General features: G+C 42.8%; 3 protein-coding genes across 3 annotated transcripts; 2 read left to right on the top strand and 1 right to left on the bottom strand.

The window, feature by feature from the left end:
* Nucleotides 1-15,580: 15,580 nt before the first annotated feature.
* On the bottom strand, nucleotides 15,581-46,905 carry kif20ba (kinesin family member 20Ba). Its single transcript, XM_026309844.1, has 34 exons — nucleotides 46,794-46,905; nucleotides 46,091-46,175; nucleotides 45,850-45,939; nucleotides 45,620-45,742; nucleotides 45,258-45,396; nucleotides 44,850-45,034; nucleotides 44,211-44,265; nucleotides 43,805-44,008; nucleotides 43,597-43,708; nucleotides 43,346-43,417; nucleotides 43,013-43,159; nucleotides 42,446-42,608; nucleotides 42,078-42,224; nucleotides 41,875-41,988; nucleotides 41,549-41,688; nucleotides 40,888-41,008; nucleotides 40,491-40,689; nucleotides 40,022-40,194; nucleotides 38,701-39,177; nucleotides 37,385-38,526; nucleotides 36,361-36,487; nucleotides 35,865-35,987; nucleotides 35,643-35,703; nucleotides 34,946-35,071; nucleotides 34,171-34,301; nucleotides 33,770-33,925; nucleotides 33,499-33,675; nucleotides 32,894-33,019; nucleotides 31,746-31,853; nucleotides 30,822-31,031; nucleotides 19,398-19,469; nucleotides 18,909-19,026; nucleotides 17,517-17,665; nucleotides 15,581-16,957 (listed from the first exon to the last, which is right to left on the bottom strand). The coding sequence occupies exons 2-34, from the start codon at nucleotides 46,169-46,171 to the stop codon at nucleotides 16,877-16,879; spliced, it is 5,649 nt and encodes a 1,882-aa protein (XP_026165629.1). The 5' UTR covers nucleotides 46,172-46,175; nucleotides 46,794-46,905; the 3' UTR covers nucleotides 15,581-16,876.
* Nucleotides 46,906-48,841: 1,936 nt separating this feature from the next.
* On the top strand, nucleotides 48,842-50,111 carry LOC113132027 (G-protein coupled receptor 4-like). The gene is made up of 3 exons (XM_026309828.1): nucleotides 48,842-48,946; nucleotides 49,305-49,489; nucleotides 49,586-50,111. Exons 1-3 carry the CDS (start codon nucleotides 48,848-48,850, stop codon nucleotides 50,109-50,111), a joined length of 810 nt encoding a protein of 269 aa, XP_026165613.1. The 5' UTR covers nucleotides 48,842-48,847.
* Nucleotides 50,112-57,679: 7,568 nt separating this feature from the next.
* Nucleotides 57,680-60,101, top strand: LOC113132112 (mas-related G-protein coupled receptor member B5-like). The gene is made up of 4 exons (XM_026309968.1): nucleotides 57,680-57,772; nucleotides 58,608-58,791; nucleotides 59,150-59,334; nucleotides 59,431-60,101. The coding sequence occupies exons 2-4, from the start codon at nucleotides 58,693-58,695 to the stop codon at nucleotides 59,957-59,959; spliced, it is 813 nt and encodes a 270-aa protein (XP_026165753.1). The 5' UTR covers nucleotides 57,680-57,772; nucleotides 58,608-58,692; the 3' UTR covers nucleotides 59,960-60,101.
* Nucleotides 60,102-71,544: the final 11,443 nt, after the last annotated feature.

Here is a 71,544-nt window from a genome sequence, read left to right as displayed (position 1 = left end):
GCTTCGACAGACAATTTTCATCCATGTCAGTAAAACACGAACAAACGTCTTATCTAATCATGATGAGTTGTTTAGTCATTTATACGCCGTCACACAAGCCAGAGGAACAACTGGAGTCAGCATCAGACTCCTATCAAAGTGCAGTCAGCAGCTCTAGCCTGTGGCTCTTTAAGCTGGCAGGTGTCTGCTGCAGGGACTAATGTACAGCAGCTCAGACGCTTCATCTCTGAACACACAGAACCCAGAGAGGAGAACATTAGGCCAAATGCAAGTTGAATGTAGATCAGAATCAGCTGCTCAGCAGCAAACTCCACAGCCAATCTGTCAAAACGACTGATCTGCCCACACCAGAAACTTGTCAAGAACAAGAAACAGGAGGGGATTAACAGAGAAGGAAGTATCAGGCTGTGTAGTCAAAGTAATGCTGCATGTCATTAGACAACTCTGAACAAAACACCTGTCACAGTTGATGACTGCTGTGTGGAGGGAAAGGAAAGACACATGGGTTTCTGTTCTCTCACAAAGGTTATTAGTAATAGATTACTGTTCAATCAATAACTACTAAGACGACAAAACACAAAGCTCCATTGCTCAGGCTGTAGATGCAATAATCGGTTACAAGCCATAAAGCTGCAGCATCTGCTGCAGGTTGAATCATCGGCTGAAGCAACAGATAGACGCAGTGATCCTGTGTGCTGGCTCTGCACAGCAGCACATAACCAGAATCAACAGACCTGATCTGCTCTAATGGCAGAAATCCCAGATCAGAACAGCCTCCAAAATCTCAGTGATCTTCAGGCCAAATGACACGCAGCCACCGGTTTCAGCCAAATCTGTTTGGCGCTGGTTTCTATCCCAACATGTTTGGACTGGTGTTGGCTACTGTAAATGCTCCAATCCACATCGGACTCCGTGTTTGCAGCTACAGCCTGGGGGCCACGTGCGTGAGCAAGCTGTCGGCCAGTCGGCCGAACTCGAGAGCTTCACGTCGTTTATCCCCCCCACTGTCCCTCCTGACACGTTTGGCTCAAGTTTGCAGAGCCGACCGCATTTCTTTGCTCTTCAAGCTCTAAAGTGGCTCCCGGTGACAAGTGTTGCTGCTCCTTAACAAATCGATTAATGACTTTGAGCCCAAGTATATTTATGGTTCTGTTAAAGATCATAAACCCAGCAGATCCTTTTAATTGGCCTCCAGTCACAAGCTGCCACACACACACACAGAAACCAGAGAGAAGCAGCATATTATTAATATTAAACTGATTTCAGGTGCCTTTGATTCCCTTTGTCTCCTAAACTCACATCTCACAGCTCTGACTGGACGCCTCGTCCATGAGGACATTTATTTTTTTGTTTCAGTCTGTTATTGGGGGCATTACCATAAACCCTGCTAGACACATTCAGGCCCCTCAGGTTATTTTCCTATCCAATACTTTGGTTTAGCACTAAAATACCTGCAAAATAAATGAAACTCCCAGCAGCCTCATGTGGACTTTGTGTTTACTGGGAGCAAATGTTTGCATGTTAACACACTGAGCTAAGATGGAGAACTTGGTGAACATTGTCCATAATAACATCAGCATCTTCGTATTTTCATAGTAAACATATTAGCGAGCTGACATTTCCACTGAACACACTGTGGTGCCTCAGCACAGCCCCGCTCAGGTGTGGACATAATAATCAAAACACACTGAAGCACTAAGCACTGTAGCGTATTGATTAGTCATAAGGCACCTCAGCATGTGAAAGGTGTGACTACACCTGACAGGGACTACACCTGACAGGGACTACACCTGACAGGGACTACACCTGACAGGGACTACACCTGACAGGGACTACACCTGACAGGGACTACACCTGACGTTCGCCTGCAGCAACACATCCCAAAGCAGTTTCACAGATTTGGACAACAGAACATGGAGCCTCACCTGAAGGATGCCATCAGCCTGACAGACACACATACACAGGAGAGGAAAACCTGACTCTGCTTCCCTTTGGAGAGTCTGGGTCCCCCTGAATGTTTCTGGACCAGGTGGACAAGGACTCACGACTGCCCCTGTAGCTCCACAGTGAGTGAAGCCTCACTCACCCTGTAAGGAGCATAAATAAACATGTACCTGCCTCGATGAAGCAGAGCTGAGTATGTGCTGTTTCAGTCCACCTGGAAAACATCCCCAAAACACACTGACGACACATTTTGCTTTTCTAATTGTGGGAAATAACTCCAGGTACTTGACATGTTTCCCTCGTGACAGCTACAATGGAAGCACTAGAGGCTTCTGACGTTCTTTGTGTTGTAGATTTCATTTATCAATAGATAAAATTGACCAATTTACACCCAGGAACCAATAATGAAAATAAAAACGTGGAATTTCTCATTTAAGCCGCAGAAGGATTCAGATTCTCTGCTATGGCTCCAAATTGTGGTCAGCTGCTTCCTGCTTGTTTTCATTTTGCTTGAGATGGAACCTGACTGGAGTCCACCTGTGGCAAAGCGAACAGACCGGGCAGAACGTCACCTCTGCTCACACCCAAGTGACACTTCTTCTAGTTTCTATGAAAAGGTGAACACTACTTCACAAAAACTACCTCAGTCAGTTTTAACAAGTTCACTTTTCTGGTTGAATTTATTTGTACAGCGTCTAATCACGACTCAATTAACACAAGTATTAAAAGGAAAGAAAACGTCCCCTTGAGGTTTGAAAGATCCAAATACGTCCCAGTCAAATCCAACTTATAAACCTTTTCTTTCAGCGTCTGACCTCGTTTCCCTGACGTCCCATTATTTACAGAGCTGTGCTCATTTTGTGAGTCCAGGATGAACAGAAAAAGACCAGAACACTATGTGATAAACATCTCTGGACGCTGACAGTGAGGAAACAATGACTTCAGCAACATTCAAATGAACCTAATGAACATTAGATCAACTAGAGAGCAAACGCAGGAACATATCTGACGAGACCGGTGTTTTTGTTCCAGGCTTTAAAGCCTGATCTCACCTCGTCTCTCACATCATGTATTCATCAGGACTTTATTCATTTTGTTAGTCTAAATCCTCCACAGAGCATGAATGGGCATAATAAATGACTACTTAAAGCAATTACAGTGCATTATCATGAGGTCAGCTGCTACATAAACCCACAAGGCATGGCCTGTAAAACAAAAATGGTGTTTAAAGAGAGCAGGGGTCGACCGCACTGACAGGCTGTATTCAGAGGAACAGAAAACGAGGCCACAAGGTCAGGTTTCTCAGGGTTTTTTGAGATTCATGATTTCTGCAAGTGCCTGTGCTCTTTTTCAGCAACAGCACAGACCCACAGTGGGATCTAAACACAGCACAGACCCACAGTGGGATCTAAACACAGCACAGACCCACAGTGGGATCTAAACACAGCACAGACCCACAGTGGGATCTAAACACAGCACAGACCCACAGTGGGATCTAAACACAGCACAGACCCACAGTGGGATCTAAACACAACCTACAAAAAAAAAAAAAAAAAAAAAAAAGAGGGTGTCATCAGCAAAAAACTGAATCCTGGCTCAACTTTTACTGCAAAACAATTCAACAACATCTAGTCACACATTCTGTTCTGGCCAATCAAATCTGTCTCCTCAAACTGTAAAAGCTACTCATGTGCTAAAACAAATGTATTTTCAGGGAGTTGTTCTGTTCTGTGTTTATCAGCGAAAAGCAAAAATGTTCATTTTACAAATCTGCTCAGAGAAAATAAAACCTGACTTTTCTATAATCAGTTAGATCCAAACATTTTTGCAAGTTTTAAAAACCACCTTCTCAGCAAGCAGATATTAAAAATGAGCATATCCAGTGGGGGTGTGGGAACATTCAGGAGATTCATTTGTGTTAAATGCTGCACTGAGCCAAAGTAATTACAGGTGATCAAACCTGCAGGTCATTAAAATGTCACTGAACTTAGGATCCATCTTCTCCCAACACCAACCCTGCAGCTTCTGACCGTGTCTCATGAGTCTTTCGGCCTTTTCTCTGGTTCAGGACTGAATCACATGGAGCCGCAACACAACCGCTGTGCGTTCAATCTGTTATAGTGACGCAGAGAAAAACACTGGCACAGCTCCGGGTCTCTGGCTCACAGAGGAGCCACGTACAGATACTGGTTTCATGTGACTCACCTGGTCTGATGTAGACTCCCAGCTGCTGGGCCGTTCACACCTGTGGCGTGTGCTCCGACACTGAAGAGACACGTTTCCAAACATCAGCTCGGTCTCAAGGTGAGACCTGCTACCACAACCCCCCCACCCCCGCTGTCATGGCGGCCCAGTCCGCGCCAACCCGTCCCCCCTCACTGGATGAAAACACAGTGAAACCAGTAGCAGACCCACCTTCCCGGTCCAGCGCCAACTTCCGCTCCTTCTCCGTTTTCTTTGTTTTCACCGCTTTTACTTCGCTTTCCAGCATCCTGGGGTTGGCCTCGTCAGGTCCACCTGTGTACAGGTGTGGACTGAACCATGTGCCCCAACCAGGGGGGGTGAAAGAAGCCGGAAGACCTGCAACGCTCATTAAGTACAGGTGTAAAATCTGTCTGTTTAACCTGCATCTTAGTTTATCTAAACAAGTAATTAAGAATTGATCGACGTCATTTGGACAGTGGGGACAGGAAGTGAGTGGACAGGAAGTGGGTGGACAGAGGAAGACCTCTGACCCTGAACAGACTAATTATATTTTTCTAAACAACATTTATTAAAGCCCACAGGAAGTCCTGAGGACTGTGCCATGTTTTTAAAGTACATTGTCTTACACTCAATAGCCTCATTTATAAAGAAATCTCTCTATAAAATCATCAACATATCAACTAAATCGACTATTATAGTTTATTATGTTGAAAACATTGGTGTGAAGTTCAGACCAGAGGACAAAATGTGTTTATGTTGGAGAAGGAGCCCAAGAACAACCTGCTACAGGCTGCTGAATGAATGGGAGTTAATGGACTTCAGCATGTCTAAAGTCCAGACTACAGGACTGAATTACATTGAAGGAAGCTGCTTTGGCTCCGCTGACGTGTGTCGTACTTGGAGCGATTGCTGATTATGTCCTGGGACGTCGGTTGTTGACGCAGCTTCAGTTTTGCGTCTGGTTAGAATGACTCAGCATTAAAGGAGCATCAGGTGATCTGACCTCTGTCAGCCTCCTGGCACCCAGACATCAAGCTCTGCTAAACAACTGTCAGCTCGTGTCATGGCCCTGGACTCCAGGTCTGAGATGTTTTGACATCATCTGGTTTCAAACCTCAGTGGCTCCAGAGACTGAAACGCAGAATGAAAACAATGAAGATAAATGAAGCTAAAGCTGAAAACTGCCCAGTTAATCACAGACGGGCTGCCAACATGTCTGTTGCTTTTCTAACGTCTACAGTGCTTCAAAAAGTCACACTCTGTGGCCAAAAGTATGCGGACATCTTAGTACTGTTGTGTAGCTTTGGTCTGGAGACTTTCCTGGGCCGGACTAAGTCCTTTAAAAAGCTCCCTAAAGACATGTCTTTCCCAGTTTGGTGTGGGGGAACGTGAGTGGTCTGGGATGAGCTGGAACCCTGATTGTGAGCCGGACTCATCGGCCAACATCAGCGCTGGACCTGACTGATGCTATTAGAAGAACTCCTGTAATTAGGTCATGACCTGAGCTGGAGTTTTGGATCATAAATGTTTAGTAAGATTGAACATTAATGTGCAAATTGTTGGTGTGAAATGTTTGTTTTCAGATTTCAATAGAAATGTTCTATGTTAAAGAGTCATTCAGCAACAACAAACAAACAAATAAATAAAACACACCTTAATCAGGACAGGAGGATATTAAAGGTAATGGAGAGGAGACTGACTGGTCCTTAATGAAGACAGACAGACGTCGACTGGAATAAACAAATAAACTGCAAATGGGAAATGATGTGATCTGCTGTTGTTCTCAGACGCTGATTGAAACAGGTTTTGATTTACATACCAACACAGACGAGATGTGAGTGATGGATCTTTATGAAACCAACTCTGCATTAACGTCTCTGTTGTCTTGTTTTGTGCTTCTCTGACGCTCAGACAAACTCAGTTGTACATTCGGGCACTGGCAGCCAAAGCTCTGTCCCTATGAGTTTGAGTTAGTCAGCAAATGAGTGGGAGCAGATCAGGAAACAGTGGAGCTTTTAAAATATGATCAAAGAGCAAAACAAGAGCAAATTTAGTCTTTTATTAGAGGAACTCAGGACATAACCAGCAGCTGGTTTACATGGTTTCTAATTTTCCTCCTCTCCCTCTGTTACCCAAAGATTTCCTACACTGTGCTCAGACTCCCAGGATGAAGGTCTGCAGCTAAAAATCATTTTTATTCCTAAGATTCTCCTCAGACGACCTGTGAGGCATGATCCTCAGATTAATGTAAAAGAGTTGATTCACAGACGGAGATGAATTACATCCAATTATCCAGATCACGTCATCTTTTGACTTTTGACTACTATGAATTTTTCAGCCGAGCTCTAAGTGTTGGTTGCAGTGGTGCTGCTCATTAATCCAGCTGTGCACGCACAGAGCGCTGCCACTGAGATGAATGTCTTTCTGCACCAGGCCCTATAAATAAGGCTTTTAAAGGGCAGTGCAGCCCATTCAGAGTCCAAAGTCGAGGACTGCTGTGACCAATCACTGACAAATTTGACGCCCATTTACCTTGAAGCACATTAAAAATTGAGCCAATGAGCGTTTTTTCCACTTTATAAATGAAGACAAATGTGGTGAGACAGAAAAAGGACCGACAAATATACGTCACATGAAAAGGAACTGAAGAACAGAATCGTCACCTGAATAATCCAAGTTAAACTGGAAGCTGGAAACATAAAAGAAAACCTGCTTATCTGCACAAATGATGACATTAGTGTAATAGTTTAATTAACTCTACCCTGTTGTCCAGGTGCTCGGGGGGGGGGGGCAGCATGGATCCATGTTAGTACGCCTGCTATTTTAATTAGACATCTGTGTCTGACAGAACTTTAATTATGAAATAATGAAATGTCAGCTGCTCAGCTGAGACCAGTTCTGCTCCTTAAATATGTGTCCACACAAAGTGATAAGCTCTCTGTGCTTTGGCTGCTCTGAAGGCAGATCTGCAGTCAGCCCTTCAAGTACAATCTGACATTTGGTGAATTCTCAGACGGGCCGAGGAGAAATGAGCCCGGGAACCTTAAAATAAATAATTACACCGATTTCAAAATAAAGAAAATCAGCATTTCTCAGCTGCTGCAGCACAAAAATGACTGTCACAGTTTAAAGTCTCATCAAACAGACGGATCCTAATATTATTCACCTTCACCCAACCGTAAGAACGACAACTCCAGAGAAGCACTTCCTGTGTGCATCACCAACGGCATGATGGGAACTGTAGTCCCAAAGCTCAACAAACACCTCAAATATAAAAGTAAGACAACAGTGGCAATCTCAGTTTTCTTTGCATTATTGTGCATCAGTTCAGTGTTCAGACCACTCAGACAAGCAGTGCAGATGTGCACAACCATTTAATATGAATCACGATGTCACAAACACCAGAGCCACGTTCAGATCTTTAGGTCCACTCGGTGTCGTTCACTGGTCCATCTAGTTTCTAGAGACAATCAATGAAAAGACCGACAGGGACGTTTTCTAACTGATTAAATGAGTTTCTTCTTCTTCCTTTGCACAAAACGCAACATTAGCACTAACCACATTTTTATTTGTCAGGAAAGATGGTGAATAAATAGAAAGGGTTTGTTTTCATATGGTCGTAACACTGGTCACTCATTTGCAAACATCCTCCAGAGAAAACAAGAAGAAGAAGAAGAACCGAAGCACAGGACGAGTCGTGAAGCAAACCAGCTCTGATAGCTGCACTAGTCTGTTAGTAACTTTTGTATTTTTATATTAATGACTTGTATTTGAATCCATATTTAAGTTCCTTCTCAAAAGCATTTCACAAATATGATGCATGAAAGTTCAGTTTCTCTCAATAATCGACTGCAGAACAGGAGGGAGAACAGACTGGTAATTCTCATTGCTGTTAGAACCCAAACTTCAAAATATAAGACAACAGTCATGTTTAGAACATTACAGTCAGTGATGTGATTTAGTCTGCTTTAAATGTTTCCATTAGAACGAGGGGGGGGGGGACCACAAGGAACGTCTCCAGAGAGACATTACTGTTTTTAGGACTGGATCCCCAGGGGCCAGATTTGTTTCACTTTAAATAGGTCATGTGAAGTTACTTGTACTATATTTGTGTGTAATTCTAGAGGAATGTGCAGAAAGGTCAAATATGTTCCCTCATGTGGCTGCACATCGAATCTATTTAAAGTATCAGAAACATCTGCTTTGGACCACAATAAATGAATATGCAATAAATTACAATTCTTGGACCTTCAGTGTGAGAAGAACAAAGCTGGTGTACAGTGGCTTGTTTTGTTGATGGTATGAAGTTACCATGGTCTTTAGTGGCGTGGAAACTGTGGACAGCAGCAGAAAGACTGAAGGAAGATTTAACGTGGGCCCCAAGATGAATAAGTCTGAAGTCATTTTCATTTGTCCTGCATGAATGAGACTAACTGCTGAAAGTAACAGCAAACTCCTGATCTCTGTGTAAAACCTCAGGTTCCTCCTGTGTGACTGTTCTCCACATGCTCCACATGCTGGGAATTTATTCCAAACACTTCCATCCAGCTCTGGGCGGCTATTTCACGGTGCTGACGGACTCACCTGTACCTCACCTGCTCCTCAGACACAACCTGAATACATATCGTGATGTAGAAGGACTCTCCCACACTCCTGTGTGTGGCATGTAATATGTTTCTGACAGTGGCCCAAAAGCTCCAAGTGTTCACACTGACTGATCAAGACTTTTGGACTCATCACCCCTGAAAGCTGCAGGTGCTTGCATGGGCAGTGAAAAGGCTTTATATGGTGTTGGTACTGGGTGTGTAAACTGAGCCGTGGGCCACTTTCTGGTGAAGTGAGTGATGGTTTTAATGCTTGTGGGCCGCGGGGCCGGACTGAAACAAACAGCCGCTGAACTCTGACCCTCTAAAAACCTGTGGAGAGCTGAAAATAACAGCCTGCAGTCTGAGAGATTGTTTATCTCTGCAAAACCAGAGCCGCTCATTCCACACAGCACAAAGTCCTCTGCGTCAAACACTGTGCAGCTCTTCAATAGCAGCAGCTCTCTGAAACACTTGGAACATCATCACCATCATGAAGGACGACTGCTGGATTACACTGCATTGGTTTTAGCTCAGGTGTACCTAATAAAGCGACTATAACATGCAGCCAGATGCAGGTAGCTGAATCTCTAACGTGACGAGCTCACAGGTTTATGTGAATCTGTCAGCAAACTCTCAGTTTTGTGCTGATGTGATTTTACGGTTAGACCCACATGACGGTCGACGGTTTGGCCCTAATGAAGTGGGCCGTGCACGCTGCTGATGTTCAGGCTGATCTGTGCAGAGGGAGCGTAGAGGTAGAAACTGTGCGGCTGAGAGAAACTGGCAGAGGCTCAGAAATGCTGAGGAGATGAACTGTCCCTGTGAAAATATACTCAGGGAGGTAAAGTGGTGAAAATGTAAAAATATAATGAGCTGGGCATAGAGAGATGCTAATTATCCATCTGCTCCTTTTCATTATTCTACTCTTCTTTTCCCACTGCCACTTCACTCTTTCATTCCCTCCCTTCCTCTTTCTACCAGATCACAGCCTCGCTCCCTCCTCTCCGCTGGGGCCGGGATTATTTTGGGATGGCAGGAGGTCTCGGCTCAGAGAAGGACAACGCAGACAAAGTGGACGAGGAAGAGGAGGCGGGGCCGGACAGATAATGAGATTGATGCTATGAGAAGAGGATGCAGTTGGCCTAATGGGGTGATCAGTGAGCTAAAGGAAAACGAGGACGAGCTAATGATGAGAAATGCCGTTAATTCGATCTGGATGGAAGAGGTGGAGACAAAGTTCTTCTGTTGTTTCATTATGGTGTTTCCTCTGGTGCTGATGAATATCTCTGATGCTTTTGAGACCAGATAACGTTTCCCTTCACAAACAAAACAATGTTTCTCCAGCTGCTTAATTGACAAGATGCCGTTTTTCTTTTCTTTGCATCAGTTTGAACTGAGGAGGAATGAAGCCGAGAGAGCAGGACAGTCCGGGAGCTACGTTATGAGAGTCCAGCTGCTCAGTTTAGGCCCTGACAAGTGTTTTACCTTCAGCAGCCAGAGGTTTGCTCCACTGTCTGGGCCTGTATCTTCCAGTTAATCACTTCTTGATTATATTTTTCTGAAGAAGCTGCTGGTATTTAGATGTTAATTACTATCATTTTCAGGAAATGCTATAAAAGAAGGCACTTACAGCAACGTGAGGTGTAGTTTATTATAACTCTAATTCTGATTCTCCTGATTCTGTTTATTACTTCAGAAGGAAACTAAACCAAATACGTCGAAGGACCTGGAATCACCTTGACACCAGCAGTTTTACTGGGGCTGGGTCATCCTGCACCAGACCTCCCACACCGTCAGCCAAAAACAAACGAACTCCAACCTAAGAAACAAAACAATTTATCCCATTGGTCCAACGTACCGACAAGTTTTTGCTTATTAAAATAACAAGGACGATAAATAAAAATCTTAAAACACCAGCAACAAATAAAAATATCAACACAAACTACGTCCCAGAGCAAAGGTCAGCTGGCTCTCTGACTGTTACACATTCAGACTGAGGGTTAGTCTGCAAAACGTTTTAGTAAAAGCTTTAGTGGAAAAATAGTCAAATCATCACAGCAAGGATCCAAATGTGTGCGTGTGTGTGTGTGTTATGACAGTGGGGAGTCTGCCCTCGTAATCACTCCACAAAGCCACAGCAACACACACACACACACACACACACACACACACACAGATAAATGAACAGAGATCCTGCACATCACAGCAGTGGTCTGTGGAGAAACGACTCTCTCATAATAAAAACGACAAACAGCCAGTCAGTGTGATGAACTACACAGTGTTTCCTTTCAGCTGCAGTACTTTAGGTGTAGAAGAGTCCAGCTTCTTGCCACTGGTCTAAATGAAAATAAAAGACATCAACATCTTCAGGACATGGCAGCTTATTCCAGCAGCCTTTTCATTTTTATAAACGATGAGTTAAAGTCTTAATTGGACTAATAAAAATATGCAGTCAGCATATCGGTCTAATGCCTAAATGAGAAAACGATGTTTTTATGATGTTTGTGACCTGAGTTCCTTTCAGCTCCTTGTTTCTGCCTCCAGAGTCTCTTTCTGCTGCTGTGGACAAATGTTGCTCCACTAACAACCAGACTCCTGCTGACTCCAGTGGTCTGAAGAGGAGCTGGGGGCTGAATGCAGCTCAAATTAAAATTATTAGCAGCTGCTGTTATTCATTTGAACCCGAATCGACGAACAACAGCAGATTCTGCAGTGAATCCTTTGGCTTTGACACGTGCCAGGTCGATGAGCGTGTTGACGTGCGTGTTGTGTGACTGGTGAGTCGCCAGGTTTTATCTGTGGCCCCTCGCTGAGACGGGTCAGCAGCCCTGAGCACGGAGAGCTCTTCTGTAAAGGTCAGTCAAAGGTTTTGGACTTCAGGTAAACCAGGACAAAAGATCTTTAACAACTCTTCTCATAATACTTCACTTGTCCTCACATGATAATAAAGCTTGTTCAGCCCTGAACATGAAAACCTGTAAATGCTTTCCATTCCCACCTCTCGTCTCTGAGAATAGAAAGTGTCACATGTGTGATCCGGTTTTAATTCGAGTCTGTTTCACATTCTGGTTCCTGAAAATGTGATCGATGAGCGACGTGAACAGAACGTCTTTGGTAAAGCAGTTCTCAAGGAGGATAGTTCTGCTTTTTACCACCTAGTTTTTGGTCACTGAATGCATCACCTGTCACCTGTGTGCACACACCTTTATTTATAACACTGAGCTGCAGTACCTGATGGAAAGGTCTTTGAGCCCAGACTGAAGTTTAGTTTCATCCCAACAGAACAAAACTCTAATTTACAGGTAAGTCTGCTTCTTCAGGTGAATCCAGAGTGATGCTTCCTGTAATAACATTGGTCCCGTTTCAGTGAGAGTTTTTGCTGATACTCTCGATGAGCCACTTGGAACAACAGGCCTCTGTGTAAATTATTTCACAGTGAAAACAATAAGCTGGTTATAGACGTCAGTGTGAAATAGATGCTTGCTGCTGCCTACTGTCCAGTGCTTTTCCCGGCTATAATTACCTTTTTTATTTCATTAGACTTTCTTGGAACAGACTCCTGGGAAGAGCCCACTCACTCTTGAAATGAATAATTATTGAGATGTTATTTTTTTCCTTGCTGTTTCCCTACATGTCTCATATCCTGCAAAAAATTCAGGAGAGAAATCTGATCTGCTGATCTGATGCCACAGCTCATTAACTTAATGACCTTCTGATGAAAACATCACTGCGAGCAAACGCAGAATAAAACCTGAATGACTTTAGAGTTAAAATAATAACCAGGACACCAAATAAAACGGTTTATGGTGACCTGCAGTGATGTTCAGGTAAACATACAGACCTAAAATCCTCTTTCTGGCAGCAGCAGGAAAAGATTCACAGCATCAGCAGATGGTTTTATCATGCCGGGATCAAACATTCCAGATGTTACCAGATGTTTCTGTGGTCAGTAGGTAGTGAAGCTTGTTTTTTTTTCTGGAAATACATAAAGACATGAGCATGAGATGCTCTTTACTACAGTGCATCTGCATCTGCAGCATCAGTTCTCAAATGAGAAAGAAACACAAAGACTCATATGGAGCAAATATTTCTCTACCTATTGAAATACATCCTGGTACCTGTGAACACATCCAGGCTCCTTCCAAAGCAGAAACAAAGCTTTATTAGGCAATATTTGTCCATCATATGTCACTTCCCTTTGTGTACTGTAGCTCTGTGTGTGTGTGTGAGACTGGGAACAGGAAGCCCGGCCTGTTCAGCAGCACAAAGGGCCCAGCTGTGTGGGAAGTGATTGCTGAAATTGCATCACGGCAGCTTCTGTCATTGACAGAACCCGTGAGTGCAGATGTGTTCTTGTTTGAATTCCCACCTTCGCTGCTTGTCTCATTTATTCTTGGTTCGTCCTTTTTCCATCCCATCTTTCTGGTGTTTCCTCCTTGCTCGCCCGGTGTGTGGCTCCCTGGCTCTCTCCCTCTCTATTGTGCTGTGATTACGATGCTTCCTCCCAAAGATGTCTTCAGAATTAAATCTTCTGACAGAGCGACGGCGTCTGCACTCAGCACAAACGCTTCACAAAATCCACATATCCACTACTCCATAATAATCCCAACCTAACCTTTAGGCCGACCACATGCTCTGCCTGGTGTCTCAGTTTCATCCAGAACAAAACAAACTGTGTGACAGACTTGGATTTAGCACCATGAGACTGTTCACACTGAATTTTTGATGGCGTCTTTGAGAAAATGCTGTTTGTGTGATGACAAAAAGCCAAGTGTGCATGTTGAGAAAACCTATCCCAGGTTTATTATTAAATAGTTCTTTCCTGCTTCTCTGTGTTGCTGCTGAGACAAACACAAACCTCAACACGTTGATGTTTGAGACTGACAGGCAGGAAGGAGGTGGACGACAGTCTGACAAGCTGCAGATGTCGATGATGCTGAGGACTCAGAAAACAAACCGAGAATGAAGGTTGTGGGAAAATGAAACTGGGCTCATATTTGGGGCCTGATCCGATGGTGAAAACCTGCTGGAACCAGTGAGCCTGTGGGTCCAAAACACACCCACAGAGTCTGAAGTGCTGCTGGGTGGATCAGTGTGAGTTAGTAACACCATCAGTGTTTGGACAAATGGCCTGAACATCTGTGACGTCAGAAACAGCAGATATGAAAAAAGACACCTCCCGTCGCCTTCACAACCAACCACGACACCCCCACAGTTAGCACTGAGTAGACATGTCGGGCCTCTGACTGACCGTCATCACTTCAGTCCTTAGTTCTGCAGCCATCAGCGAGCGCTGCGCATGTGACAGCTCCAGCAGCGTTCCTGGAAAGTGAAGGGGGCAACAGTTCACGCACTAATGAGCACAATTTCCTTACTGTGCTGCAGAACTGAACCTTTCATCTAATTGTCTGAAAATTACAGCCCACACAAAGAGCAGCAGTCCATGATGAGTCCAGGGCACTTTAGCACCAAACACTCAAGTGCTGAAAGAAACGAAGCCTGAACCATCACAGGGCTTTATTCTGAGAGTATTGTCTGATGTTCACGTGGAAAGTGGAGCGAGGAGGGAAAGACCGTACGAGCTGGAGGTTTCTCAGTCAGAATCAGGTGGGAGGTGGATTCTCCTCCCCTGCACAGCGTCTGTGCTGTGGGACAATGTACAGCCAAGTCAGTAACGGGGAGAAAAAGGTTTAGTCTAAGCACAAGTTCTCCTGTGTGAGGCCAGTCCAGATGTGTCTACCTGTGACCTCTGAGGGAAACAGGGAAACACTTCCTCCTGTAATAATAATAATAATAATAATAATACTACATTTCATTCGAAGGTGCCTTCCTGGGCACTCGAGGACACCATATAAAGAAATACCAAACTGACTGTAGAGGAACATTAAGCAGTCATCTGCCTCACCAGGCTCTGGAGAACACCTGTATTTCCCAGCTCTCAGCTGAAGAGACGAACCACAGGATGTTGGAAAAGGTGTCCAGGTGTTAAATTACTTTCCAGTCACTTCCTCTGTTCAACCCGTCAGCCTCAAGAAAAGCCAGATAGTCCACTAGGAAAGAGCTGATGGGACAGTGCTCATGGATGTGTGATGGTAGCCGGATACAACACCCCAACAAAACATCCCATGAGCTTCAGAAACTCTGTCAGTCCCAGACCTTTCAGAGGTGGAGGTGAGAAATGAGCCAGGGACTGAATTTTTCTTTTTTTTTTTTTTTTTTATTTGCTTCATTGAGAATTTCTTGCTCTTTGCATGTGAAGAAAAGAGTGAAGCACCATGAACGCCTTCCTGCAGATCCAGGCCCTGGCTCCGAAGAGACTGCTGACCTTTCTGGGTCAACGATTATGTGTAAAGAACCTCAGCACCTCTGACTCTGCTTCAGTAGCTTTTTCTGAGCAAATTTCAAGGAAAGCTAAATGACTTCTTCACTAAAGAGATTTCGTTCTTTGTGCCCACACAGCACAGCAACAGCCCGCCTCCAACACAACCACCTGGGGGGCTCGCTGTCAGCAACAGCTTTCAAGCTTGTTTTTCCCACCTCTACACAGAACATGTAAGTGTCAAACATCAGAACTGCTTCTTGAAGCCCAAGTGCCTCAGTGCAGAGTCAGGATTTTGGAAGAGAGGCCTCGTTTCTCTAAACCAGGCCAGTGATTAGTGTCAACAGGCTGTTTAACAGCAGGGTTGTGGGTCTTGAACCTGCGTAAAAGCCAAAACGAAACCTGTAGAAGGAAATATTTACTTTCATGTTTGGTTATTCTAATATTTGAGATATGAAAAAGGTGTAATATTACACAAATGGCTGACAGATATAATGCAGGAGAATAAACAGAGAAAATAAATGACTCGCTTTAACAAAATTTAATGTACTTTCCAAAAAGAAACATCCTTCATGTAGAACAGAACAGACGGATCCAAGAACTCAACATCCACAAGTCCTGGCTTTCAGTCGTCAGAGAGAAAAGCCTGAACACAGTAAAACCAGTGGTGGTGTTGTCCAGCTGTGTCTGACCTCAGTGTGCAGTCAGTTTGTTCCTTTTCCTAAGTTTATTCTTGAAAGAGATAAAGTGCAGCAGCAGTTCAGTAAACTACAGCAAAGGGTGTTTGGATATCGGACTTATCTGAACTGTGATGACAGATGGGAGATATTAGTGCTAGCAGCTATGTTGCTGTCACTTTAAGAAAACAAACAGGTAAGTTAGTGTAGTATGAAATAAACAGTGTTATTAGTAAAATGACACTACATCTGGAACTGTTGCAGCATATAGAGCATATAATACCAGTACGCCAGAAATAACTAAGCTCCAGCACAGCCCAGAAATTCAATTGCACATTAAAGTAAAACAAAAAACAGAGTGCTTATTATTTGATAGGACAGGAAGAGGGAAGTTATCTGAGAGGGAAAGGAAAACATAATAAATTATTATAAAGAAGAAGCAAGAAGATGATTCAACTATAAATCAGCTTTTTAAAGGAAAAGCTGAACATTTTGGGAAACAGGCTCATTCGTTCGACTGATATCTCTCATGTCTTTGCGTTAAAGGTTAACTTTCCTATAAACCCTATGAAGGCGAGTCAGCCTTTACCTTATTATTAGCTGTCAGGGCAGTAATGCTAACAGGTCAGCTGGATGTGCCTGCTCTGTGCCTTCATAAGATGATAAATGCCGATAAACGCTTCTTCCACAAGTCTCCACAGACAGAGCTAAAGTTGGCACTAGTTATAGTCACCAACCCACTTTTAGGAGAAATACAGCAGGTTCAGGAGGCTCCTCCAGCAGCTAGTCAGGCTCACAGACAACAACAACACCAACAACACATGCATGTGAGCTGTAATTAGCCAGCTGCTTCCCCTGCTCCAACAGCCTCCTGGCTGCAGCTCCACACAGACACGAGTGATACTGATCTTCAGAAAAGCAAAACAAGGATACTTTCCAAAATGCTGAACTGTTCCTTTAATGGCCTCCTGCTGAATAACTAGTGGTATATTAGTGACTGCTCAAAATGTATCTGAGCAGTTAAATAGTGTGTCTGATTAAATAAGGCTGAACTTCCCGGCCACATATTAAACCGATGGACGTGTGGGCAGCTGACGGCTCCTCCACAGGTCGGATTGATGTACAGGACTATATGAAGCTATCCCTTATTTAACAATCCTGGAGCGAAGGCGTCTCTTGATGATCTGATGGTCGCTCACTTTTTCCTCGGGCTCTCTGCTGATGATCTAAAAACACAGAACCAAACATTAGAAATGACGAGTAGAACTGCAGGGCTGCAATTACAGAAACAAGCAATGAAAACCACAAAACCGATCCAAGTGCTTATTAACTCTCATTCATGCCATTAAAATGGAATAAGGACGTGAACGAGTGTATTAACTCTGGGTGAACTGAACCTCTACAGAAACATCCAACTGAGCCCCGATGTTATCGACTGGCAACTGGACTCATTGAGGATCCTGAAGACTTCTCTGCTTCAGGTCTGACTGACAGAGGGAGCCCCAGGAAAGTGCCTGTCTGCTTTCACACTGATTTGATTATTTTTAATTCATGAGCGAGAGAGTCCAGTCTTTGTCTCCCACTTGGCAAAACAGATGAGACGTCTCTAATGGAAATGTTGTCTACACATCAGCACCATACGAAAACGTAAAATGGATCACAACGTACTGAGTTTGATCCCCAGCTGTAGAGTTGGTACATTGAGCTTCTCTACTGTATAATCTGTGTGTGTGTGTGTGTGTGTGTGTGTGTGTGTGTGTGTGTGAGAGAGAGAGAAAGGCCTACTGGGTGTGAGGGCATGTCCATGGGCGAGGAGATTTCAGGCCTGTAGAGTTTCTTTTTCTTTTTCTTCTGACTCAGGGATGAAGAGGAAGAGGAGGAGGCTGCTGACTCGGCATCGGCCCGGCCACTCACCAGACCCATCATCTTCTTGGCTGCAGAGATGGAGGAAAATGGAGGAACACGCTGAATAGATGCTCTAACTGATTGGCTCATTTTATGTTGGTGAACTTGATGATGTTAGATGTGCTGTGTGTCGGTTTTGAAATCATTACCAGCTAATATGAAGCATTAGAATAATTACGGTACCAGACCATCACTTTGTCAGCTGCCGCTCTGCCTTTTTAATTCAGGTGATTCCAGTCAAATCGCTGTTGGTTTAGGTGTTTTCAAAACTAAAAATAAAATGTTATTCATCCTTTAATCTTTGCAAATGTAATTTAGTGTCTCAGTGGAACAAAACAACTAAACATCGAAGAGGAGACTGCAGAGGGTAGAAAAGAAAAGGGGAATGAGGACGTGAGGAGGAGAGAGAGGAGGTTAGGGTTTGATTGACAGGATGGGAGAGAGAAGGAAATATTGCCAGGTGAAAAGGTAAAGGTTGAAAAAGCGTAAAGTGCTTGAGGAGGAAAAACAAGACGAGTGAGTGAGTACACAGGAGCAGGGAACAGCAAATAGCACAGATGGGTGGACGGTGGGATGGTGGACAACGACAGCACCCTTGCATAGGAAGCCTGGAGCAGCAGTTAATTGATGGGACAGAACTGTCGATAAAACACAGATGACTGGTTCGTTCCAGCATGTTCCCTGTCTGAACTTTCTCCTCTGGGCCACCATCTCTGTCCCAAAGCCGCCGCCTTTTCCCAGCGACTTTCTACAGGAAGCTCAGATTTGTCCTCGTGTGTCCTCTGTCCTGTTTCCACTGTGACATTTAAAAATTCAAAAACATGTATCTGGGCTTCCTGAACTATCAGTAGAGGAAGAGAGGTGATGGAATATAATTCGGCAGTTTGCAGAAGAAAATACACTAAGGCTGAGAAAGACTTGGTCTGTGTGTGTGTGTGTGTGTGTGTAGATTTGTTACAAAAAGCCCCAAGCTAATAACCTTGGTGCTGTTAAATATCACCAAGACTGAATTTTATTAGCTCAGAGGTAGTGCATCAGCAAAGCAACTGCTGTAGAGGACAGATACTGATGCAGACCTGTCCTGTGCTCGCTTTTCTGCTTTTCTCTGAAGTGTTTAGATGAAATGCAGCAGCTCGCCAAGGTCAGAGGGCAGCATGCAGGGCACGTCACTGAACGTCTGTTCTTAGAAACAGCTCATAATAATAATAATAATAATAATAATAATAATAATAATAAAACTACAGCATGTGACCATGCTAGTCACACACTAACCTTTGGTGCCGAGCAGGGTGGGGGAGCTCTGCAGGAAGTCTCCGATCTTCTGCAGCGTTCCTTCTGTTCTGCTGCGGATGCTGCTCTGGGACTCATGGCGACCTCCTGGGCTGGAGAGCTGATCAGATGAACAGACAAGTATGGTCGGTCTGTCTGCGTGAACACGTCCTTACAGTGCAAACATACTGAAAACTGCACTGTGTTATACAGAGGCGATTTGGATATTCAACCTTTGCCTCATTACACCAGCCACAGTCACACAGTCCAGACCAACAGCAGCGCAAACTGAACCTTCACAGAGCTGGATTTACTGCAGGACTGTTGGATTAGACTGGACTAGTGTCAGATAGGTGTACCTAATAAACTGACAACTGCGTGTATGAACACGTACGAGGCTCCAGTATTTATTTATTCATGAGTTATTATCTATATGTCGATGATGATTGTTGGGTGTGTGTGTGTGTGTGTGTGAGAGTGTCTGGTTGTCACCTCTTGGTGTGGGGTCAGCTTTGGCGTCAGTTTGGTTCTTGTGTTCCTTCTGTTCTCGGCCTCCACCTCGTCCTATCAACACACACACACACACACACACACGTGTAATTCAAAGACACACAAACCAAGTGTTACAACACTGAGTGTGTCATGAGTCATCTGTACCAGAGAATTAGTAAGAGGCCGACTGGCAGCGAGGTCAGAAAGAAGCACCGAAAACGACAAGGAATGTTTCATAATGACAGTTTGGGCGAGATGGGGCCGGTCATTCATACAAGGTGGACATCAGGAGAAAAACATTCAGACACCTTGAGCACCGGCCTCAGTGGACGATCAATTGCATCTTCACCATTTTATCAGCCGGATTCAAAACAAGACCCAATTTAGTGTCATTTAGGTGCCAGATGGGCTGCAAGAGTTGACAAGCTCAACTGCTACCAGTCAAAATACATTGTGTGGGTGTCTCACAAACACCCAATTAATCTTCACTTTTCACTTTCATACTAGAGTCTGTGACGAGCACTGTCGTCAGCCGTGTGTGGAAAACCTATCATTACGGCTAAACAAAGTAAACAAAGTGTCTGATGTTTTCTTTACTTCGTGGTCAACACGGTTTTAAACCAAGCATGTGACCTTCAGTTACATTTTCCAAGCAGCTCATCTGCACTTATTTTTTTCACCAGGTGAAGAATCTGACGTTTTTCTCCATCTGAGGTCTGAGAGGTAATGAGCTGAATGACATGATGGCGTGAGCAGGTGGAAAATGAATGAATGAACACTGTATGTTTCTGACATGCTGTGCTAAAGCTTTGCCTCACTTATAAAAGACCTTACATGTAAATGTTTGCAGCCTTTGTCAAATACAAAGAGGTTTGTGTTTCAACCTGAATAATCTCCTGGGTAGAGGCTGGCAGCTCAAATCACATCTGATTAGTCTTCATTAGAAACATGACATCACTAGTCGACTGTAAATATGTGTCAATTACTCCAAAATCCATTTACCGTACAATCCTACTTATTTATAATCAGGATCAGCAGTCGGACAAGATTCACAAACTCAGAATCAGGAATTTGACCATTTAGACCACGGCCTCCCACCAGCACAGAACTTTGGATTCATTTTTCTGCTGTGTGGCTCCTGGTGTAGCGTTCAAACATACAGGGATCCAGTCCGTACTGCTGCACTAGCAGTTAGCGTAGACCTACAGTTTGGTCGAGGAATGGCCTCCTCTGTGCATCCTACCAAGACCAACTGTGGGAGTGACTGGCACTGTGGAGAAAAAGTGGCCAGAATGTGAGCCGTAATAAAACCAACTAAGTCTGAGATGTGATTTGTCAGTATAGTCCTGCATTAGTTTCCAGCAAACAGCAGGATTCTGACTCACGGGAAGCCCTTGGGACGAGGCTGACCTGAGAGGGAGGCTCACCAGCTGGGCAGAGTGGGAGTGGTGGACTCCATAAACACAATCCTCTTTGAAAAGCAGACAAAAGGTCAAAACATGTGGAGTCACCATCGACTAAGTGAACGTTTTTAAAAATAATACTAAGGAAGAAGAACTGAGATGTAGAGAAACAGAAGCCGAGACCGTAAAATAATAAAAACAGCAGTGAGTGGAGTGTGTGTGTGTGTGTGTGTGTGAGAGAGGAGGAAGAATATAGATAAGTGGTGGTGATAAACTGTAATTACAGTGTGTGGAGAGTAAACGAAATGTGTGTGTGTTAGAGAGAGGACGATGGGAGCAAGAGGAGGAAGTAAATGACACGAGATGACATGAATTAAGACTGGGGACAAAGAAAGATGCAGAGGAGACAGAGATATAAGCTGCATGTGGATGGTTGGACATTTTTGACTCATTCATCTAAACAGACTGTGAACCTGGAGGACTAGCACAGAGGCTGTGAGAACAGACTAGAGAGGGAAACTATGAGAACAGACTGTGTAGCAGGAAAATAACTGGTGCACCAGAACCAGAGGGTAAGACCAAAATCACAAAAGCTAAAAATGACAAAGATTGTCTGGGACGGCAGCGATGTCTCTGCTGAAGAAAAGCCACGCCGTCGTCAATAAATCATTACGAACTCATCTGCTGAGGAGACAGACATGGACGACTGGCAGAGACGGATTAATAAATGAGGTTCAAAATGAGAGAGCAAACTGAACCGAGCAAGAGGAGAAAATGTTTCTGGGCTCAGAGTGAAAGGAGAAGCGGTTTATTTGCCTGTGTGAGTCCACATTGTGCCAGTCATCTCAGAGAAAAACTGGATGCTGCACGGTGCCGTGGCTGATGGGATGGAACGGCTGATCACTGCTGGGTCGCTGCCTATAGACGTCAAACCCATAAGATAAGAACCCACTTTGCTACGCAGCACCCTGCCTGGGTGTCACATGGGTGAATTACGAGCACGGTAATTAGATTTACATGATTCTATTGATGTTGACAAGAGAAATGCCCTGAAAAACAAGAAGGGCAAGAAGTTTGGAAACATCTACTCTGTGTTTCAGAATCATGACGTGGAAACAGATGCTGATTTATCTGATTTTTGAAAAGTCATTCGAACAAATACTATATAATATATATATAATATATGCAGCTTGTGAAGTAAATGAAGTAGAGAGGATAAAATAATTATGTGTAATGTATAAAGATCAATAAAATCATGAAACAGACGTGATGAAGGTTCCGTGAATAATCTGATCATGGAAGAAGCTCGTCTGATTATGTTTGGGCGAATCATACAATCATCATGAGATTTCTGCTGTAACTAAACACTCAGCTGCTCGGCCTCATCGTTCCTACATCTATGGGGACAAGTCTTTCAAGTTCGGTTTTTCAGAAAGTAATTCTAGTAGCCGCTCCAAACTCAGCTGGGAGCAGTGTGGCCTGTGGTCAAGCAAGTGGCTCTGTAATAATAATTTTACACTTTGACCCCCAAGTTATTCGCTCAAGTGTCCTTGAACAAGGTACTGACCGCCAGCAATTTTCAGGAGCGCTGCCCTGTGGCTCAACCTCAACGCTGATCTCCACGTACGAGGGACTGTCAGGCTGCAGCTACATTTTACTCCCCAGTAAAGTCAAAAGCCAAAACCAACAAAGAGGCTCAAAGCACAACTTGGAGTTTCTCCCAATGCTCTCTAGTCAACATGATGCAAATAGAGAAAGACAAGCTCTTCACAGGGGAAATCTGTGGGAGACTTAAGGAAAACTACTCCGCTCCCACACAGCAACAAGCTAACGATAAACTTATCAAGGCACATGAGGGAGCACATGTCATGTAAAAGGTTGTGCTAAAGTATTTTCTACTGAAAATGATTTTTTAAAGAGAAAATAAGACAAAAGTAACAGATGTGTTATCTGGCTACTCTGCTGGCAGCTTATATTTATTGACATTGCCATGAATGTGCTTTTCAAAATGCCTTTTTTTTTTTTTACCTACAAAACATCTGCACTCACCGTCAATCCACCTTCAAAAAGAGGACAAGATAAACATGCACCCTGTCACGTCACTGACACCGATGCTACTTGGAGGGGAGCTGTGAAACTGGCTCGTCAGTCACACTTTGCCCCGTAGACTGGAAACAGTTCAGTGTTGGAGCGCCCCAACAACAAACCCAAGTAAACATCCTCACTGACATCGTGTCTTAGTCCGGTTATTGACTGTAATCGCATCATGTGTGTGTGTAAATTGTATCTTCCACCTTCCTACTGTAAAGAAACTGATGCAGGTAGTTCTGGACTCTGCTTGTGCAGCCCCCAGAGGTCAAACTACAGTGATGTGACATATGAGGATGATGGAGAATGTGATGACTGTGATGAGGAATGTTTCTTTGAGTTGGGACGGACGGTACCTGATGTGTCGTTCTTCGTTTACTCCTCCTGAAAATGTGAGACTTCAGGAAAAAACAAGACAAAACAACTTGATTAAAACATCAATGCACCGTCACAGGAGCCTACAGCTGAATAATGAGCTAATGACTCAGTACCTGAACACTCAGCAGTGAATGACAGTATTAATATGCAAAAGCACTAATTAAAAATCAAACAAACATTTTAAAGCAACGCAGCTGACGTGGTGTATCTTCGGTTTAACTGTGCTCACAGCAGCGGTGCTGCAGCAGTCTAATGGAAGCTGAGCACTCATCCTGAGCGATGATTAACTTGTTGTTAGAGGTATTTGTGACAGTGCTGTACACTAATAAGGGAACTATTACCCACAGCCACACATACAGAGCTTCACTTCTCCTTTGAGAGCCAGATCTGTCTGGAAACAACAGGAGCAAACAGTCTGAACTGAAACAACGCTTTGTCATGGTTCTGACATTCAGCTCCTGGTTCTCACTGGTAACTAGATTTGCAGTTTCTGAACCAACGTATTTATTGATGAAATGCTCAAAACAGACTTGATGAGAAGAGTGACAGGATCCCAGCACCACCCACCAAGACTTAAAGACTTGGCTCAGTGAAGTCGAGTCCAACTTAATGCAGGAGTGACATCTAATCAGGCTTCATCATTCCCCTAATAGATGGAAGCAAACACTCTACGCCGTGCAGGGAAAAGTGTTCCTGCTGTGACCTGAGTCAGTCCAAACCTACAGGCTCATGAGTTCTCTGTTCCAGGTAAACTCCGACTTTGTTCTGACCTAACGAGACACTAATAAAACGGATGAGCCAGTGTAGCGTAATGCTTCATGCTCTTTTAAACAGAGCATGAAACATTTATATAGTTCATACTGCTAATGGGATTTGATATAAAGTGCCACTGGTGCAGCATGGGGTGCCGGGTCTGTTCGCCAAGCCCTGTTGGACCCCAAGAGTCTCTCTAGTCCCTGCTGCACTCATGTTTGATGTTCAAAACTAAGAGGCTCCTTCTGAGAGCCCGGAGATACATGTTACTGGTTTCCATTTTCTGCTGTTCGTGGAGGGTAAGTTTAGGAGGGAGGGCATTAATGTGCGAGTACTACAGTACGTGTTTTACTGAAGAGGCTACTGAAGCATCACGAGGAACATACTGGAAAAGACGAACCAAAATGGAAGCAGCGAAATCAATGTTAAAGATTTGAGGTCTAAAAATATATTTTTCATTTATGCTCCATTGTTGGTGAAAGGAGTATTTGGACTGAAAAGTACTGCAGCAAACCGACGATCGATTTTGTACTGTTAGGGTCATAATAGTCAGAGTGAAAGGAACGCAGACAGAAACTACTGACTGTAAACCCATCAAGAGGAGGCTAAGGCTGCCTTTTCTTCTTTAACAAAGAAATCCTACAGTACGTTTTGTTTGTGTAGCCTCAACTCACTTTGGCTTGATGGTTTTAGAAAAGTAGAGGAACTGACTTTTTCTTACTGGCATCTACTTTTCCACCGTTTGCTCAGTCACCAACTACATTTGGACTGTGGACCTGCCCCAACACTGACATCAACAAATTAGTGATGATATTAGATTAACACGTTTTAGTCAGTAACTACAGGTCGGCCTGTACAGCAATACCTACTACAGCAATTTCTCCAAATTAACAACAAGCGATGTGTGTTCATGATTCCCAAAAACCACAGACTCCGATATGTTTGTTAAATCCCTGCAGCTCGAACAGAGTCGCACTTGAGCTGAAGCACACTAACCAGTTTAAAACTGAAGAGCTCTCCTGCAGACGTGCACTCATACATGTAAAAGCAGATTTATCTGCAGCAGGTCAAATGTGCTAACATGCAGATGGAAACTATTACTGATTAGTTACTTTTGGATTTTTCTTATGTTGTTATTACTGATGTGTCAGCAAATAAAACCAAAAATCAACAGTTTAGTCAAAGGTACTGAAGAACATCCAGTTGAGCTCCCTAGGAACACACATTCATTTAAATCAGTGTATTCTCCTGATTCACATTCACCATTAGATCCATATTTATGGATCAAAACATAAACTTAGCTCCTACAAATATTTAGCAACTCCATCCAATAAATGAGTCAGGGTAAAAAGTGGAACAGAAATACAGATGGGTTGCCATTTTTAGTTGACTGATTTGAAAAGATGCAAATCACCAGCTCTGGGTTAAAGCTCTCACACTGTCTGCTGACTCTGACTCTTCCCCCTGACCTCTGTGAGACTCCATCAAGTGTTGTCCCATTAATCAGTGGTGAACCTGCTCTGTCTGTGCTCCTGCTGACTCTCGGCTCGATCAAGGACAGGCCGAGATCAGGCAGGACAGATCCACAGAGACAGACTGAGTGAAGGGATGAGAAACAGCAATGACCTACAGTTCAACTTCAGAAAATCTCCAACACCTTCTGGTGAACACAGAGCCTGTCTCTTAACATGAAGCAGCATCAAATATGAGCAATGCCATAACTTTTCATTCACCTACCAATCGGTATTTGCTAACCAGGTAACATCTGACTTGTTAACTCTGGACCTTTACAAGTTTACGTGGCGAGTGATCGACTATTCTGTGTTGCTCTATTTTAAAGTCTAAGAACCAGATATTGCACCAGAGATGGAGCTCGATAATGGAGAAGAAAATTGGTTTACAAGGGAAGAATCGAGCTGGTGTGTGTGTGTGTGTAGACAGGTGGGTAAACAAGCAGATAAGTGAGGATGTTGAGGGTAATGGAGTGTGGGATAACATTCCCTGCTATTAATGAGATACTGGGGCAGTATAGATTTCACTCACTTGGAATTAGGCTGTGAATAATACAGAAGGAAAAGATGTGTAACTGTAAAAATGATTACTTGCTCATGTTTTTAATCCTTCTCCTTCACTCACCTTCTCCCCTTTTTGCCCATTTTTAATTTTACCAACACTGGGATGATATCACTGAGGAACAAGACTGACAATACACACTGCTGATAGGTTACTCCTAATAGAGATGTTTCAAGAGTAGGGATGAGACTGTTTTGTTTGTTAGGTCCTGTTGCCTCTGTAACTCTGAGTTATGTCCTGGGTCTACACTGGCCTTTACCTTAGCTTGCAAACAACTGGTACCAAGTAAAATTTCCCAATGAGAGCTCCTTGCAAACGTTTATTTTCCCAGTTTTTAGCGATGACTGACGCAGTTGGTAGGTGATCTGTGATGAACTGGAAAGTCTCTATTAGAGGCTGTACAGCTGAGGGGGTGGGGGCAGCGAGAGCTGCCTGTGTTACAGTAAATAAAGTACAGGCTGATCACCTCACACTGTGGGGCTTTATAGATACATGTAATGATGCAAACAGCCAACATCTCTGCAGACTGTGTAAGGATAATATAATATAGTACACTAACTATGGGCACACCCCACACTGCATAAAAGTCACAAGCTCTGTTGTTTCCTGATCATTAGACAAGACTGTGGTTTTTAAACTATATACACAGCTTCATTCATAAAGCACAGGCTGATCAGCTTTAAAACCTCAAAGCAGGAACTGTCATCTTCTTCTGCTGTTTTTACCATGTGCTATTGCTTTTTATTCTCTCTCCACTTCACTGCAGTCTTCGTCCACCTGTCCTTCTTTAACTCTTCCCCCCTAACTGGCATTTCCACCCTCTAACCCTAAACCAATCTCTAACAAGATATTCTTTCAGTGCTGCCTCTACCTCCTGCACACTCTGCTTTATTTATCTTGACCAATTTCTCTCTTGGTTTAAAACTCCCCTCCCCTCTTTGTTTTCCCTGCACCTCAGTCTCTCCCTTTTTCTTTAACTGAGTACGAAACATTACTTAAGCCTCTTTCTTTGGCCTGCTTTTCTATAAAGACTGTTGGGGTCACTGATATGCCACTGTCCTCATGACACATGTGCTCTTGACCTTTCAAAACCTCTGCATCATTGTTCTCTTATGACTATCGCATTCAAGGTGAAACCTCATTGCAGCAGTACTGAGGTGTGTTTGTTAGGGAACAAAAGTTACAAAAAGGAAGAGAAACACGATGAGACAATGCTCAGATTATATTTTTATAACTAACACAGATGCTCCCAAACAGCTAGTCCACTCTGCAGACTCACTCAGAACACTCTTCAAATATTTAGGCTTTGGCATGCAAAGGATTTTAATGAAGCTGTCCTGCTCTTACAAAATAACAAAAATATCTTAATATCTTGGCTCACCTCTCTACTCATTCATAAATGTTGACTGAAGTGCCCCAGATGCCAAAAATAAAATCTGTGCAACGTCACATCAGTTTAGATGTGCAGGGGAACCCCAACATAAACTCCTGCATCTTTCTGTGGGCTTTTCCTTACACCCCTCTGTCTTAGGTTTGTGTTCCAGTTCTCTCGGTAGAACCAAGCCCAGTCAGCAGAACGGCAATCATTAATGGGCTTCATTGCTAAGCTTTAACCCATATATGAATAGTCTCTAAACAGAAAAAGGTTTCATACCAGCAGAGTAAAAGGAGACTAAATCACACCCCAAAGCTGTGTAAGTACCATCTACATTTGGTGCACACTGATTTAATACTAACCTTGATCTTTTCTTTGTACCAAAATGCATCTGTAGCTACATGTTTCAAAAACTCCCAGGCCAGGAAATGTCTAGTTGTGTTTAGTTTACTTAAGCGTGCAACTGCTTCTAAATTCAGGGTCTAAATAGCTTTCCTCTTGGTACCATCTCAGAACAATCATCTTTTATTCAGCACGGTCTGCTTCCCATGCTATGAAGATGACTGCTGCGTTAAGATTCATCTGGAAAAACAGAGTTTCAACAACATTTACATAAAGGCAGTAATTATACTTTAGGTTATTCTCAGTCACAAAAACACCAAAGCAACATCAGCCGATTGCTGCAATCAAGATGCCCATCTTTCACTATTCATGCGCTTCAAAGTGCAGCTTTGTCAGTCTGATCACGTTCATGGTAAAACCCTATGTCTGCGCTACAGAGCGATAATAACCCGGCAGACAAAAGGTTATTCGGGGAAGCATCTTGTCGTCACTGAAGGTGTGAAATTTGCTGTCAAAATGCTGCCCACAAGCCCCTGAGCAAGGGTGTCACAGGGTGTACGTCTGTCAACCTCCACTAAGAAGAGATGGCAACATAACCACCACCAATCAGTATCACTACTAAAATCAGAGAACATGTTATTAACTGCCCGATAAGTCAGCAGGTCGCAGCATTTATCAAGTCAACACTTGCTGCTACATTCAACCACGACAGTCTAGCATGACACAGTCTTTTGTTGTCCTTCTGCTATTATCTTTAGATCATGTCATTATTGTGGTTTGCACACAACTAGCTACCTCGAAGAACGGCTCCTACTGCATTTACGACTAAAGTCACTTCATAAACACTGAGCATGACTCAGTCTAATTATAATATCCACCACCTGAAAAAAATTAGATGAAAGAGGCAGCAGGAAAACACTGACTGATATGCTTCATCAGCTACTTGCTCATATGCCTCATTTTCAATATTTGGAAATTCAACATTCTAAATTAAAGTTAATGATGCAAGACTACCCTTTATTGGGAGCTGTGTTGGACTTTCAACAGCACTTTGATAGAAAGGAACAAAGTGGAAAACAGTGAGTTTTCTGTGAGGAACCGACTGCAGACAATGACAGAATGATGGGACAGATGAGCTGTACACGACCTTGTGTTCCTGCAAGACAGATGCTTCTTTAATAATGTGCTCTCTGGTGGGACTGTGGATGTGTGGGAGAGTAACACACAGTATAATAGGAATAATGAGATTCTTTTCTTTCACCGGTATGTGGTGGGTGTTTTTACTATCTAGACTGTATGCAAACTGAATATTAATATTATTACATAGGTTTTCAGTGGTAAAAGTCATGTATATCTAACTATACATGCTTGTATTAGCATTTGCATGATAAATGTAGCAGAGGCATTAACCTACTTCCTTTCAGTCAAAACAAGTTAATTCATGCAATAAGTGCAGCCCCTATTCTGCATTTAATGAAAAACAGCCTGTACAACCTGTTCAACATACACTTTTCTATACGACTGCCAGTCTCTGCTGTGACCTCCAGTGGGTTTCACAGAACGTCCGTGGGATCAGCGGGTTCACAGTAATCTGTTTCCAAAAAGCACAGATGGAAACGTCCTGCTGACCTTGTTAGTCCTACGCAGTATACAAACAAATTTCCCTGAGCCTTTGGAAACTCGATGATACTCAGGAGAACAATTGTTAAAAAAAAAAAAAACATGAAACAAAATAATGAACCGTTTCTCTGCTTTTCATGTACTTGTGAATTAGAGAAATGTTTCCAATGATTGAGCCATGTTTATTATTAGTACCGCTGCATCACAACAGATGCTCCGAATTTCTCTCTAAGCATCATCAACAGATGACAAGTGTGCGGTGCCCCACAACACACCGCACAGGGAGAGGGACATCACAGTTATAAGCACCTCTGCTACTCAGCAAGCAAAAGTACAACCCCCTGAAACACTGGAAAAGGGCCAGGAAACCTCAAAGCTCCACTGCTCTTTTAATTATCCAGCTGAGCACTAAAAGAACTACAAAGGCTGTGAATTATAACCTACATTAGGCAAATGCATGGCTCGAATCACAGCTGCAAAACTATGGATTATTGCTTCATTGGACAATGCCTGTGAGCGCGTTACTCCGACTGCTGTGCTCTGATATTACACACTTTCTTTTCTTTTTTTTTTTTTTCTTCCAGTAATGCCTTTAATGTCTGAGTGTGTTTTTCTTAACTCCTCAAGTATCGAAGTGGAGATAATGGTTTGCAGAACAGGGTAACCATTGTGAAATCAGTCTCATGTCATAACTGGCCCAGGGGGTTTGGGGTGCAGGGCACATCTGGCTACTGGTGAGTGATTTTTATCTTTTTATTAGCACACAGTTGATTCTTATTTTGATCTATATCATGCAACCACACAGAGGGAAGCAGAAACACGGTCGTCCACTACCATCAAAACCAAACATCAAAACAATTCATACATTTCAGTTTCACTGCTTACATCAAATCCAGTGCAAACAGAGAACCTGAGGGAGTTTGCTGCACACTGGTAAACAAGTGCCAAACTTAAACTGCCATTACAGCTGCTGTACCTCCATCTCCAGAAATAACTAGTAAGACGATGCTACACTATCTGTGCTGGATTGATGACGGCAGAGGGAAAAGGTTTCACAGTGACATTTCCTCCACAGACCATGTGTGAAAAATGAACAGCTATCATCTCTGAAAATAACTGAAAAGGCCCAACTCTAAGGTTCATGTTGCACAGTCGTTTTTTTTTTTAGTTATCTACAGAGGATTTATCGTCAGGAAAGCAGGAGAGGAACAAGGTTATAAATAGAGGCTCATACTGTGGCATGTTTTTATGTTCTTTTTCTACAAAGAACAAAACACATGGCAAGTTAAAAACACAACGATGAATATGATAATCATTTTCAATCAGCTAAGCGTAATGATTCAACACCTGGTGACCGTGTGGGCAACCCATTTTTATCTGACTGGCTCTTACCTTCTCCATCTCCCCACTCTTCCTCTTGCGGGCAGAGCGGGTGATTTTAACCGTGACTGCGCTCTCGTCCCCTTGGCGTCGCAGAGCCACGCGGTTTGGCTGCAGAGGGCTGAAGGAAATCTCCAGCTCAGGCCGGGGGAAGCGGCTCGCCCTGCCATTCTCCGTGGATATCTCAGAGGAGTCGAGCACTGATGGATAACCAGCTGAACCCTGAAGCAACACACAGCAGTAAGGGTCACTTCACAGATACTCGAGAGACTAATGTGTCTGTTAATGCAGCATGTCAAGGTCAGTCAGTTACGACGACAGCCAAAGTTACCACACCTGTGTAACTGTTGCTGAGCAAGAAAGATCTTAAGAGAGATGGCAAAATATCAGGCTTGGAAACATTTGTGGACCCAGTCTCCCTAATTCAAATATCAGAGAAGTGACTGTCCATGTATAAGGCTCTTTGCTTGTAGAGTACTGGTGAATTTACTGAGGGAGATTTTTCTGGTATATAAAGGGTTTCTGTTAACTGTGATTCCTGTCTGACCAGCTGCTGGCTCAGTGGGATATCACCCACCATAGGATCTGCAGGCGGAGATGATGTACAGGCCTAAATGTCATGGCCAATGTCATGACTTATGTCTATCTGAAGCATCATCAGGAACAGGATGTGAGTGTCTTCTCCTTAGAAGTGGAAATTGTGTAGAAAGTGTATGAAGAAGAGAAATCACTGAAACCATCGGGGAAAACTCTGCTGAGGGATTTTAGGCACCAATGGTGTAACTCTAATCCAAGCACAATGCTTAAAAATAGATTTTTAAAAAAAGTCAAAACCTTTAATTATTTTACTTAATAATTAAATACAAGTTTGTGCCTACACTCATTACGTATCGTACAGGACCATGGTTTTGTCTTCATGTCATCTCCTGAGCGTACCTGACTACTAACTGATGCTCTGGTATCCCTCTGTCCTCCAGACCTCTTGTTGATGGTTTCACTCGGGGGTTTCCCATCCAATGTAGCAGGACTCTCCATGCTTTTAGTCTGTCAGAGGCAGAAAAACATTGAAAATAATAAGGACAAGTGTAACAGCCATATACATGTTAAAATCAATGCTGTTTCATCCTGCAAACACAACTACTAAGAGTAAAAAATATACAGATACTGTGCTGCGATATCCACAACACAAAACACCAGGAATGTCAACATCCAGGAAAAGGCAAGCAGTGTACTCCAGATGGAAACACGAAACTCAAACAGATCCTGGTGAAAACAGCCTGTGGTCTGCTGTCTACTCAGAAGGTGAAGAACACCTGAGGACAATCTATGAATAAATAAAACAAAAAGTGAAGCCCCGGCAGGCAGAAGACGTCCACTGTATCATTGATAAGCAGGTCTGATTTTAAGTCTGATCCACGAATGCGGTCCCTCTCGAAGTATTCACATCCTCAATGTATAATTGATTTTGAAAAAGCTTTCCAAAAAGCTGAAAATTATTAAATTATAGATAAACCACAAACAAAAAAAGAAACATGTATTGCCCCAGGCCCTAATGTCTGTGCGCTCTGACCTGGTCACTCCAGACCTGAGCACAAATGAGAAAACAACAAAAATAAAAACACTGTGCTGCTGTCAGCAAACCACAGGCATGTTTGGCTTCAAACACAACACAGGAATCACAAAGTATTCTGAGATGATTTAAAGCTGCAATATGCAACTTTAAACTAAACTAAAAATCCAGTTATTTTTAATGTATAGCTCTTTGACACTGCTTGGAAATTAGTGACATTTGGATAAGAGAAATGATAAGAGAGGCAGACGTGGTTGGAGAGGCTCCCCCAGTTCTGGAGGATTTCTTTATGACGATTTTTTTTTTTTTTAAATATAGGATGCGCATTAAAAAAAAACAAAAAACAATTTGGCAGCAAACGTTGTTGATGTTCCTCTGTCCACCAACAGCAGTAATGAAATCCAATCTCACAGACTGCTACTCTGTATGGAGGTGGAACCAACAATCCCTCAAACAGGCTGTCACCTGACCTAAAAAGCATTTCTTCTGGGTGCAGTATTGTTTTAAGACTGACCTGTGTCACTGTGTTCTCCTGTCTGGCTGTCAGGGCCTTCAGCTCTTCCTTCAGCTGTAGGATCTCTGCTTCTCTCTCACACAGAGCAGCCTGCAGCTCTGCCGCCACATCACCACCAACACCACCCTGTAACAATCATGTCGCAAAGTTTATGGACACTGGGTTTTCCTGTCAATGACATTTTCTCCCTCCCTTCGATTTCATGCCTTTCCCTAAAACAGAACCTAAAGTGTAACTGAACCCTGATAATGTCGTAGCAGGTGTTTGTCTCAACAGAGGATGGCAACCACGTGCCCTGAGATCACTGTCTGGAGTGCACAAAGACGTGAAACACACTGGGATGTTTCAAAAAGAAAGGAGGGTCTGCAGGTTGAATAGCACATTAAGCCTAGGGACTTGATACACAAGAGGGATATTATCTGACTAAGATGTACAATACTAATCCTCTGCATTCATGTGCTGAGTGAGTCACTGGTGTCTTCAAGCACTTTCCTTAACCTTCCTCCTCCATCACATAAAGAGCTAAGAATTTCAGATGTTTCACCCAAATGTCATGTAAAAAGCAGCCAGTGTGTGGTCATGTATCGCCCTTATGTTACACTGACCTCTTGTGGTGGCTGTGTGTTACTTTGACGTAGCTGTTGGATGAGTTTGTCTTTCTCTGCTTGGTTGGAGAGAAGCTTGTGCAGCTGCACCTCCAGAGCTGCTACTAGAGTGTCTCTCTCCTTCCTCCACTTCTCCATGGTCTGCTCCTTCTCAGCCAGCTGAGATGACAAGGACTCCTGATAAACAGGAGGACGAACATGAAATACATGAGAGGGAATTATCTGTTCTGTGTGGTGTGTCTGTGAGTGACCTGTATCGACCCCTTCTTACCAACTGATTCTGCTGCCGAGCGTATCGTTCTCTGTCGTCTGCAAATTTCCTCATTTCCTGGTTCCTCTTGTCCTCTGCCTCTTTAGCTTGACCAATCAGAAACAGCTTCTCCTCCAGCCACTTTCTGCGTTCGACCTGGTGTTTCTCTGTACACAGCTGTACACAAAGCAGTTACTTATAATCTTTCAAAAAAGGCATGATTGTTAAAGTGTACCTTTAACAACAACAACAAAACAAAAAGTCGTCAGGTTAAAAAGACAAGTAAGCTGCATGGAGGCATGTGAGGTGAGATGTACAAATACAGCTGCTATATCTATTAGACTATTAGAACGCACTAATCCTAATGTTTCTGACGCTGTGGAGTAACACATATTTCACATTGGAATAATTTCCATCATTACCTTCAAGCTTTCCTGAGCCCGTGCAGCTTCCTGTTGGGCCAGTGTCAGGTCATCTGATGGGCCGTGGGCTCGACTGTGTGCGTCGCCGCCACTGTGCTGCTGCAGTGACATCCCTTTTAATTTCTCCACCTCTGAACGGTTTAGACACCAGAAACACTAGTTTCAACAAACTCATGTACATTGAAAGAGAAACGGAGCATCTTTCTGTGCAACTTTTATAAAACTGAAGTGAAGCTTCCTTTTCCAAGCCACGCAGATTAGATGAGAAACACATTTATTGTCTGTGCTCAAGTGACAGACCACATTTTCATTGTAATATTAATTTACAATTTCTTTTTTTTCTTAAGAGATCAAGTCTCCCCTTGGGAAATATCCAAAATCTCAATCAGAGACAGCCTCACTGTGCCTCACTATTTTTAAAGCTCTCATAAGTAATCCCAGTTATCTTTGGTTTGATTCCATCTGCTTTCAGGTGTGTGTTTCCTGCTGTTGTGCCAAACAACACACTTCGCATCCTGTGTGTTTCTTGAGCTCTGAGCGAGCACACACTAGTTGACTTACTGACCCGGCTTTGGAATCCAATTTAAATGGATTCTGTGTCCAGATTGTTTCATTTAGTATCTTTAAAGAACATCCCTGTTTCTCTGCAATTTGCACGAACAAGATTAAATTAAACCATCCATGTGCCAAACCACTATTTAATTCAAAACAATGAATTCCTCTGCATGGTCACAGTGTCTGTTTTTGTTTTGGGCTGTCTGATCATATGTCTCACCACTGGACAGCTCTTGAATAAGGTCAAGTTTCTCCTCTAGAAGTTGTTCCATCTGCTCCTGTGTCTCCTCCTGCTCCGTCAAGGCCAAACGCATGTCCTGCATCACACGCTCCTTCGCCTCAAGGTCTACAAACCAACAAAATGCACCCACACACACACCCACACTGGTTTACACTCTGGCACAGGCACAGCAATAAATTTACTGTAATATGTTGATCCCTCAGGGAGGTGCTCTCCTTTTCATCGGCCCTCCATAAACAGGTCAGAGATCAGCTGCAGATAAGGATCAGCGTTTAACTACAGGGGTTTCAGCGGAATACACACTCTGGAGATTCAAGTTTGGTTTTCTGGTTTTCATTACCATGAAGGAACCTAAACTAGGACGGCTGTAACAGAGAGTGGGCTAAATGGGCTTTGTCTTCAAGCTTTCAGTGGACACACACTGAGACAAAGGTTTTCTGTTTTATAAAACTGTAAACTAAATCTTCTTTGGATTCGAGCACTCTGGACAGATCATCAGGAGCTCCAACAGCTTGTGATGATTTTTTCCCCCTCACATTCTTTAAGATTAATTAAACAATTAAATGGCAGATTAACAGATAATTACACACAAATACGTTGCAGCCCTACAAAACACGGCCATGCTCGTTTCAAAGACGACTCTATTTCGGCAACATGAGTAAGTTTAGCGGTTTACCTTTACAGGCCTGTTGGTAGAGCTGAAGTGTTTGGTCAGACTTCGTGTCAGATGTTTGTTCCTAGAGGAGGAGAAACCAGTGATGATGTAGTCAAAGGGAAATCTGTGGGATCGTTTGCTGGTATATATCAGGCAGAGGGAATGGCTGTTCCAGGGCAAACTGAGCTACAGCCTTCAGAGATCTGATCTTGTAAATAGAAAAGTGAAAGATGCATCATCTACCAGTTTGAGTTGTTGGATGGTTCTGTCTCTGGTGGAGATGTCAGACTGAAGCTGCTTCTTGGCTTTCTCCATGTCAGTCAGCTTCTGCCTCAGCACCTTTTCCTCTTCTCTCATGGTCGATATCTTCAGGGGAAAAACACAAAACTCATACATGCTATTACACAAAAGACGCCGGCTGCTGCAGTGTGTCCTCTTTCACACTCAACTAACTTTCAAATGAACACTCCTGCTTTTCTAGATCACTGAACATTTTCAGTTATTACCATGAACGAGCAGTAAATGACATGTTCTTGTAAATCTATTCTACTGACATTTGCTTTACTAACTTTGTCTATAGACACGTTTAATATTAAAGTCAAATCAAGATATTTGAGATTTTAAAAACAGTTTTTTCTAAAACAGATAACATAATTAACAGTTATCTATCTACGCTGCATGGAGACGGCAACAACTTAAAATCAGCTGCTTGTGTTTTCAATAGAAAATGATGTTTTACCTCTTTCTGGACCTGCTGGATCTGCTTCTTGTAGTCAGCCAGTTTCTCTCTGAGGTCTGAAGAGTCGTCCTCCTTCCTCTGAAGGTCAAGGCTGAGGCTCTTGACTTTCTCTGCCTCCTGCTTTAGTCTGGGAGAGTCACAGGAGAAAAATGAACTGCCACCAAAGTTTAAAAAAAAAAAGAAAAAAGAAAAGAAAGACAGGATAGTATATTGCGGTACAGAACAGCACCATTACTCTATAGACTGGTGGATGAATTAATACAACCCCCCACAGACACCATGGTAGTTTTGGAGAGATGAAAGGGAAGATACAGAGAAAATGTATTTCACAGTGACAAAGAAAATACAGCCTATTACAGACGAGACGACAGCTAATGTGGAGAGACGGATTCTTGCAGTTTATTGGATTTCTCTTCTACCTGGGGAGGACAGTAACTCCAGAGAGACACTTTCGCACAGCTGAATGAAAAGACTCCATTAGAATAGTGCTGAATGAAAACCTATTAGCTAGTACTGATACAGTACCTACTAAGGGAGATGAAATACTAAATTTAAACCTGCGACCCACGAACATTTAGTTTTATGGCTGCGATGATCTAAATGTTGTCTTAGTGCACGTTGCACCCGTCTCATCAAGGGACTTGGAGAGAGGAACACACAGGACTTCAAACAAATAAATATCGGGGTGTATGATAAGCATGTCAGAGTGAATCCCACTGTCCAACTCTGTTGAACAATTACTTCAGTATTGGTGATATCAGAGAGAGAATATGCAGTAGTTTGAAGTACAAACTCAAATTTTATCCCTTGTGTCTCACAGAAAAGACCTCAGACACCTAACCTCGTGCAAGTCCTGGGCTATAGAGACACTAACTATTAGAGTCTGTGTTTGTGTCGGTTAGTTGCTGACTGGGACTGACAGGGCTGTAACCCTGGGCTAGGTGTGACTTTGAGGTATAAAGTAAACACAGCATACAATTAGAAACAGGCAGCCTGTGTGGAAAGATGCTATAAAGGCACTGACCTGCTGATCTCCTCTGCTTTTTTCTCCAGCTCTGCATCCTTCTGAGCAATGGCCTCATGTGCCACAGCCAGCAGCTCTCTGCGCCTTTCCACCTCCCTGCGCCGGGCCTCCTGGACTGCCTGGCTCTCCTCCTCCTCCTGCCTTTGCTGTGCCTTCTGCAGGCTCTTCTGCAGCGATGTTACCAGCGCTTCCTTTTCCAGCAGCTTTTTCTCCAGCTCTGCTAGTTTCTCCTGCATCTGTGTGTCATTCTGTTTTAGGGTTCTGTCCACCTCTAAAGAGGCTTCATTAGCTTCTGTTGTGCAAGGAGATTCCCTTGTTTGCTCCAAGTTGGAAACCTTTGTCCTCAGGGATGCTACCTCAGTATGAAGATCAGAATTCAAACGCCTGAGATTTCCTTTGTCGGAGCCAGAGGACCTGTTTGAAACTTTAGATCTAGCTTCTTGTAGCTCAGCCCTGAGCAGCTCTGCAGTTTGCTCCTGCTCACCGCATTTTCGCTTCAGGTCATCTAAGAGCTTGTCAAAAGTCTCTTTCTGTTCACTCAGTTTGTGTTTTACCTCCTCCAGCTGCTGCTGGGACATCACTTCTTGTTCACGCAGATTCTCATTGAGCTTTTCTGAGGCCTGTGCTTGTTCCTCAAGTTTCGCTCTCAGCTGTTCTAGCTCTTCTTTGGAGGCCTGTTCTTGACGTTCAAGCTTGGATCTGAGCTCAACCAGTGATTGCTGTGACATCTCTTCTTGCTCCTGAAGCTGCTTTTTTAACTCTTCAACTTCCTGCTGATTACGTTTCTCAGTAAACTCTTCCAGCTGCTGTCCTGAGAGCAGCTGTTTACGTGCCAGTTGTTCTTTTGCCTGCTGTAACTCGTGCTCCAGGTCCTGTATCTTCCTGTGCTTGATCTCACTTTTCTCTTTTTCATCAGCCAGATTCTTCCTAAGCTCCGACAGTTCCTCTCTCAGCTGATCACTGAGACCTGCAGATGACGCTGCAGAGGTCTGAAGCTCCTGCTTCAGGCCCTGAACTTCCTGCATCAGGCTGTGGATCTGGGAAGTTTTCTCCTGGGTCTCCTTTGATTGTTGGTCCAGTTGTGCCTGAACAGACTGTAGCTGGACAAAAGCTTGTTCAGCTCTCTCAGTCTCCTTGGTCACCTGTAGTAATTAACATAAATATCACTTCAGTCTTTCTGGAAAAAATTCCCAAACACAAATAACACATGTTGAGATAATTATTATTTTGAGTACCGTATGTTGAGGACAATTTTTAGTGCAGTGGCCCTTTTCTGTCGTGTGCAGGATTAAAAGGGTAAAACAACAGTGTCCCACCTGGCGCTCTGCAGCTTCCAGTTTAGCAGTCAGCCCTTTGACTTCATGTTGAAGTGCATCAGCCTCCTGTTGCATCTCTTCTTTCTCCTCAGCCAGCCTCCTGTTCTCCTTCCTCTGAAGCTCTAGAATAGATTCAGCCTCCTTCTTACCGCTCCTCTCTTCACTAAGTGCAGCAAGTGCCTCCTCTCGGCCCCGCGTCACTTCGGCGAGGGATGTCATGGCAGCCTCCTTGGCTCTGCTCTCAGCTTCAAGAGCTGCCATGGCTTTCTCTTTGTCTTTTCTCTCTTCCTCAAGGGATGATAGCACCTCATCTTTGCTTCGCTTCAGCTCCGTAAGTGTGGATCGGGCCTCCTCCTTTGCTTTCCTCTCCTCCTCTAAGAATGCCAGTGCCTCCTCTTTTCCCGCAGTCTGGTACTCCAAAGCAGCAAGGTCATTTTCTCTGGCTCTCTTCCCCTTTTCAAGAGCAGCCAACACCTCCTGGACAACAGGAGTATGGATTAATGCAGCACTGACTAAACTTAGAGGAAAACTGACAGAAGAGTTTTGGTGTGGAGTGAAAAGACGCCACAAATGAGAGTTTTTGATGTTATTAACAGATGACATCAGCAATCACATACCCATACTCCAACACATATATTTCTGTTAATCAATAAAAGAATTTTACACTGTGGATTGAGCTGGTGCCCTTTATTTAAAAAAAAAAAAAAAAAAATTAAACACAATTTCAAATCTTATATTGGAGATGCCAACTGCAGATAAATTTTAAGTTCAACTGGTTCATTTTCAATTGGTTTCCTGGTGAAACCATTAATCATCTGATTCTACTCAGTACATGTAAAATCCTTTAAAAGTTAATCCAGATGTGACTAAGCACAAATGTACAGTTCATGCTTGGCCTGACAACAAACATCAGGTTAATTCTGTGTAACAGTGACAGCCTGAGGGAATAAATACAGGCTTGTCAATAGGTCGGGGGTTTAATTCCATGCAGCTATGAAAATGTGAGTGTATAAAGTAAAATGAAAGTGCTCAACCCTCTTGTTGCTGAAAAAAAACACTGAATAAGGCATTAACATCCCACTGAATTAGAAATTAGAAATAGAGATGCTAATTTGTCAACATCAGTGGCCCTGAAGTTTGAATTCAAAGTGCTGTATAATCACGAAGAGACAAATCTTTCTCTAGATAAAATCTAATATTAAGAGGAAAGAATTAAATCCAGCTTGCCCTTCAATGCCAGCTGGTTCCATTAAGAGTTATTAGGACACTGATGATATCGATTCTCATTTCTTAAAGAATTCTGGGTCATCAGGGTTGTTACCTTCAGCTGTTCCCTCTCACAGGAAAGCCCCTCCTCGACAGGTAAGGAGCCGCCCTGGGAGTCCTTGGCTCCTGAGGCCACTTGTTTCTCCAGCCGGGCAACCTTTGATGACATCTCCTGGAGCTGAAGAAGTAGTTCTCTTTTCTCCTCATTCTCTGCTCCGCTGGCTTCACCTTGTAAGCAACACAGATAACAGAGAAATACATCAGGATGTAAAGCTAGGGCAGAGGTGACACATCTGGGTCTAAAAACAAAGACATGCTGCTATTTATTAATTCCAAAGTACAGTTTTAACTGTCACACAACAGGCCAATCATACGTATATAGCCAATTTGGAATATTTACACTTTTCTATGTATCAGGCGTCTTGAGCCTATAACAGAGGGGCACCGCTTCTGTTCTGTTTTTCTAAATTATAAAACATTCACCTTTGTAAATAAGACATTGGTACATTCATACAGGCTTTTACCTTTATCATCAGGAGTGAAATGCTGCAGGGCTGTCCCCTGATGCTCGTTCATTTCCAGCACTTCGCTCTCCAGTTCCTCTACAGCGTCGCTTCTGACTCCCTGGGGCCCTGCTTGGCCTGAACACACACATTTATGAGCAGCCTCACTGCTCTTCCTTATGTCAACCAATTCAGAAGAACAGGAGTCCAGAGATTTGTCCTGCAGGAGGAAGGAAAAAGAAAAGTTAGAGAGAGAGATCAGTGAACACAACCCCAGAATCATAACATCCAGGTTTGGTGCCCTGAGGTTGTTCAACCACACCAGAATATCCTCAAAGGAAATATTTCATCCATGCCTGCCTGAGTAGCTACAGAGACCCTCAATAAGTAAATACAGTACAGACTGAGATTGTGTTACCATGGACTGTGCGTCTTGACTGGGTCCAGATGTGGCCATTTTGTCAATAAGGTTCTTGAAGATCTCGAGCCTCCTTTCTGCTCGCTCCTCCAGGATTTCTCTCTCCCTCATCAGACGTTCACTGAGTAAAATAGAAAACACACAGTCAAACTTTGTCTTTACCCGAAAACTCAATTCAGTTTAGCACCAAGAAAATGCTCTTCCTTTTCAAAAGACCTGTTAAAAGAGCTTGTCCTGTTTTGGGCCCAAAGCTGAACAAGCTATTTAACCACAAATTCATGGCATCTGGCATCCATGAAGCCCAGACAGCTCAGTATTTGCTTTCTTTCTTCTCTTTTTCCAGCAATTATTTAATACAGTACATGAAAGCATATTTTCCTCATAATATTATTAAGCTTGTTAAGCTCGGTAATTTCATTCTCGTTGGTGAGGAAAATTAGTTTATAGCTAATTTTCTTTGGTGAATATTAAAGGAAAATTATATGCCCGATGTTAATCTTATTAAAATTAACAAATGACGTCCCAGGCCTTTGGATGAAGGACAGTCCATGTGAAACTAGGAAAACCCTAGTAAGTGCATGACTGTCCTGTTGCACCACAGTCCACTTGGAGCACATGTGGCTTTGCAAAGACTTTCACAGGTATAAACAAAGTGTCTCACTCGTAGTCATTCTGCATCTCAGAGAAAAGCTCGGAGAACTCTTGGCTGATTTCCTCCCTGACCCGTGCCTCCATGAGCAGACTCTCCGCCCTCTCCTTCTTCAACTGCACCTGCAGCTGTTTCAACAGCGCCACCTGGCGCTAAGACACAAAACAGCAACACAGGACAATGACAAGGAAGCAAATATTTCTTAATAGAAACCCTGCTGTGCCTCCAGTAGCTCTGAATTAAGAGTCACTTATTTACTTCAGACCTGCAGCTCCATGAGCAAACAGGGGTGACTCCTTAGTTAAAAGCTCTGGAAAAGAACGTGATAAGGGACTGACCTGGTGTGTCTTTTTACAGATGAGCATTTTATCATCATTTTCATTGCCGTCGTCTTCACTGTTAGTGTGGTCCATCAGACTGTTGTCATCTTCAGACTCATCATTGTCATCCTCCTGCACAAAAGATTTTGATAACAACACAATGATGTCAAGAGATAATTCAAGCCAAGTAAATGCAGACTCAAACTCCTCGACTCCCCCACCTGCACATCCTCTAGGCTGCTCTCCCAGCCAATCAGGGAGCTCCTCCTGCTGTCACGAACAGTCTTCCTCTCAGCATTGACGAAGGACACCTCACTTGTGGACCTCTGGGCCATGATGGGCAGAGGCCTGGTGGACAGAACTACAACCTAGAATTAGACAAGAACAAACACAAGACAAGTTAATATTTGTCTGTATTGTATATATAAATGGACACATGTACTGCCTATGAAGAAATAACGGTTTCTTTTGTGTGTAGGCACCTGCTGCTGAGGTCTGCAGATGAATTAAACATGAAGGGAAACTTGATGACTGGGAACAGCTCAGAGACCAAAACCCAGTAAGATAGAAAAATAAAATGCGAACATACCTTCTGGGCTACAGCAGAGAATTTGAGGACGTTAAGAGTCTCATCATACATGGAGGCGCATTGGTTGATGTTGACGATCATACAGGCTTTACCTCGACCACAGAAAAAGCCCTGCAGGTAGTGGGTCAGCTTGCTTTCCCTGAAAGGAACATGCTGAAGCAGCCTAAGAGAGGGAACAGACAAACAGCTTAGTTGGGTTTAATTTATATGTACTGAACCGTTTGTGCTGTGACTCTGAAGCTGGACATAAGATAAACAAGTAGAATTTAGTCTGAAAGGTTTAAAACTTGATATCAGGTGCTTATTATGTCAGTTCAGTGAAAGAGATGCCCATTTAAACATTCGTCACATACTGGCGACTTTATCATTCCACTGAATTTAAGTTCATGTCTGCTTGATAAATGTAAATGCAATATCCACTTTTAGAAATGGTTTGGATTCAGTTAACTCCTCACTGACTTTGTCTGTCTGCTATGACACTAAAACAAGTCCACACAGAGCTGAGTGTTTCTCTGAGGCTTCTGATTGCAAACCGGTCAAGGGCAACAGCACAGATCATGGTCTCACTTGGCCTGCTGATTGTGTCGAAGTGCGTTGATGCATTTTCCTAGGATGAGTAGCGAGGTGTTGATGTTTCCAGCTTCTTTCAAACGCTCCCCTTTATTCTGGGTCTTGGCGCATCGCTCTGAGCCAGCCAGGTCACACAGACACAACCTGACCAACAACACATTGATTCACATCAAGGACATGAGGACAGACTGTACGTTCATGTTATACCGAAGTTTTACAAGATATTTTTTGATCATTTGTTGTTGTTTTATTAGAGTTTCATAACCAGACAGCCGCACACTGACAAACACATTTATATATAAGTTATATTTAAATTTAATTTTGACTTACTCGCTGACTGCGCGGATTCTCGGAGTCCCTATATCTTCCACCTTCAAAATGCGAACAGAAAATATACTATGGCTGCAAACAGAAAGAAGAAAAGCGAAGATGTCAGTAAGTTAAAATTAAATTAAAATTAAAGTGGCGTAAACTGGCTTTTAGAAGACAAATATCAGGAAAACCGTAAATGAAACAAAGCTGCAAAAATTGTTTTGCACTCAGTGTTAAGTTGCTGTAAACGTGGTGGCCGTCATCCTCACCTTCTGCTGGAGAGCTGGTTGAGTCGGGTGGAGGAGAAGCTCTGGTTCTTCTTGCCCAGCTTCATTACCTTGTAAGCTTCTTCTGCAGTATTTACCTGAACCCAGCGCAGATCTACATATAAAAGTAGAAACAAAACAGGAGAAATTAATGTTGTTTTAAAATAAAGACGAATCAGATTTCTGTTCTTGCCCCCCAGGACCGTCAAACCTTTGACAAAGGCATTGCCTTTGACATCCTGTGACAGGCGCAATGCAGTCCGCCTCTGGGCCCCACTGGGTCCCACCTCCAGGAGGTCATGAATGTTTTCATTGTAGATTTCACAAAACGAGACCCAAACAGAAAACTTTGTGTCTTTCTCCACCTTCAGACTGATTTTGTCCTGTGCTGCTACAATCATCCCCATGGAGGAGCCTGAGACAGAAACAGATTTAGAAAGTTATTTCTCTGTAGGAAAACATAAATTCCACATAGAACAAAATTACTCAAACACAAACCATCAACAGATTTTTAAAAATTAACTCCCAGGACTGTAAATGTTAAAAAATAATTAAATAAATGCAAAAAATTAAAAAGTTTGTGTGTAGGTTAAACAGATGACAAAACAAAAACTTGCCTTCAAGGAAAGTCTTATGGGTGGAATTCAACAGGCAAGAGTTGCTCTTCTCACTCTACAAGGAAAAGGAACTGGAAATTATTGTCTTTAAGTGTTTCATATACTAGAGCAGTGTTGAGCAGTGTCAAAGTGCTTAAAGAGTAATTACAAAAAACAAAGAAATAAATAAATAAAACACACTTCTAAAACAATTAAAAGATAAGAAAGATAATTATAAACAGCCACAAGCATTTCACACTGTACCAAAGGTCTTGATTACACAGAAAGTGTTTCAGATGCTTCTCATTCATCAGTCTCACACACGCATCTGATGGAGCAGATACCCTTTGATTTTAATCAACAACAGTCTGCATAATGGGTGAAGTGTCGCTTTACACACAAACTGTAGCTGCAATAAAATTCACACTTTGTTCTTTAAGTTTCCTTCAGTTTTTCTATGCATAATTACAGTGATTATATTATGTGGTTCTGACTCCTGAAAAAACGGAGGTGGCTGATACAGCAATAATGTGCTTGAATGCATCATCAGTGCAGACAGTAATGGAGGACCACAGCTGCTTCTACTGCTGTTGATGTTCTAACATGTTATTGTTGGCAGGTTACTTATCTGGACACCTGCAGCGGTCTCAGACAGATTACCTCACTGAGTTGTCTGAAGAGGTTTCTCTTGAAGGCTGCTTCCTCTGCCTGCTGCTCGCTGGTGAGTCTTGTAAACTCTCGGCAGCGATGAGGCTTGATGCTCATTCCGGTGAAAACCTGTTTATCAATACTGCTAAAGATTACCTCAAGAGACCTGGGAAGGATGCCAGGATCAGCCTCTGGACCTGGAGTGACAACAGCATATTGTTGCATCTTTTTTTAAAAATTAGGATTCTGCTATTATCAGTAAAATCTATGTCTGAAATACAATATCCACTTTCTTTCTCAGACACAGCTGCACATGTCATCACAGCAATGATAACACAAGAGCAGACAGCAGCTGCTGAGGCTCTGCAAGACATGTATTTTGTTGTTTTTTTTTTTTTTTTTAAATAAGATGGAACATACCTAAAAATGTAAAGGTCTTCCCAGCATTAGTGACTCCATAAGTGAAAACCAGAGAGTTTCCACCTTCAAGAACATCTTTCACCAAATCTTTTACTGTGCCTTCAAAAAGCGCTCTCTGTGTTGTCTCTGAACCATACACCTATTGACAAAAAGGACAAAAGATCACCTATAATGAGTTGAAAGTTACTAAAGAGAAAGAAAACCCTTTCATCTGACATGTAACCCTGTTTTAAGTCAAATGAATAAGACAGTGAGCTGCAAATGGATCATATCCAAGTAGCAGATATAATAAGCAAATATTAATACATACTATAAGTATCACAAAAGATTTTTCTGTCTCTTATCTCTAAGGAAAAACCAACCTGAGAAAACTGGAAGCGCTGTCCAGTCTGTGGAAGTGACTTGTCAGTACTGAGCCTTGATGAGAGCGACAAACTGGGAGACTTGAGGAGAACAGTGTCAGGGGGCTCAATGGTAACACAATCCTGTATAAAAGCAAACACAGACACAGACAGGGGGAGAGAAAAGTATTCATTTTTGATCAACAAAACTGAACCCACATATTAAGTTTTTTTTATCTCTTTACTTTTACCTGCGACTCTCCGTTATCGCTCTCTGCTGAGGTGAAGGGTCGGACACGAAGATAGACCTGAAGGTGTTCCCTGTCCTCTATGCTAGAACGCTGCACAACACATTAGAGCTTAATCAAAAACAGCAGGAGGAAAATGAAGGACCTTGCATCTCAATTAGTCCTGGCTGACACTATTAGTATTACTGTGGGCAAAAACACTGATAGCATGACTGTGCACTTCTCTTTCATGAGCATGTGATACCTGTTGGTCTGGTATTTCAGGTGACAGGTCCATTTCTACCTGTTCCCCTTTCTCAGCCTTGCTGTTTGGGCATGATTCCATTATCCTGCAACAAATACGCAGGCAAGAAGTATTGAAGTTCCTGGTAACGTTAAATGAAACCGCATCAAAAGGCCAGTTGGACAAACTTTGGGGATAAAAAGGTGAATAAAGTGCGTTAAGAAGCGTCTCATCAGGTTAAAGTAACGATAAGATTTGACCATCAAAAGCTGTCACTTTCTGAATAACAGCACGAAATACCAACACTTTCACAAAGTCTTCAGATAATTCATATTATTATTGTTGTTATTTTACAGGATCTTGACAAAGAAAGTCTCACCTCAGCTTTGACAACACAGAAAACGCTGTAACGTTAAGAACATCGTCATGATCTGCTTGTTTTAAGTATTAACTCGCGCCTCAGGCCTCGTTTATTAACGCTATCTGTTTATATATGAGGTAAATAAAGCCACACTCTTTTTTTTCAGTCTCTTTGGAAACTATTTTCTATTTTAGCTAACGGTAGCTAACCAGCTAGTTAGCTAGCTGGTTAAGCGGTTGGCTAGCTTGGATTTTCCAGCCGCACCTGCCAAGTGATCTTTTGAACCAAATCTCCGTTAAATTCTCCTAAAATGTCTCAATAACTAACACTCCGAGCGCGTCAATGCTCAGCAAACACACTTACCGGACAATGGTGAGCGAAACATCTGACAGTGGGATGGAAAAATAGACGTTTTTGTGCTAAAGGCTAACAAACGTTTAGCCAAACAAAACAACACGGTCGCGGTCTGAGTTTGAAACGGACGAATCACATTCAAGCAACGACTACGCATGCTCCATTTGTGCTGCGTTCAGAGTTCATGTTATGGTCGGAAATAATGGAATCCCAATCAAAGGCGTGGCAATGATGTGTTTACGGTGCCTAAATCGCACTGTCAAATAGTCTGCAAGGTTTTAAAATTTAGCCGAAGGCATTACAGTATTACATTGCAAAATATGAAACATATGTAGAGTATGGCTTGTAAGAACTTACCATTCACAAAATTTCCTTAAAGCAAAATAGGTTGTGGGTGAATAAAACTGGCTGAACATTCTTCTTATTCTTCTCCTTTGGGCTGCTCCCTTCAGGGGTCTCCACAGCCAATCATCTGCCTCCATTTAACCCTATCCTCTGTATCCTCCTCACCCACACCAACTATCCTCATGTCCTCCTTCACTACATCCAAGAACCTCCTCTTCGGTCTTCCTCTAGGCCTCCTTCCTGGCAGCTCTAACCTCAGCATCCTTTTACCAATGTATTCACTGTCCCTCCTCTGAACATGTCCAAACCATCTCAATCTGGCTTCCCTGGCTTTTTCTCCAAACCATCTAACATGAGCTGTCCCTCTGATGTCCTCATTCCTGATCCTATCCATCCTCGTCACTCCCAGAGAGAACCTCAACATCTTCAGCTCTGCTACCTCCAGCTCTGCCTCCTGTCTTTGTCTCAGTGCCACTGTCTCTAAACCAGACAACATTGCTGGTCTCACCACTGTCTTGTCCACCTTTCCTTTCATTCTTGCTGACACTCTTTTGTCACACATCACACCTGACACTTTCCTCCACCCGTTCCAACCTGAAACCAATAATGGTCTTTCCTGCTGAGTGTGTGTGTCGTTCTGATGTTCCATGCATATGTTGGTACCTGCCCACTTTTTCCCTCTTCATCAGATGAGATGTAGATAATCAGGAACCTGTGTGTCATCACACACAATATATTATGGTCTGTGTGGCTGCAGAGAACACAACACCACACTTTGTCGTCCTCAACGTTTCAAAGGTAAATTTTATATGACATTACTTTTTTATTCTAGTGTAGCTGCATTGGTTCTATTGCTCTGATAGTACAACTGATACAAATATTTAGAAATCAGTAAGTTTACATTTGCCATGTATTTCTAAGAAAACAGAATTAAATGTGTAGTCTGTGGCACAAAGCTGGGGACCTGTGTACTATTCACCTGAGCTGGACAATCATTAAGTTTGATTTCATTTGTTTTCTATTTTGTGTTAAATATAATTTTGATCCCTGGGAAATAAAAGTTCTGTTTCTAACTGTGTACGGAGAAAAGTATAAATAATAAAAACATGGTAAAAATAAAATATATGAAAAGTAAAATTTAGAAAAAGCTAAAGGTGAAATTGTATGTTCCTATTTAGAGATATAATATGTGATGTTTATAAAAAGAGAAATTCAAACAATGATGCAAATGAAGATGCAAACAGATTCAAAATGAGGTCGGCTGTGAACAATAGAAGTACAGTCATACTGTGGTTAAATACTCGTGTTGTTTTTGATCAGAATGTTCTTATAATCTATGTAGTCGGACAATAAAAACAAATGCAGTCTGATCCATCAGCCTCCATTAAACTGTGTGAACCTGCAGATTGAAATGTTTATTCAGAAATTAGAGCCATAAATAAATGGCATTCATTCATAAAACACTGTGATTAAAGCTGTTGCTGCTCACACAGCCACAGTGTTGGCACAGAGACTTATATACTAAATGTCTTTAATAAGAAGAAGACACATTGTGTTTTCAGTTCTTTTGTCATATTACTACTGAAATGAAAAGCACCATAATTCATTTTATCATAATAATTTGTTGCTATAGGTTACCTCCTATCCCAAACTACAGATCTCACTGAAGACCAGGAAAGTTCAACATCACTGTGTTTCAGGAAAGAAATAACAGTGAAATGAAGCCAGACCTTAATCCAATAAACATCATTATTTTGGTGATCAACAGCCTCGGCCTTATTTTGACAGTACCGGCCATCTGTGGACTGTTCACTGTGGTACGTACGTCCCAGCTGACACTTCTGTGTTTCTGTCTGTGTGTGAAGGACATTTAGGGTCTTTGCAGAGCTGAAGCAGGTTTCAGGGCTGGGAGAACTGGATGTTTCTAATGAGACTGTCAGTCATCACTGATTAATATGGATTTGAAAAGGAAAGAAACAGAGGCCTCTCAAGGTGGGAAACAAAGTCAGGATTAGGGATTGGTTTTGTCAGGACTCCTGCCCTGGTCCTGTCATCTTCCTCCACTCTCCTTCCATCCACCAGATGTTCTTGGACTTTCTCAGATCCACCTGTCCAGTTTTCCAGTTATCAGATGCTGTGTGTCCTTTTTTAATTGTGATCCATGTTCTCCTGCAGGTGCGAAATGATCATGTTGTTCCGATCTACGTCATCAATCTCCTCATCTCTGACCTCATCCAGATCTGCTACATGATCGTGTTGGAAGTAGACCCTGAGAACTATCATAAAAACATCAACTCTATGATTTTTATACTTGATGTGATGGCCCGTGCTGGCTTCATGATGTGTGTGGCCCTGGAAAGGTGAATATCTGTCTCTCCAGGATGTGAATACTGTTTCATCAGGAATGTGCTGTATGATGATGCCCACACTATTTATGTGTTTGTGTTTTATTTCAGGTATTTGGTCATCGCCTGGCCACATTGGTACCAATTCAAACGAAGTGTCACAACCTCTGTGCTAATTTCTCTCATAGTCTGGCTGTGTCCTTTTGTTGCTTTCATAATGTACATTTTTAGACGTGGAATGTACGTCTTCACCACCATTTTCTTTCCCTTCCCTGTGATCGTCTTCTCCCTGGTTGGAACCCTCAAATCTCTGTCTGCTGCCATCTCAGTCTCCTCTGAGGAGAAACGACAAATAGTGGGAGCTGTGGTTTTGGTCCTGTGTAGTTACATGCTGCTGTCTGTGTCCGTCATCATTTTCTTCCTCTTTCTTTGGGACAATCCTGCCCTTTCTCTTGTCTTTGCAATTTGCAGCTCGTTCAGTCCCCTCCTAGACTTGGTCCTGTATGTTTTCATGGGCAAAGGGGCCACAGACAAGCTGAGAGCTTTGCTGTGTTGTTGCAGGAAGGAAACCCAACGACCAAAGCAGCAGGTCCTGACTGTGAGTGGTGACAGAACAGGGACAGTCAGCTCCATGTGAGCAGAGAAGCAGGAGAGACAGAAAAGTGTAAGAATATTTGAACCCACTATGTTATTCAACAGCTCAGTTCCTCTTTCTTTGTGTTCCATATTTGATTTGAAATATTCACTCATGTAATCAATAGTTTTTATAGAAAATGCATCTCATGTCCTTTGGGTTTTCTAGTTTTGTCGACACATTGTAGCTGCTTTTTCTTTATTAATATTCACTCTGTCATATTCATTATTGGATTGTTTGTATGTGGAAGTCAAATAAAGTGAAACTACTTTATATTTAGTTTCATGTGTGTTTTTAATCTGGTGTCAGTTCACAGTGAACATGTGTCAAAGTCTGGATGATCCCTCCTGTGGAAGCCCACATTAAAGCTGAGTGATGATTGGAGGCATGTTGGGTTGGAAAACTGGGCCGTTTGCTCAGAGACACTTTGGTGGCCAGTGATTTTCATGTTCCTGCATTTTCATCTTGTGTTTCATATGAGACACGTTTCTGTTTTCTACCAGATCAACAATACACAATTACACAGACAGAGAATTGATCAGACTCATTCTTTTCATCGATTTATAAATCCTCACATACGCCTGTTTCTCTGTGGAACTGGGTCCATGACATTTATAAATCCTCACATTTATCGTCTTTAAAACATCTGCTGTGATGAAGAACATAAAACAATATAACATGTAGTTTGTATAGTTGATATAATAATGATCTATGGAGTCACGTCTTTTTAAATTAGGCTGTTTAACAAATTATTGATTCATTAATATGTTTCCCATCTTTCATATTGTGAATTTCATAATGTTGTTTAAAGGCATTTTTATTCAACTGTTTTGTGTTGTATCATATGTTGCTGGGATTGTTTGTGTGTTATTCGTCCAGCAACTGAAAAGTCGGTACCATCCATCCGTCTTCTTCTGCTTATCTGGGGCCGGGTTGCAGGGGCAGTAGCCTAAGCCAGTAGCCTTTTCCCAAGACACTTCCTCCAGCTTTTCTGGGGGACACCGAGGCATTCCCAGGCTAGGATACCTAGTCACTCCAGCGTATCCTGGGTTTTCCTCAGGGCCTCCTCCTGGTGAATATACCTAGTTTTCCCTCCATCCTGTGTCTTTGTGCTGTCTGCGTCTGGGTCCACAGCTGATTATCACACACAGGTTGTGACAGTGCAGTTTTTGTGTAACACCTGTGAGGTTGTCCAACAGCACTGAACAGCCGTCATCATGCAGAGACACTGGGCCGTGGCTTTTTATAGCCCCTGTACAATAATGTTCTCACACGTATCTGAACCATCATCACTGTGATATCTGTCATCATCATCATCATCACACATAAGAAAGACAATTGTCAGGTTTGGAGGTTGTGTGTGTGCCTGTGTGTTCTCTCTTTCCTACAGTTGGTCAGAGAGAGAGGTGTGGTTTAGCGGCTGTTTCGTGTCAGTCATCAGGCTGCCTACTTCAGCATGATCTCCACTGTTGGAAGATTCATTCTCATGCATCTCTACGCTTCCCAATGCCACCAACACCTGCTCCTTCTCCTGATGGAGGAGCCCATGCAGCTGGAGTATGAGTGTGGCACCTGAGGACTTGCAGCGACAACTACAGGAGAGATGGTGCTTGTACTGTGGAAAGACTGGTCACCACAAAGTAAAATGCACTCTCTAGGGAAAAGACAGGCTTCACTAATTAAGGATGGGGTATTAGTAAGTCATACTGCTGTGGACCCCTCAATTCTGAACCATGTTGAGATGGAAGGTACTGTATCCCTGGCCCGTACTAGCTTGAATATAAAAGTTCTCATTGACTCTGGGGCAGATGACTCATAAACTGGTCAACAGTTTCTATCAATAACTGGAGTGTTTTCTGTCATGCACATTGCTTAAGATCAGCTAAGCCCTCAATAGTCACTAAACCGATCTCCTCTCCTCAGGAAATAGATTTGTCTGTGTCCTGATTTGAATGAGCTGACAGTTTGAGCAGACCTCAGGTGTTCAGGAAGTTTGTTCCACAAGTGAGGAGCATAGTGACTGAATGCTGCTTCACTTTGTTTGGTTCTGGTTCTGGGAACACACAGTAGACCTGTCCCAGATGACCTGAGGGGTCTGGAAACCTCATAGGGAACTAATATATCTTGGATATATTTTGGTCCACAACTACTTAGTGCTTTATAAACTAGCAATAAGATTTTAAAATCTATCCTTTGACTAACGGGAAGCCAGTGTAGTGATCTGAGAACTGGTGTGATATTGTCCAGTTTCCTGGTGTTTGTAAGGACTCTGGCAGCAGCATTCTGGATTAGCTGCAGCTGCCTGATTGACTTTTTGCTAAGACCTGTGAACAAGCCATTACAGTAATCTAACCTACTGAAGATAAATGCATGAACAAGTTTTTCTGCATCTTGTTTAGACAGAAAACCTTTTATTCTAGCAATGTTTTTCAGGTGGTAATAGGAAGATTTAGTGATGGATTTTATGTGGTTGTTAAAATTCAGGTCTGAGTCAATGATTACACCAAGGTTTCTGGCTTGATTTGTAGCTTTCAATGACATGGAGTCAAGGTGAGAAATGACCTTTGACCTTTCCGTTTTGGGGCCAGAAACAATCACTTCTGTCTTGTCTGTATTGAGCTGGAGAAAATTCTGGCGCATCCATTCTTTGACTTGATTAATACACTCACATAATGAAATTAGATGACTATAATCATGAGATGATACTGATATATAAAGTTGGGTGTCATCTGCATAAGTATGGTAGTGAATGTTGTAGTATTCCATAATCTGAGCAAGGGGCAGCATGTAGATATTGAATAAGAGAGGACCAAGAATAGACCCCTGAGGAACCCCACATTTCATTTTTGTTCACTCAGACCCATAGTTACCAAGTGAGACAAAATAGTCTCTATCTTGTAAGTAAGATTTTAGCCAAGTTAACACTGAGCCAGTAACTCCCACCCACGCTTCTAGTCTATCAAGCAGCACATCATGATCAACTGTGTCAAACACAGCACTGAGATCCAGTAGTACTAAAACAGAGGTTTTGGATTCATCATTATTTAAATGTAAATCATTTAAAATTTTAATAAGTGCAGTCTCAGTGCTGTGGTGTGCGCGAAATCCAGACTGAAGCGAATTAAAAAGATTGTTTTGCACCATAATATATATATATTTGTTGAGAAACTACTTTTTCAATTATTTTTCCCAAAAATGGAAGATTTGATATTGGCCTGTAGTTACTTACTGAGGAAGTATCTAGATTAGGCTTTTTAAGAAGAGGTTTTATAACAGCAGGCCTGGGGAAACTGCCCTGACTGAAGAGAACTATTGACAATCTGCAATACATCTGGAGCTAAGCTGTTAAAAACATTTTTAAAAAAATTTGATGGTAAAATATCAAGGCAGCATGATGTAGATTTTAATTGTAGAAGCGTTTCCGCCAGAGCTCTGTGATCAAGGAGATCAAAACGTTCTAGATTCACTGGAGAACAAGGAGGCACAGGTGATATTGTCATGTTCCTAGGACTGCAGCTAGAGATAGTTTGTCTTATCTTTAATATTTTGTCTGTGAAAAAGGCTCATTGCATTGCATGACTTTTTGGACAGCAGTTCAGAAGGAACAGAGGATGCTGGGTTTGTGAGTCTGTCTACTACAGAAAACAATGTGCAGGCATTATTGCTGTTTCTATTGATAACCTCTGAGAAAAATGATTGCCTTGCATTTTTTAGTTTTTGGTTATAGTTGTGAAGACTCTCTTTGTACAAGTCGAAATGTACCTGGAGTTTGGTTTTTCGCCACTTGCGTTCTGCCTGCCTGCATAATCTTTTCTGAATTTTAACCACTGTGGCAAGGACATATAATCTATAATCAATCTTTTAAAACTGGAATGAGAAGTAAAGGAGAAATACATTTCAGATTCATTACCTTCTTCTCTAGTAGGTGCCAGTGTCTTGTTTGTTGATAAGAACTTTGTGCTCCTGCATTAATAATAATAATAATAATCCATTTTATTTGAAGGGCCTTTCAAAAAAACTCAAGGTTATTTTACACAACGAAGACAATAAGAAACAATGATAAAACATAATAAAAGAACAGTAAACATGGAGCAGTGCAGTTACTGGGAATGTGATATTTTGAACAGGTGAGTTTTGCGTCTGGATTTGAATAATGGAAAAGAGTCGATGTTGCGGATGTCCGAAGGTAGTGAGTTCCAGAGTTTGGGAGCAGAGCGACTGAAAGCTCTGCTCCCCATGGTGCTGAGGCGAGCAGAGGGCACAGTGAAGTGGATGGAGGAAGACGATCTAAGAGAGCGGGAGGAGATGGTGATATGGAGGAGATCAGACAGATAAGGGGCAGGGGAGAGGTTATGGATGGCCTTAAATGTACGGAGGAGGATTTTGAATTCAACTCTTAATTTGACCGATAGCCAGTGCAGATCTTGTAGGATGGGGGATGATATGGTGAAAAGAGGGGGTTTTGGTGATGATACGAACGGCTGAGTTCTGGACTAGTTGAAGCTTATGGGGGGATTTGTGAGGGAGACCATAGATGAGAGAATTAAAATAATCTATACGAGAGGTGACGAGGCTGTGCACAAGGATAGAGGTGGAATGGACGGTGAGGGAGGGGCAGAGACGATTAATGTTTCTAAGGTGGAAGTATGCAGACCAAGTTATATTATTGATATGTGAATGAAATGATAATGAGCTGTCAAGGATGACACCCAGATTCTTAACGAGAGGGGAGGGGGGAACTGAGGAGCTGTCGATATTGAGGGAAAAGCTGTCAACTTTAGAAGGTGTAGATTTAGTACCAACAAGAAGAATTTCTGTCTTCCCCACTGTTTAATCTTAGGAAGTTTGAAGTGAACCAGGATTTTATTTCAGATAGGCAGTTGGAGGAGAGAGGAGGGTGGAAGTGTGGAACTGGTTCTGCTGGATAGGTAGAGCTGGGTGTCATCCGCGAAGCAATGGAAATGGATGTTGAATTTGCAGAGAATATTACCAAGTGGGAGCAGGTAGATGATGAAGAGAAGGGACCCCAGGACTGAGCCCTGGAGAACACCTGTGGTGATGGGGGAGGGTTGGGATCTGAAAGTTTTGAGTTGGATGAACTGAATGTGACCTGAAGGATATGAGTGAAACCAGTGTGGTAGAAATTTCATTAAGTTTGAGAGTTGCTAATTCTCAGAAAACAACCACAAGTGTGATGAATCATCTCAGGTTTAATCACGGGCCCGGAGAGGACGTCCATGCAGAAGTCCTCTGCGGTCTGTGTTACAAGAGCAGTTTATATACCGTACTTTGGACTAATCCTGAACAGACCCCCACATTGTTTGTTCAGGTACTATCTTCAGTCTTCTTACCATCAAAGAAACAAATTGTTGGCAGTCATTTACAACCTTCTACCCTAAAACACTAAACGAATAAACAGACAGAACCACATACCATGAAAGGGTCAAGCAAACATTCAGCCCCCACATTGGTTTAAGTTAGTGACCATTTGCTCTGTTGTAAAATCCTCACACCAGTCAAGGGGGGTGTGAGTGATAATCTGTTGAGGAGGATGGAGTGAGAAATAGTGTCGAAGGCTGCACTCAGATCAAGGAGAATACTCTAAACCAGAATCATCTGCCATGACGAGGTCGTTTGTGATTTTGATGAGAGCTGTTTCTGTACTGTGACTGGGCCAGACATCAGACTAGAATTGTTCATAGAGGTTGTTCTCAGTTAAGTGAGAATGGAGTTGAGTGTCGACTATTTTTTCTAGTATTTTGGAAATGAAAGGTAGATTGGAGATGGGGCGGAGGTTATTGTAATTGTTGGGATCCAAACCAGGTCTTTTCAGAGTTGGGGTGACAGCTGCAGATTTGAAATGTGAGGGAACAATTCCAGTGGTGAGAGAGGAATGGATGGTGGCAGATATGAGTGGGAGCAGAGAGGAGATGCAGGATTTGGCCAAGGCATTGGGGGGGGGGAAGTCGAGGTGGCTTGGATTGATGAATGAGGTCTGCAATCACTGAGGCATCAGGTAGTTGAAAACTGGAAAATGGCTGGCAGTACACAGGTAGTCCAGAGTGGGGGAGAGGCAGGGAAACAAGTCTTAGGTGCCGGTAGATATTGTGAATTTTCTCAATGGAAAACTGCATTAGGGAATTACAAGTGTCAGAGTAGTAAGTGGATTTAGTTTGATTAATGAAGTCCTCATAGTGAAGTATGTGAGATTTGTACATTTCCTTAAGAATAGTGAAACCAGATTTATGATATTCACTTGTGACAGGAGAGTCCAGGCTATTGCAGACCAGATATGGAAGCTGCTGGTCCACATTGTGAGCTATGGCGGCTGAGGTGGTGTCATAAAACCAGGTAGTGTCACAGGGAGGTAGGCTAATGGTGTCTGTTATGGATTGGCGTAAACTCGAATATACACCGAGGCACAAGGTGGCAGCTAAAACGACGATACTCCGATGAAAGATGAAAGATTAAAATCCCAATTGAGCATAACTGCACAGTCCGTATAGTCGTGGTCATGATTAAAAAATGTTAAAAGTTACTGATGAGTAACATGGTTTTGGATGAGTGTAGTGAGATTTCACAATACAGGTGAATTGACTATAGGAAGCTTAGATATATCACCGTGAACACTCAATACCTGCTTCCACTCATCCATCATCCATCATCTGTACCCCCTTAGTCCTAACCAGGGTCCCATGGATCTGCTGGAGCCTATCTCGGCTCTCTCTGGGTGAAAGGCAGGGGTCCACCCTGGACAGGTCCCCAGTCCATCACAGGGCCACATAGAGACAAACAACCTCACACACTCACACTCACTCCTATGGGCAATTTAGAGTCACCAATCAACCTGACATACATGTTTTTGGACTGTGGGAGGAAACCAGAGTACCTGGAGAAAACCCATGCAAGCACAGGGAGAACATGCAAACTCCACACAAAAAGGCCCCTGATGGGTTTCAGACCAGGAACCTTCTTGCTCTGAGGCACCAATGCTAACCACTAAGTGCTTACACTCGTTCACTCTATTTTGATTTTCTCCGTTGCAACTATCTACACAAAGTTAGCTCGACACAGCACTTACCACCTTGTCCACATCAAGGAGGGTGATGAATGGAACATGACATTCAACAAACACTTTGGTGTTTACTTCAGGAACATGTACATCATGTCCGTATTGTCCAGAGACTGTTAAAGACTAGACTGTTTGTGAAACATGAAAAATGTTAGTTTCATCTTTGTTCAGTTGGGTTTTTGGGTTATATGCCCGAGAAAAGGCAACTGAAACCAGATCCTATCAAGGTTCAGGCAGTGGTCAGATGGTCACTCCCACATCAAGGAAGCCACTTCAGCTTTTTCTTGGTTTTGACAACTTTTACCATTGTGAATAAATCTTTGTTTTTAGCAACTCCTCACCGTCTCCGCATTTGGGTCCAGAACACCAAGTCTCTTTGTCGTGTGCGTCATTATCAATAATGGTCTTTCCTGCTGAGTGTGTGTGTCGTTCTGATGTTCCATGCATATGTTGGTACCTGCCCACTTTTTCCCTCTTCATCAGATGAGATGTAGATAATCAGGAACCTGTGTGTCATCACACACAATATATTATGGTCTGTGTGGCTGCAGAGAACACAACACCACACTTTGTCGTCCTCAACGTTTCAAAGGTAAATTTTATATGACATTACTTTTTTATTCTAGTGTAGCTGCATTGGTTCTATTGCTCTGATAGTACAACTGATACAAATATTTAGAAATCAGTAAGTTTACATTTGCCATGTATTTCTAAGATAACAGAATTAAATGTGTAGTCTGTGGCACAAAGCTGGGGACCTGTGTACTATTCACCTGAGCTGGACAATCATTAAGTTTGATTTCATTTGTTTTCTATTTTGTGTTAAATATAATTTTGATCCCTGGGAAATAAAAGTTCTGTTTCTAACTGTGTACGGAGAAAAGTATAAATAATAAAAACATGGTAAAAATAAAATATATGAGAAGTAAAACTTAGAAAAAGCTAAAGGTGAAATTGTATGTTCCTATTTAGAGATATAATATGTGATGTTTATAAAAAGAGAAATTCAAACAATGATGCAAATGAAGATGCAAACAGATTCAAAATGAGGTCGGCTGTGAACAATAGAAGTACAGTCATACTGTGGTTAAATACTCGTGTTGTTTTTGATCAGAATGTTCTTATAATCTATGTAGTCGGACAATAAAAACAAATGCAGTCTGATCCATCAGCCTCCATTAAACTGTGTGAACCTGCAGATTGAAATGTTTATTCAGAAATTAGAGCCATAAATAAATGGCATTCATTCATAAAACACTGTGATTAAAGCTGTTGCTGCTCACACAGCCACAGTGTTGGCACAGAGACTTATATACTAAATGTCTTTAATAAGAAGAAGACACATTGTGTTTTCAGTTCTTTTGTCATATTACTACTGAAATGAAAAGCACCATAATTCATTTTATCATAATAATTTGTTGCTATAGGTTACCTCCTATCCCAAACTACAGATCTCACTGAAGACCAGGAAAGTTCAACATCACCGTGTTTCAGGAAAGAATTAACAGTGAAATGAAGCCAGACCTTAATCCAATAAACATCATTATTTTGGTGATCAACAGCCTCGGCCTTATTTTGACAGTACCGGCCATCTGTGGACTGTTCACTGTGGTACGTACGTCCCAGCTGACACTTCTGTGTTTCTGTCTGTGTGTGAAGGACATTTAGGGTCTTTGCAGAGCTGAAGCAGGTTTCAGGGCTGGGAGAACTGGATGTTTCTAATGAGACTGTCAGTCATCACTGATTAATATGGATTTGAAAAGGAAAGAAACAGAGGCCTCTCAAGGTGGGAAACAAAGTCAGGATTAGGGATTGGTTTTGTCAGGACTCCTGCCCTGGTCCTGCCGTCTTCCTCCACTCTCCTTCCATCCACCAGATGTTCTTGGACTTTCTCAGATCCACCTGTCCAGTTTTCCAGTTATCAGATGCTGTGTGTCCTTTTTTAATTGTGATCCATGTTCCCCTGCAGGTGCGAAATGATCATGTTGTTCCGATCTACGTCATCAACCTCCTCATCTCTGACCTCATCCAGATCTGCTACATGATCGTGTTGGAAGTAGACCCTGAGAACTATCATAAAAACATCAACCCTATGATTTTTATATTTGATGTGATGGCCCGTGCTGGCTTCATGATGTGTGTGGCCCTGGAAAGGTGAATATCTGTCTCTCCAGGATGTGAATACTGTTTCATCAGGAATGTGCTGTATGATGATGCCCACACTATTTATGTGTTTGTGTTTTATTTCAGGTATTTGGTCATCGCCTGGCCACATTGGTACCAATTCAAACGAAGTGTCACAGTGTCTGTGCTGATTTCTCTCATAGTCTGGCAGTGTCCTTTTATCCCTTACTTAATTGGTTCTCTTTCATCTTACACATCCATCATCATCGTCACCTTTTTCCTCCTTCCCCTCCCTGTGTTCGTCTTCTCCCTGGTTGGAACCCTCAAATCTCTGTCTGCTGCCATCTCAGTCTCCTCTGAGGAGAAACGACAAATAGTGGGAGCTGTGGTTTTGGTCCTGTGTAGTTACACGCTGTCTGTGTTTGTCATCATTTTCTTCTTCTTTCTTGGAGGCAATCCTGCCCTTTCTCTTGTCTTTGCAATTTGCAGCTCGTTCAGTCCCCTCCTAGACTTGGTCCTGTATGTTTTCATGGGCAAAGGGGCCACAGACAAGCTGAGAGCTTTGCTGTGTTGTTGCAGGAAGGAAACCCAACGACCAAAGCAGCAGGTCCTGACTGTGAGTGGTGACAGAACAGGGACAGTCAGCTCCATGTGAGCAGAGAAGCAGGAGAGACAGAAAAGTGTAAGAATATTTGAACCCACTATGTTATTCAACAGCTCAGTTCCTCTTTCTTTGTGTTCCATATTTGATTTGAAATATTCACTCATGTAATCAATAGTTTTTATAGAAAATGCATCTCATGTCCTTTGGGTTTTCTAGTTTTGTCGACACATTGTAGCTGCTTTTTCTTTATTAATATTCACTCTGTCATATTCATTATTGGATTGTTTGTATGTGGAAGTCAAATAAAGTGGAACTACTTTATATTTAGTTTCATGTGTGTTTTTAATAGAAATTGACTGATCTATCGGCCGATTTTTTGCACATTTTAAATAATCGGCATTGGGCCTTTTTGCTGCACATTAGGCCAATTTATAGGCAGGCACATCTGCGACCAGCTAAGCGTGAAGACGTGTTGCGACAGGCAGGTTGTCACCACCGGTGTTCAGTGAGCTGAAAAGCCTAATTTAGCCTTATACATTTCATTGGTTGAATATGAAGCTACTTTTGGAGAGCGACTGTCTGGTCTGTATTGTTAGCGAGCTGTAGTTCAGGCTGTAGGCACGGGTACCAAAACATGCTAACAAGCCCAGCGGCTAAACTATTATAGTCCACACACACGGCTTCAGCTATTGATGGCAGAGGAGAACCATTCATTTCCAACACGTAATTACCTTGTTGCGTATTAGAATTGACGCTGACCGTCATGTGTGCAACAAATGTGAAAGAAACGTGTGAAATTCAGACCAATATTCTCGTTAAAACACGCAAGATAACGTTCCTCAATAAATGTGTCTGTGCGTCCGACACACGTAACACGAGCACGATGCTCCCACCACAAAATACACTTTTAATGAGGAAAGTTAATGTGCATGTTTTAGTCTGAAGTTTGGTCTGAACTGAGTGTTTCTACTTTCACATGCAAATGACTTGTTGCACATATTTGTTTACACAAATTCTTAGACTGTGGCCCTTTGAATTATAGCAGTCTGTCAACAAACATAAGGATCATGACAGATACCCTGCAATAAATCAATCCTGTTTTTTTCCAAAACATATTAGGATTGTGATGTGCATGGAATAATGTAATTATAGAAAAAGTGAGTTTAAAATGACGAATCTTGTTTTGTTTTTTTTTATAATTAGAGTGATGGCTGAAAAGAAATTGAACCCAGTATGGCAGTATTTCACTCAGCCAACATCAGGGAAGGCCAAGTTCAATATCTGCCAGAAGTTGCTGAGCATGGGAGCAGAAAAACCAAGGACAAAAAATACTACAAACATAACAATAATACACTTTTTATTCCTGGGCACTTTTATACCTTGTGAGATGAAGGGGGAAAATTAAAATCGGCCAAAAGAATCGGCATCATATATCGGCCATCAGCTGCCCGGATTTCTAAATATCAGCATCGGCCAGAGAAAACCCATATCGGTCGACCTCTAGTTTTTAATCTGGTGTCAGTTCACAGTGAACATGTGTCAAAGTCTGGATGATCCCTCCTGTGGAAGCCCACATTAAAGCTGAGTGATGATTGTAGGCATGTTGGGTTGGAAAACTGGGCCGTTTGCTCAGAGACACTTTGGTGGCCAGTGATTTTCATGTTCCTGCATTTTCATCTTGTGTTTCATATGAGACACGTTTCTGTTTTCTACCAGATCAACAATACACAATTACACAGACAGAGAATTGATCAGACTCATTCTTTTCATCGATTTATAAATCCTCACATACGCCTGTTTCTCTGTGGAACTGGGTCCATGACATTTATAAATCCTCACATTTATCGTCTTTAAAACATCTGCTGTGATGAAGAACATAAAACAATATAACATGTAGTTTGTATAGTTATTGTAATATAGTAATATAGTAATGATCTATGGAGTCACGTCTTTTTAAATTAGGCTGTTTAACAAATTATTGATTCATTAATATGTTTCCATCTTTCATATTGTGAATTTCATAATGTTGTTTAAAGGCCTTTTTATTGACCTGTTTTGTGTTGTATCATATGTTGCTGGGATTGTTTGTGTGTTTTTCACTTTGTCGTGTGCGTCATTATCAATAATGGTCTTTCCTGCTGAGTGTGTGTGTCGTTCTGATGTAAATCATCCAGCTATTCCCCCATGTTCCCCTGCTGCCCCCTCACTACCACCTGCATAGGCCTGAAACTACAGATACTGGTGCAGTCCCACTGGTTAACGGTTGCTTCCTTCTTATAGTAACGGTTGTTATGGCTGCTGTAAAATATTTCAGCTGTAAGTGACTTTTTCTGCTTAGGAGACATTAATTTTAGGGTCTAGACTAAACCGACCAGAGCCTTCATCTGGTGGGCCGGACTTAGTCGTACAATGAGAAGAGGTTACAGACACTTTAAAGAAACTATTATAAAATTACAATTAAAGGAAGATTTTACTTTAACTGCAGATTTTATTTAACAGATGCAAAAGCTAACAACAAACAATGAATGTGTTTAAATCAGTAAATATTAAAAATCAACAGTACAATAATAAATCAGTTATTTCTATTCGTTCCCTATCACAACTATCATCCTAATCACAACCTCCTGGGTCTTTGAAGGATCGGGCTGAGTATAAAAATCAAAAATGTAAAAATTAGTTGTTGAAAGTCTCGGGTTTAAGCTTGATTCCCTCAGCTTCTCTTCTGTGTTGGAGGCTTTCCTTCAGACCATGTGGCCTGACTGCCATGGGGCAGTCTCGCCTGGTTAGGCAGATGCTGGATATCTCCAGTTGGCCTTAATGCACTGCTGATGGTAGCAAAAATCTTGATGCAGACAGTTTTGTCCAGCAAGTGAAAAGTCGGTACCATCCATCCATCTTCTTCAGCTTATCTGGGACTGGGTTGCGGGGGCAGTAGCCTAAGCCAGTAGCCTTTTCCCTGGACACTTCCTCCAGCTCTTCCGGGGGACAGGCATTCCCAGGCTAGCTGGGACACATAGACACTCCAACGTGTCCTGGGTCTTCCTCGGGGCCTCCTCCCGGTGGGACATGCCCAAAACACCTCCCAAGGGAGGACTCCTCTTGATGTGGGGGAGCAGCAGCTCTACTCTGGGCTCCTCCTGGGTGACCGAGCTCCTCACCCTATCTCTAAGGGAGCGCCTAGCCACCTTCTGGAGGAAGCTCATTTAAGCTGCTTGTATCCGAGATCTTGTCCTTTCAGTCATGACCCAAAGCTCATGACCATAGGTGAGAGTAGGATGGTAGATTGACCGGTAAATCGAGAGCATCGCTGTTGGGGTTATAAGGACAAAAGTTCAAATTGTTGCCATTGTGGAATTAGATCTGAAGATAGGATGTTTATGTGAGAGGTCTGTTTCTCCAGCTGACCTCCATAACCTTATGACCCATGATGAACTGAAGTTTTATTGCACCCAAGTATCCTGTGTCTGGTTTTGTTCCCCACTATAAAAATAAAGGACTGCTAAGTGAAAAGGAGAAGAAGGGTGAAAGTCGCATGGGGAGAGAAGAAAGTCTCTTCTCTCCATTTGCAACTGAGGCGTTTTCACTTGCAGACAGATACTCGGTACAAAGTTGTCGTGTGTTTCATTGCCTTCAGGAAAAGAACCATGTCAGCGTAGCGTAAACCTGACATATTTATTGGTGTTTCCGCCCGGTTTCCAATACGACAGTTTGGATGAAGAGGAGGACGAGGACGCCGTGAATCTCTGCAGAGTCAGCCGTTAGACGGCTGGAGAAAATCCACCCACGTGAATTCGTTGGGAGGTCGGCAGGTCCCCGTCTGGAAACATCCTCTCAGCCCTACTGTCTGATGGAAACCGTGAAGGCAATCCTTGCGTCAAATCAGGTAAAAATCCGCGGGTGAGACTGTGTGAATGGACGTCAGAATAAATGTGTGAGTCTAAATTAAATACCGTTGCAGAGCGGGATTAGAATCAAATTGATTCGAATGCACGAACGGTGAAAACTGTTAGACAAGACCACTTGGATAAAAGACCATGGCAAAATAATCTCCCATGTCAGGCACATGGTCGAGGGGTATCCAGTGTCAGGGACACTAGGAAGGCATTAAAACAGTACTGTGGAGTGAATGTGAATGTTTGTTTATTTGTTTGTTTGTTGATGAAAAGGGAACGTTGGACAGGCAATTGCCAACCGAGTAGAACGGTGTCACTTCCCACTGAAACTGTGTGTTATTTGTTGGGCACAAGTAAAAATTGAAAAGTTGAGTGTGGTGGACGGCTGTATCCGCAGGTAATTAGTACCTGTAGAAGCTTGATACAGTGGACGATCCCCACGCTGTTGTGACTGATCGTTTGCTTGTGCCAAGTTGCAACTATGGGAAAGGGAAACAGTAAACCCCAATTAACGGGGGATCCTAAATTTATGAATACCTATCCCCCAGGATCGGCAAGATATTTGGGTGAATGGAAGAAAAAATATGAGTTTCCTGGGAAACTGGAAACCTGCGCATGCGATAAATTGGTAACTCAATTGAAAGCAGATTGCTGTTTGTAAATGTGCCGCACATACACAAGGTACAGACTCCATATCGAAAGGAAATGAGAAGGCAGATGTAACAGCAAAGGCAGCTGCACAGGGACAATTCGGCAAATGTAATCTATATATTATAGAAGACGTGAAACAGCCCATAGACCATGAAGTACTTTCGGACATGCAGAAAAGAGCCCCACCAGCTGAACAACAACTCTGGCTCAAAGAAGGAGCCACAATAGAGCAAGACCTTTTTAAAATCAAAGACAAACTTTGCCTACCTAGAAGACTTTATTATACAGCAGCTATTTTGACACATGGGCCTTGCCATGTGTCAACAGGAGGGATGGTATATGCAGTGGAAAAGTATTTCCACGCACCAGGATTCAATAGCTACTCAAAAAAATTTTGTAAATCCTGTTTGATTTGCTGTAAACATAACCCACAAGGAAATCTCAGACCAAAGAGAGGGAGATTCCCCAACCCAGATTATCCATTCCAAGTTATTCACATGGATTTTATAGAGTTGTCACAATGTCAGACATACAAGTACTGCCTTGTGCCCAGTAAAAATGCTGATGCATTAACAGTGGCTAAAGCGCCGTGCAAAAATATTATTCCAGATCATGGGATCCCACAGCGAGTGTACAGTGATGATGGTCCACATTTTGTGAATGAAGTAGTTACACAAATGTCAAAACACCTGGGGTTCGAGTTAAAAAAACATTGCTCATACCACCCCCAGAGTGCAGGACTAGTTGAAAGAACTAATGGCACTATAAAAATGAGATTGAGAAAAACCATGGAACAAACGGGGAGGACATGGGTAGAATGCCTCCCCCTGGTAAAAATGTACATGAGGGTCACGCCAACAGACAAAGGCCTGACCCCATTTGAAATCCTTTATGGGAGACCTTTTACACTTCCCATTTGTGAGGATGTGTGTGAAAAACCTCAAGGAGAAACTACTCTTGCAGAGTGGATGAGTAAAATGCTAAAGACCAAGGAAGTTGTGAGTGCAAATAATCTGCCAGATGACCTTTTGTCTCCACAGGGGCAGAGGGTTAAACCAGGAGACCAAGTGCTGATAAAGGTCATAAAAAGGAAAACCTGGTCTACACCTAAGTGGGAAGGACCCTACACTGTGATCCTGACTACACCCACAGCTGTAAAGATCCAAGAGAGACCCACGTGGATTCATCAGAGCCACTGTAAGGTACTGCAACACCTGGTGAGTGTCGAGTAGAGGTGGAAGTCAGCCGGTATCAAAACCTTTGGCCGCTGAAGAAAACATCTAATCCTCGCTCCCAGCTATGGCACCCACCGCCTGCCCTAAAGGGTGGGAATGTGTTCTCCTACCATTATGGCTCTGCCTGACCATACTGGTAATCTTCCTCACAATGGCAGATTTAGAGACTATAGCGAATAACAATTTTACGAAGGAGCACAAAAAAACCTAGGGCCAAACGATGGACACGTACTGACCTCACAGACTGGCACTGGATGCAGGAAATGACTGGAATGCCCCATCCGTTTAAGACTAATATATGGTATAGATATGCTGCCAAAATGTTCACCCAAGCCTTTGTGTCCTATACTCTCCTACAAACAATTCTGTTGGAGGAAGAGGACCGAATGTAAAGGAGATGTGAATGTTTGTCTTTTATCTATGTAACGTTTTAGGTAGCAAGCCATAAGGTGACTGCCCTGGTGAGGGAGTCGGCTGGGAATTTTTCCCTGAAGGAGGGGTTTTTCGCCCAGCCTTGCTACATACATATCTATGTGTGTTATTCATTTTTATTTTAGCATTAACACTGTTAGATTAGGACCTATGTGATTTCCTCCACTCCCTCCGTGGTCTGTCATGAATGATGGTGACTCAGAAAATCTTATGAAGTTGGGTCAGCCTGATGTATGTTTCACAATGACAAACAGGAGGGAAATGATGGGGTTATAAGGACAAAAGTTCAAATTGTTGCCATTGTGGAATTAGATCTGAAGATAGGATGTTTATGTGAGAGGTGTGTTTCTCCAGCTGACCTCCATAACCTTATGACCCATGATGAACTGAAGTTTTATTGCACCCAAGTATCCTGTGTCTGGTTTTGTTCCCCACTATACAGATAAAGGACTACTAAGTGAAAAGGAGAAGAAGGGTTAAAGTCGCATGGGGAGAGAAGAAAGTCTCTTCTTGCAACTGAGGCGTTTTCACTTGCAGACAGATACTCGGTACAAAGTTGTCGTGTGTTTCATTGCCTTCAGGAAAAGAACCATGTCAGTGTAGCGTAAACCTGACAATCGCCTCTTGGCTCAGCTCCTTCTTCACCACAACAGACCGGTACACCTGCTGGACTCCATTACTTCTGCCGATGCCCAGATCCATCTATCAATCTTACATTCCGTCCTTCCCTCACTCGTGAACAACACCCCAAGATACTTAAACTCCTCCACCTGAAGCAGGATCTTTCCCCTGGCCTCGGACTTGGAGGTGCTGATTCTCATTCCAGCCGCTTCACACTCCAACGCACACTGGAGATCCTGGCTCGATGGAGCCAACAGGACATCATCTGCAAAAAGCAGGTGGTCCCCGAACTGGACTCCCTCTGGCCCCTGACTGCGCCTAGAAATTCTGTCCATAAAAATAATAAACAGAACCGGTGGCAAAGGGTAGCCCTGCCAGAGTCCAACATGCACTGGGAACAGGTCGATCATCGACCTCTGGCCTAGGGTGTCCTCGTGCCATGTGCACTGATGGACACCCTTATGCTTGAACATGGTATTCATTATGGACAAACTGTGACTAGCACAGAAGTCCAACAACAGAACACCACTCGGATTCAGATCGGGGAGGCCGTTCCTCTCAATCACACCCATCAAGGTTTCACTGTCACTGCCCACGTGAGCATTGAAGTCCCCCAACAGAATTATGGAGTCCCCAGTACGAGCACCTTTCAGTACCCCGCCAAGAGACTCCAAAAAGGCCGGTACTCCACTGTTGTTCAGCCCATAGGCCAAAACAACAGCGAGAGACCTGTCCCTGACCCAAAGGCCTCCCTGAATGAAATAACCCTTTCATTCATGGGGGAAACTCCAATACGTGGCGGCTGAGCTGGGGAGCTATGAACAAGCCCGCACCAGCTCACCGCCTCCCACTGCGAGCAACTCCAGAGTAGAAGAGAGTCCAGCCCCTCTCACGGAGCTGGGTTCCAGAGCCCAGGTTGTGCGTGGAGGCGAGGCCAACTATCTCTAGTCAGTACTGCTCAAACTCCCGCACAAGCTCAGGCTTATTCCCCCCCAGTGGGGAGACATTCCATGTCCCTAGTGCCAGTTGCAGCATCCAGGGATCGGGTTGCCTAGGGTCCCCACCCTCGACCACTGCCCAATCCACAGAGCACCGGCCCCTTATGGATCCTCCTACGGGTGGCGGGTCCACAGAAGGGAGGCCCCACGTTGCTCTTTCAGGCTTTGCCTGGCTGGGCCCCAATGGGGGGAGACCCAGCCACCAGGCGCTCGCCAACGGCCCCCGAACCCAGGCCTTCCTCCAGGTGTGGCCCCGGCTTCGCTGTGCCGGGAGACGTCACGGTCCTTGTTGTTTGCTTCATAAGGGGTCTATGAACCACTCTTGGTCTGGTCCATCACCTAGGACCTGTTTGCCTCCCATGGGGTTGCCCGGGGCTATTTGCCCCTGGCAGGGAAAAGTCGGTACCAACCAGCAAAATTCTAGGGTTTATATCCAGTTTCTCCTGCATCAGGTGGAGCTTATTTTAGAGTTTTGATTAACCAAATTTGTACTTCCCTCATCCTGTTGGTCAGTTACCAAGCAGACTTTGTGAGGTGAGATGGCGTGTTCAGTGCATGGCCAGCAACTTCAAGCTGCATGACACTTTAGTTCTCTGCCCTGGTCATTATTTTCATTTCAAAATGTTAATTCTGTTTTAGTTTAGGTATTTCCCTTTTTCTCCCAGCCATCTGTTCATCCAGTTTGCTTTTGCTTCCCTGTTGACCTGTGGACACAACTTATTTTAATTCCATTAACTCATTTGAACAATGATTTCTTTCCCTGTAAAACAGATTCTTATATTTAATCACATTTCCATTACTATATGTCGTGCAGTCAACTACAATAAAGTCATAGTGTAATCTTCTTTTCCTTTGGGCTGCTCCCTTCAGGGGTCTCCACAGCCAATCATCTGCCTCCATTTAACCCTATCCTCTGTATCCTCCTCACCCACACCAACTATCCTCATGTCCTCCTTCACTACATCCAAGAACCTCTAGGCCTCCTTCCTGGCAACTCTAACCTCAGCATCCTGTTACCAATGTATTCACTGTCGCTCCTCTGAACATGTCCAAACCATCTCAATCTGGCTTCCCTGGCCTTTTCTCCAAAACATCTAACATGAGCTGTCCCTCTGATGTGCTCATTCCTGATCCTATCCATCCTCGTCACTCCCAGAGAGAACCTCAACATCTTCAGCTCTGCTACCTCCAGCTCTGCCTCCTGTCTTTGTCTCAGTGCCACTGTCTCTAAACCAGACAACATTGCTGGTCTCACCACTGTCTTGTCCACCTTTCCTTTCATTCTTGCTGACACTCTTTTGTCACACATCACACCTGACACTTTCCTCCACCCGTTCCAACCTGCTTGCACACGTCTCTTCACTTCTTTTCCACACTCTCCGTTGCTCTGGACTGTTGACCGTAGGTCCTTAAAATCCTCCACCTTCTTCACCTCTACTCCCTGTAACCTCACCGTTCTACTTGAGTCCCTCTCATCTACGCACATGTACTCTGTTTTACTGCGGCTCAGCTTCATTCCTCTGCTTTCCAGAGCAAACCTCCACCTCTCTAGATTTTCCTCCACCTGCTCCCTGCTCTCACTACAGATGACAATGTCATCTGCAAACATCATGGTCCACAGAGATTCCTGTCTAATCTCATCTGTCAGCCTGTCCATCACCACAGCAAACAAGAAGGGGCTCAAAGCCGATCCTTGGTGCAGCCCCACCTCCACCTTGAACTCCTCTGTCACCCCTACAGCACACATCACCACTGTCTTACAGCTCTCATGCATGTCCTGCACCACTCGAACATACTTCTCTGCCACTCCAGACTTCCTCATACAAAACCACAGCTCCTCTCTAAGCACCCTGTCATACGCTTTTTCCAAATCTACAAAAACCCAATGCAGCTCCTTCTGGCCATCTCTGTTCTTCTCCATCAACATTCTCAAAGCAAATATTGCATCTGTGGTTCTCTTTCTTGGCATGAAACCAACAGGAACAACTGCCTTTCCACTCTTCATCCTCTTCAATACCTTCCTCCCTTCATCCTTACTGATCTTGGCTACTTCCTGCTCCACAACAGTCACCTCTTCTACTCTGTGCTCTCTAACATTTTCCTCATTCATCAGCTCTTCAAAGTATACCTTCCATCTTAATTTATAAATATGTTTTACATCTTTCATAATGTGAATTTCATAATGTTGTTTAAATGCATTTTTATTGGCCTGTTTTGTGTTGTATCATATGTTGCTGGGATTGTTTGTGTGTTTTTCACTTTGTCGTGTGCGTCATTATCAATAATGGTCTTTCCTGCTGAGTGTGTGTGTCGTTCTGATGTTCCATGCATATGTTGGTACCTGCCCACTTTTTCCCTCTTCATCAGATGAGATGTAGATAATCAGGAACCTGTGTGTCATCACACACAATATATTATGGTCTGTGTGGCTGCAGAGAACACAACACCACACTTTGTCGTCCTCAACGTTTCAAAGGTAAATTTTATGACATTACTTTTTTATTCTAGATTCTGTTACTCTAATTAATCCATCTACAGTAAATGCAATTAACAATGTGTATCATTTTTAATGTTGATCTAAATATTTTTGTACAATTTCTAACAATACCAGAAAATAACTGTGTAGACTGTCACAAATCTGGGGACCAGTATAGCTGCTATTGACCTCAGCTGTCAAATCAGGTTCTTTGGATTTTCTCTTTCCTGTTAAAGAAAATGTTGTTGTGTATAAAATAATGAGGATCTGGTTGTGTAACAAAGAAACAACTTTCTATAGAAGCATATAAAACAGTCACATCAAAAAATGCAAACAAACATGCAAATGAAGATGGAAAGTGATGAGCAATGACAGCAGCTATGGACAGTAGATGCAGATTAAATCAAATAAAGACGGGGCTTTAAAGGACGATGTTCTTTGGAAATATCAGAAATGATCCGATTTTTACAACTGATACAAAATGTTTTCAATGATATTAAACCAATTTCCTGTCACATTTCCAGTTATTTGTTGTATATTAGAAAGAGAAGCACCTTCATTGATATGACCACAATATATTTCTTGTTATAGGTTACCTCCTATCCCACCACAGATCTCACTGAAGAATGGGGGATTTCAACAACACCACAGTTTATCAGAACAACAGCTACAGTGACTTGGATTTTGATTATATTTTTTTGTTTTTCATTGATTGTACCTTCATTAGCCTCGGTCTTCCTCTGACCCTGCTGGCCATCTCTGCTCTGATTTCTCTGGTACCAACATCACAGCTGACACTTGTGTGTTTCTGTCTGTGTGTGAAGGACATTTAGGATCTTTGCAGAGGTGAAGCAGGTATCAGGGCTGGGAGAACTGGATGTTTCTAATGAGACTGACTATAATTCTGGGCTAAACCTCCATGTAAATACACAATTAAAAGAGATTTTTATTAAAATACACAGATTATTCATATGCTCAGTTCCCTGTACCTGCCCACCTCATGTGTTTCCTTATATCTGTACCCAAACCTGACAGGATTTATTTATCTTAAATGCAACAATAATAAAATGTCATAGTGTGTTAGACTCACCATACGTTTGCCTGATTATCTAAATCTCTGGTGATGCAAAGGGCTTGTGTTTTACAAATGATTGTAAAACCTGAACAGCTGCCATTTTAATTTTTTTCCATGTTCTCCTGCAGGTACGTGATGACCACGTTGCTCCCATCTTTGTCATCAACCTTCTCATCGCTGACCTCCTTCAGATCTGTTGTATTAATCAAACCATTACATTACTTTTTCTATACTGGATATTGAATCCTGGCTTCT

Source organism: Mastacembelus armatus, chromosome 15, assembly GCF_900324485.2.
Source record: "Mastacembelus armatus chromosome 15, fMasArm1.2, whole genome shotgun sequence".
In the NCBI taxonomy this organism is placed as follows: Eukaryota; Metazoa; Chordata; class Actinopteri; order Synbranchiformes; family Mastacembelidae; genus Mastacembelus; species Mastacembelus armatus.
Note: the sequence above shows the minus strand (reverse complement) of the source record. Positions and strands in the feature narration are given on the sequence as shown.

Bases quoted from the DNA above. Each gene is read 5' to 3' on its own strand.
- kif20ba (XM_026309844.1), bottom strand. From the start codon at position 46,171: ATGGAATCATGCCCAAACAGCAAGGCTGAGAAAGGGGAACAGGTAGAA. The intron at 38,527-38,700 runs GTGGGACACTGT...TAATTACTACAG, and splicing joins TGGAAGCTGCAGAGCGCCAG to GTGACCAAGGAGACTGAGAG. The intron at 33,020-33,498 runs GTCAGTGTAACA...TGATTGTTACAG, and splicing joins ACACACAGCCACCACAAGAG to GGTGGTGTTGGTGGTGATGT.
- LOC113132112 (XM_026309968.1), top strand. From the start codon at position 58,693: ATGAAGCCAGACCTTAATCCAATAAACATCATTATTTTGGTGATCAAC. The intron at 58,792-59,149 runs GTACGTACGTCC...GTTCCCCTGCAG, and splicing joins TCTGTGGACTGTTCACTGTG to GTGCGAAATGATCATGTTGT. The intron at 59,335-59,430 runs GTGAATATCTGT...GTTTTATTTCAG, and splicing joins ATGTGTGTGGCCCTGGAAAG to GTATTTGGTCATCGCCTGGC.
- LOC113132027 (XM_026309828.1), top strand. From the start codon at position 48,848: ATGAAGCCAGACCTTAATCCAATAAACATCATTATTTTGGTGATCAAC. The intron at 48,947-49,304 runs GTACGTACGTCC...GTTCTCCTGCAG, and splicing joins TCTGTGGACTGTTCACTGTG to GTGCGAAATGATCATGTTGT. The intron at 49,490-49,585 runs GTGAATATCTGT...GTTTTATTTCAG, and splicing joins ATGTGTGTGGCCCTGGAAAG to GTATTTGGTCATCGCCTGGC.